The sequence below is a fragment of the Symphalangus syndactylus genome, chromosome 12, assembly GCF_028878055.3.
Source record: "Symphalangus syndactylus isolate Jambi chromosome 12, NHGRI_mSymSyn1-v2.1_pri, whole genome shotgun sequence".
NCBI lineage: Eukaryota > Metazoa > Chordata > Mammalia > Primates > Hylobatidae > Symphalangus > Symphalangus syndactylus.
In genome coordinates, this window is record NC_072441.2 from 62,437,834 (window position 1) to 62,509,922 (window position 72,089).

A 72,089-nucleotide genomic window follows, 5' to 3' on the forward strand; every position below is an offset into this window, starting at 1 on the left:
GGGCCCTGGGCTTGGGGACATCCAAGGCCAGGCGGCTACTTGCTAATAATCAGGCTTCCCAGGTGCCCTGGAGCCCAGTGGGGCCGTGAGCTTCCTCCCACCTAGATGCTACTGTCTCGGGTGCATAAGAGGATCCCCACACTGGGGAAAGTGAACTCAGCACTGCCCAGTTTCCTACCAGCTGGGCCCACAATTCTAGGCAGAGCTGGGCCTCCTGGTCTAGCTGCCTCTGCCACCCTGAGGGCCAACGCTGCGCTGCCTACAGGCCTGCTGTTGCTGCTGTCCAGCAGGGCTGAGAGGTCAGGCACCCCACCCTCCCACAGCTGCAGGATTGGGGTGTGAGTGAGTGTGTGGAGAAAGGGTTTCTGGGTTCCGTTCCTGGCAAGGACTCTAAGACCTCCTGAGCCAACCTCTCGTCAGTGATTGTTCTGCTGCCCAGGGCTTCTGGGCTGGTGACTGGCTTCTCAGTGGCCCCGATTTTGTGTTCTTGTTGCTGACTCTTGGAAACCAAATCCACAGGCAACCAGCCTGTGCCTGCCAGACTCCAGGCTGTGACCCTTAGATACATGATTGCTTTTCAAATTTGGAACAACCAAAACATAAGCATACTCATCAACACTCTTGTACAGAGAAGGAAACTGAGTCAGGATTGGGTGTCTTTTTCCAGTCTGCCTGCCAACTTTCTCCACCTTGCTCTGCCCCCTAGGACTGTGGGAACTACGTCAATGGGTGCCCTTACCCTCTGTCTTGGTCGCTGGGGAGCGCTGATAGCTTATGGGAAGCAGAGAGGAGAGTGAGGTCAGGGCACTTAACCTCCTGCGGGGCAGCCGCAGCCTGGCTGCATCCCTCCATGAGGCCACAGCTGCTGCCAGGCAGCCCTATCTACTCAGCTCCAGAGCTCTGCAGGTCTGCTGACCTCCCCTGGGGTCATCAGGTCCAGCAGCAGGAAAGCCTGATGCTCTTGGTCCAGGTTCCTGCAATCCTTTTCCAAGACTTTTGACAATAGTCTCCTTATTGAATACTTCTCAAATCCCCCAGTTTGAGTATGTTGACGGCTTCCTCCTGGGACCCTGCATTAGCCATACCATCCAGCCAGTTGATCAACAAGGACTCCTGGGTCTGCCGAGTCACTACAGACTGCCGCTGGGCTATAGGAGGGGGCTCCCCTTTCTAATTCCTGTTCTTTTTTCTAGCTCTGCTCATACCCTCATCCATGTACCCGCTATTTCCCTGCTTTGCCTCCCGCCCCAACCTACAGTGCTTCCCCTGCCAGATGTCTGGGGATGTTTAGAAGATGAGAGTCACAGCCAAACAACTGCTGCTCCACTGCAGCCACCCTGATGCATCCGGGAAGTGGTGCTCACTGGGATCTGAGTTCTTAGGCATCATAGGGCAGTCATAGAGGCCCTGGACCCTTGAGACAGGTGTCCTGGAAGCCAGTGCACGGAAGCAGGGTGATTTCATATTGCTGGAAGAGTCCTCTTCTCTGGGGACCCTTCACCAGTAAAACCCACCCACTCACCTACTCACTCACTTGCAATTCAGAGAGGCTGGCTCACCACCAGGCCCACCCCAAGGGATCTGTGTATCACTTCCTGTGAGAGGCTGTCCCTGGCCCCTGGCGGAGGCTGGCTGCCCATCATATGCTCCCAGCACATCCCATCTCTCCTCATGTTGTAACCCTTATCACACTGACATGGCTTGTCTGTTGTCCATGTCCACCACTGTACCCGCCACAACCTGGAATCCCTCGCACCTGGCACAGTTCTGGGCACACAGAGAGGGCTCAACAAATGTTTGTTAAGTTAAAATGGAAAAAAAGGTATTTCAATCAATACTATGCAGGTTGCTCTTCCTGTATCTAGGTGGCCACTGAGAGAACAATGACCAGCTCTGCAGCTGCGGTCCTAAAGAGAACACCAGCCTGCCGAGTCTGGAGACTGGGCTCTGTCCCTGCTGTGCCTCATGCTAAGCGTGTGCCTCTGGTCCAAGTCTCTGAGCTTTAGGTTTCTCATCTGTAAGATGGAGATAGTACTTACCTTAGTTTTCTATTGCTTCATAATAAATTATCCAAACTTATGGGCTTAGAACAGCGCACATTTGTTAGGCTTAGCTGGGTCCACTGCAGGGCCGCAGTGAAGGTGTCAGCCAGGGCTGGGTTCTTCGTCTGGACGCTCAACTGGGGATGGATCCACTTCCAGGCTTATGAAGGTTGTTAGGAGAATTCATCTCCTTGCGGTTGTAGAACTAAAATCTTTGTGATAACTGTTGGTGGGGGGCTGCTCTCAGGTCCTAGAGGCTGCCTGTAATTCCTTACCACAAAGCCTCTCTGTATGCCCCTTCATATCATGGCACACACTTCTTCAAGTTCAGCAAGGAAGAAAATGTCTAGCACCAGTCTGCTAGTAAGCCCAGGTCTTTTTTTTTTTTTTTTTTTTTTTTAGATGGAGTTTTGCTCTTCGTTGCCCAGGCTGGAGTGCAGTGGCACGATCTCGGCTCACTGCAACCTCCGCCTCCCAGGTTCAAGTGATTCTCCTGTCTCAGCCTCCTGAGTAGCTGGGATTACAGGAACCCACCACCATGCCCAGCTAATTTTTGCATTTTTAGTAGAGATGGGGTTTCACCATGTTGGCCAGGCTGGTCTTGAACTCCTGACCCCAGGTGATCTGCCTGCCTTGGCCTCCCAAAGTGCTGGGATTATAGGTGTGAGCCACCGCACCTGGCCAAGCCCAGGTCTTTTATGGAATGCTTCATGAATTTGCATGTCACCCTTGCGAGCCCACGTCTTTTATAGTATAACATAATCATAGAAGTGACTTCCCATTCCCTTCGCCATATTTCCTTGGTTAGGAGCTACTCACAGGTCCTGCCCTATTTGAGGGCTGGGGGTCACAGAAAGGCATGGACATGGAGTCACTCTAGAACTCTAGGAGCTAGAGTCTGAATCCTACAATGCTAATCTCTATCTCATAGATTTCTGGAGAGAATTAAGTGAAAGAATGCCTGGCACTTAGTAAGAACTCAGGAAATGTCACAGAAGGCAGCAGAAGCAGCTGTCTTTACTTTGGCCCACTTTGAAATGTTGGCTCACAGCTTGTCCTCAGTCTGCACCTGCCCTGTTGCTTCCACCACGCTGCTGCGGTCACTTTTATCACGTGGCTGGATCTTGAAGGCAGTTGAATTTGCCAAGTGGTATTAACTGGAACAATCAACAGGTGTTATTATCATTTTAATTAAAAGTTCTTGGAAGATAAGAACCCATCTTACCAATGTTTTCAGCCTCTGGTGCTTAGCTTGTTGAGCTTAGGATGTAGGCTTTAGCTTGGTTGCTCTGTAAGTATTGAGCCATTGCACCCACTAGAATGATGCAATTGAGTTCAGAGCCACAGCCTCAGGGGACAAGTGATGGTTGGTGGGGAGAAGGGAGCAGGCATGGGTTGGATGGGCAAGTTAGGTGACAGCTGGGAGGAGCAGGAAGAGTCTTGGCAGGTCTCCGAGTCCAAATCCTGCCAGGGGAAGCGCCTCGGCCCTGCCGCCGTGCCCACCCACCCTCCCAACTCCTGGCTGCTCCAGACTTTCTTCCATTCTTTCTGTCCAGCTCCCCTCACACCCCTGCCCCCAGAGCAGAGTGGAGTGCAGTGGCGCGATCTCGGCTCACTGCAAGCTCCGCCTCCCGGGTTCACACCATTCTCCTGCCTCAGCCTCCCGAGTAGCTGGGACTACGGGCGCCTGCCACCACGCCCCGCTAATTTTTTGTATTTTTAGTAGAGACGGGGTTTCACCGTGTTAGCCAGGATGGTCTCGATCTCCTGACCTTGTGATCTGCCCGCCTTGGCCTCCCAAAGTGCTGGGATTACAGGCATGAGCCACTGTGCCCAGCCAGGCTCTGTCCCTTCTAATGTGGGAATAGAAGCCTGATTCTTTCAGAGACATAGAGCTTCTGGGCCGGGAAGGGCCTTAGGCTTGGGGTTAACAACTGTCTTTAGGATGCAGGTGAGTTGTGTCTATTGAGCACCTACTTGTGCCACTGGGCTCTGCACTTTACATACTTCATTTCCACCATTTTTCAGTCTTCAAGGTGGATAAACCAAAGCCCAGAGAGGGAAAGCGGTTTTCTCTGGTCACATAGCTGCTAGGCGGCAAAGTTAGGACCAGAGTTTCGGTGACCTGAGCCACTGGTCCAGGATTCCGTCTCTGTGACACTCCCTCCTGCCCAAGTCTGTGGGCCCCCTGGTGTTGGTAGTGGAGTGTGCCTGTCTTGGCCCTAGCCCGGTTCTTCATATAGGCTGCTCTGACTCCCACCCACAGTGTCTTCCTTCCCGCCACCCTTCCTTCCAGAACTTGGCTCCAGCCTCTTACCAACTCCGTCCCACATCCCTCACCCCCAGCCTGGCCCAGAACCAGCTGGGGCAGATGGTCCAGACCTTGAGTGTATTCTTTCCCGGCAGGGACAGAAGCAGTTTGAGGCTTACACATCTGGGCAGCTGTTGCCCAACTTTGATCTGCAGGAAATAAGCCAGAGGGATCCTTCCTGTCACTTCTGGGCCGGACCCCGGCCCTGAGAGTTGGAGTCTCCTCAGAGAGGCAGAGGCCTTCCTCATCTGTGGGAGGGGGTGGTGGCAGCAAGAAGCTAGGGTACTGAGTGGGTGGGGTCAGCTGGCCTGGGACTGGGGGCAGCCAGACTGGAAGCTCACCCTCCCTCCTCAGGTAGAAAAGTGGAGGACAGAAGCCCAGAGGCAGTAGCCCAGGGCCAGGCCTGGAAGAGCCTGTAAACATCTGAAACTGTCAGTTTCTTCCAGGGATGTTTTTGTTATCACATCTGATTTCCCTCAAGGAGTCAGTGGTAAAGCCCTTACAAAGCATGTCTTCAGGGTTAGGAAAGAAGCAGAGCTGGGTTCCTGTGTTCCTTTTGCACCCAGATGAGGTTTGGGGAGGGTGGAAGCAGGTGGCCAGGGCTGGGAGATGCTGGCTGTGCTCCTGCAGGGTGGAGCTGAGACTTCGTTAGCCTGGGAGTCAGCTGTTGCGAGGGCTCAGACGGGTTGGCATTCCCCCAAAGCCCAGCCTGGCTTCCAAGAAAACACTCTAAACATGGTTGGTAACGGCGGGGAAGAGCACCCTGCAGCCCGGCGCCACCTCCTTTCATAAATGGGAGCAGGTCTGGGCTCCTCAGGAGCAGAACCTAGCAAAGGAGGATGCACACAGCAGGCACGCACACACCTGTCACCCACCACAGGACATAGGTTGCAGACCCCTGACCTTCTTGGGCCTGTGCCTGTGCCAAGAAGATTGGGGGTCTGCAGCCTATGTTCTGTGGGGGATGATATGTGTGTGCATGGTCCTGAAGAATCATACACAGCCCACCCACCCACACACAGCCACCCACAGCCACATGCACCTGCAGGCATGCTTCATCACACTCAGCACCACACAACCACTAGAACACACATAACCACAGGTGATCATGCCTAACACACCATGACATACAATCACACAAAACCATAAGGCACCAGGTACAATCACATTCAGTCCTCCATCTGCGCTCAGTCACAGCTGGACATAGTTACACACAGGGATTCTGAGTCACATGCAGTCACACACACACTTATACCACTCTACACAACCACAATCACATTCAACCACACCTATCGGCGCATAACACATATCACAGGCAATCACACATGACCAGTACAGTGGCAGGCAAGCATGGGCCGTCACAGGCCATGGATGGTGCTTTGACACAGCAGGGGGTCAGGGCCTGGGGAGACCTTGTTCTCTGAATGGGGGTTGGTGAGGGCCTGGCTGTGACTAAGGGACAGAGGCATCCATCAGCCATTAGACAGTCCACTTCCTGGTCACCCCTTCAGAGCGGTGGAAGTTATTCCCCCCTCCTCCCACCCAGCAGAGCATTCCTGGGTCCTGATGCAGTCTCCTTGGCCTCCTACCTCCCTCTCCCCTGGCCTTGGCTGGGCCGCTGGCAGGAAGCTTGGACCAGCCAGGACTATGGTGAGTCAGCAGGGAAGGGCTCAGGGAATGCCAGGCAGGTGAGTGACCCACAGGGCCTGCAATTGATGGGGCTTCTGAGAGTGGGAGGGCTGCCATTCATCATCGGGGGCTGCCCACTGGAGATCACCCACCTAGGGGATAGAGGGTTATGGGCATGGGACCAGGTGACGATGGTAATTTCTCAGCCAACCCTATATCCAAAGCCTCTGCTCTTGGAAAACTCCCTGTACGGCTGTCAGGGTCTATGCCCTCCTACAGGCTGAGCTCTGGCCTGGGCCTCTGCTCCCACATGGTCCCCAGCTAGGCTCAGCCTGGAACAGCCCTGCATCCCCAGCACTACACCCTGCCCTCTACTGTCACTGACTCACTCATTCATTTAGCACTTTGCGGAGCACCTACCACACCAAGATGCATGACAGTGCCTTCAAGTAAGGAAGATCGCCCAAAAGATGATTCCAGAACAATATGGACGTGTAGCGACAGAGATATACACATGTTATTGTGGAAGCTGCTGGGATTGACTGCTTTGTGAGCCCTGGATGGCCAGTCCTTGCTATGGGGGCTGGGATGGCTGCTGACAATGGCGACCTTCCACAGGCAACCCAGCCAGAAGGGGCTGAGCCCCTCCCAGGGAAGGCACCAGCGGGCCTGACAGTTAATTATAGAGCACCCCCCCTTTTTTTAAGAAAGTAACTCAATCCACTTTAATATTTAGCTAGCATTTATGTTACAGGTCTATGAGGGAAGAAATATACTGGAAAAAAGAAGAAATACATTTTTTTCTCATTCTGAAAGATTTCGTTTCTCCACAAGATAGCAAAATATACAAATACATGCAAATGTGTGCATGCGCACGTGCACACAACCCACAAAAGTACTATCTATGAAGGAAAGAGATACCAAGTTCAATTTAAACAGGTATTTAGAAATGATAGGGAGGTTGGAAGAAAAGGTGAGAACACGTGAGAAGTAATTTTACTTTTGTTTAACCTTAAGCGTGCCAACTTTTTTCCTTGAACAGCGTTTGTCTTGTTTCCATACCCACCTATGCTCATATCAGAAACTTAATGAAAACTACTTAGTGGTTCTACTTTGAATTTATAGCCACATGACTAAGATGTTTTGAATATAAGCCTATCCATATGCCAGATACACTTCGAGAACTCTTAATGTCTCTTCTTTTATGAGAATTCTACCCCTATTCTGATGTAGCTGGGTTGATGAAGAAAATTAAAGGCCAAGGGCCAGAAAGCCAACTTCCTTAAAGGCAACCAAAGGAAAATTTTTCCAACTACCTCTGTGCAAGAAATATTTCTTTCAAGTACTAAATCAATTTCTTCAACTGTACAATGAATTCTAATTTGATGGTTTCCAAACATAATAGAGTAACAACAAAATATGATAAAATTAGGACTATATGAAAACAGAATAAATGGAACAATAATTCAAATAAAAACTAAAATAAAATGACATTTACTATGGATTTTTGTAATCAGTATCTCATAATATATTTAAATTTTCCTTTTATACGTAAGATCACAGCCAACCAGGTTAACTGTAACTTCCAATTTTATCACTAGCCACTTGTGCTATTTTATCACATTTGAAAATATCCACTCTTACTAATTTACTTCAAATAGTGACTTACAAATTTGTTTAGACAATAATAATTAAGGGCCCTTTCTTTGTCAGGATAATAAAAAATTAAATGATATATTGAAGATACTACTAAAGAAACCGCTTTGTTGATTTTGGCTTCTGCATTGATGATCTGTAGGAATTTTTCTAATTAATTTTCAAATCTTCCCACAAGCTTTATGTTCAAAGAAATATCATCTTTGAAATAATTTGTGGGAATAATTTACAAATCAAAAATTGATTCACAAGATTGTGTTGCTGTAACCACCAATTTTAACATCTAAATATTTTCCGTATTGGTTTTCTTGATTGTAAAATGTCAATAATATGGATGTACTTTTAATATACCAGAACACTTAATTACACCAGTTTTCCATCAACCCGCCAAAGTCATTTAATGATTATATTGGCCATTTCCACTGATTGGCAGGAGGCTCTTCTGTTAAGAGGTCCCATGGTTTCCACTGCATAATTTTTTTCACCAGACTTCGTTCATTTTTAGCCTGAAGACTCACCTCTTCGATTTGGCCACTTTGAAGTCAGTCTTCTTATTTTTTAACATCTGGTTCTGCTTTAACCATTTAACCATTTTAACCAGCTTCTCATTTGTAATCTGTTCTGTATACTTTCTGTATGTTGCATTTTTAGGGTTTTGCTCAAGAACATCAAGAACCTTTGCATGCAATATTCTCAGCCTCTCCAGTGGACTGTTGCAGACATCCAGTGCCACAAGGCCAGGGTTCTTCTTCACAAGCCACCTTGACAGCACCAATGAGCCCACACCCATTTTCTTTTATCTAACAGAGCCGGATGATTACTTTTTCAGATCTGAAGAATGAAATTTTAAATGCCATGTTTGAAGGAAGTCTTTCTAAAATGATGAATTCCTGCCAGGCACGGTGGCTCACACCTGTAATCCCAGCACTTTGGGAGGCTGAGGCAGGTGGATCACCAGGTCAGGAGTTCAAGACCAGCCTGGCCAATATGGTGAAACCCTGTCTCTACTAAAAATACAAAAATTAGCCATGTGTGGTGGCGAGCGCTTGTAGTCCCAGCTACTCAGGAGGCTGAGGCAAGAGAATCGCTTGAAGCTGGGAGGCAGAGGTTGCAGTGAGCTGCACTCCAGCCTGGGCAACAGAGCATGACTCTGTCTCAAAAAAAAAAAAAAAAAAGATAAATTCCTTCCTCTTGCGGCACAGCAGATTCCCCACAGCATTCTTTTTCTTGTCTCAGAGCCATTAGTCCCAACTTCCGTTATGACTAGACCAGGATGCAGTGATGCTTTCTTGGGCTCAGAGTAGGGGCACAAAAAATACTTGAGGAACGGCCAGGCACGGTAGCTGATGCCCGTAATGCCATTTGGGAGGCCGAGGCAGGTGGATCACCTGAGGTCAGGGATTCAATACCAGCCTGGCCAATGTGGCAAAACTCCGTCTGTACTAAAAATACAAAAATTAGCTGGGCATGGGGGTTTGCGCCTGTAATCCCAGCTACTTGGGAGGCTGAGGCAGGAGAATTGCTTAAACCTGGGAGGCAGAGGTTGCAGTGAGCCAAAATCATGCCATTGAACCCCAGCCTGGACAACAAGAGTGAAACTCCGTTTAAAAAAAAAACAAAAAACTTGCAGAACACACACTAATGAGTCCACCCAGTTAGGCTGGAAGATTGGAATGCAGACAGTAAAGAAGAGAACGCTCCCTGGTATCGGGTCCGTGGGGTGCGGCGGCCGCTACTAGGGTCTGTCTCTCTTGTTCCCTGGACTCTTCCTAAGAGAAGAGCGACCTTTTCTGCCTCCCTTTTTCTTTGCTGCAGAGGCTCAGCCTGTTTCCCCTCTTCTAGGCCCTGCATCCATCCTTCTAACATCGTCTGAGGAGTATGTCCCACTCTCACTGGGTCCTCCTTTCCTGGCTGTCCCTGGACTTGAAGAGAAGCACCAGCCTTCCTTCTAGTTCCTTCTCATCACTCACTGGAAACAAGATGTTAACAAAAATCAGAACCACAGGAAAGTTGCAGAGGCTCTGGAATCTTAAAAGTCCCTACATCTGGCTGGGCGCCGTGGCTCACACCTGTAATCCTAGCACTTTGGGAGGCCGAGGCGGTGGATCATCTGAGGTCAGGAGTTCCAGACCAGCCTGGCCAATATGGTGAAACCCCATCTCTACTAAAAATACAAAAATTACCCAGATGTGGTGGCGGGCGCCTGTAATCCCAGCTACTCAGGATGCTGAGGCAGGAGAATCACTTGAACCTGGGGGAGCGGAGGTTGCAGTGGACTCCAGCCTGGGTGAAAGAGTGAGATTTTGTCTCAAAAAAAAAAAAAAAAAAGTCCCTACATCCTAAGCGGCTGTCTGTTACAAAAAAAAAACAAAAAACAAAAAGCAAAAAACAGCTAAGTCATCCCTGCCTCACATCTATAATATAATAAAATAAATTCCAGAGAGATAAAATGTTTCAATATGAAAAGAAACCACAGAAGACATGAAAGAAAACAGGAGTGACTATTTTTTTTTTTTATTTTAGAGTGGGAAAGACCTTTCTAAGAAGAAACTCAGAAAAGTCTAACACATTTAACTACAAAAAATTTGTAACGTTCTGGACAACAAAAGCTCTATATACAAAGTCAAAGCACAAAGAACAAGCTGGGGAAAATACTTGCAACAGATAAAACAAAGGGTTTGTATCTCTAAGCTACAAAGAGCTTTTCCACATCAACAAGAAAAAGATAAACAACCCAACAGAAAAATGAAAAAAAAAGCCAGGAGCAAGTAATCCATAGAAAAAGTATTATAATTAGCTACTATATGTATGAAAAGATGTTCACCTTCCCCCATAGTTTAAAAAAATCAAATCTATCAGGATGGCAAACATTAAAAAGATGAAATATATATATATATTTTTTTGTTTGTTTGTTTTCTTTTTCTTCTTCTCCTTCTTTTTGAGACAGAGTCTCCTTCTATCACCCAGGCTGGAGTGCAGTGACACAATCTCGGCTCACTGCAACCTCTGCCTCCCAGGTTCAAGTTATCCTCCTGGCTCAACCTCCCGAGTAGCTGAGATTACAGGCATGTGCCACCACACCCGGCTACTTTTTGTATATTTTGTAGAGACAGGGTTTCATCATATTGGCCAGGCTGGTCAAGAACTCCTGACCTCAAGTGATCTGCCCACCTCAGCCTCCCAAAAACTGTTGGGATTACAGGCGTGAGCCACTGTGTTCAGCTAAAAGATGAACAATATTTAGTATTGACAAGATGTGGGTTAATGGGCATTTTCACAGGCTGTATAGTTGAAAAATTGGTAGAAACATTTTTGGAGGGCAATCTTGTAATATCTGTTAAAGTATGAAATATGCAAGCCCTTTGACTCAGTAATTCCATTGCTAGGAATTTATTATAGAATAAGGATAAACACCACACATCAGGGTGTTCATGGTGCATTTTGGGGGAGTCAGTGTGAATTTGTTCCTCCATAGGGTAGTGTTTTGTCTTAATCCCCTTGGGATTCTACAGGCATCTGGGGTGTGGAGTTTATACAGTCCAGTAAACTCACTTATTTCTCTCTAAGCCCGTACACCCTTAAAAGCTCTCATAGGCCAGGCACAGTGGCTCATGCCTGTAATCCCAGCACTTTGGGAGGCCGAGGCGGGCGGATCACCTGAGGTCAGGAGTTTGAGACCAGCCTGACCAACATGGAGAAACCCCATCTCTACTAAAAATACAACATTAGCCAGGCATGGTGGCACATGCCTGTAATCCCAGCTACTCAGGAGGCTGAGGTAGGAGAATTGCTTCACTCCGGAAGGTGGAGGTTGTGATGAGCTGAGATCCTGCCATTGCACTCCAGCCTGGGCAACAAGAGCAAAACTTCGTCTAAAAAAAAAAAAAAAGCAACAAAACTCATAAATCCCCACTTCCTCTCCTCTAACAGCTCACTTTTTGTTGGAAAATAAATCCCTCTGACTTTGGGAAAGCCATCTGTACCTCAGCTCCAGAGGGGAGCATGTGACCTAGGCTAACTCTGTCGGAATATTTTATCCTCCCACCACATCTATTGGTTCGGTGGCGGGCACGTGGCCTAAGCTGTTCCCAGTGTAATGCGGTTCTGTTGGAAGTATTAGGACAGAGATCTTCTTTTCCTATAGATGTCATAGATAGGTATGTGATCTGAACTGCTCTAGTTCTTTTACTGCAAGGATAAAAACGAGCTTGAGGATGAAGCTAATCTACGGAGCAAGCCTGAGCCAAGTGAATTACAGATAAATGAACTAAAGCCTGATGATGTTATAAACCTCCAGATCAAATCACACCTGAATCCCACTGAGCCTCTGGGCTTTTCTGATGCTGGAGGCAATACATTCTCTCAGTTTGAGAAGAGATGTTTGTGTGCTTGCAGTGGAAGCCTCTCCGCAAAGACAGAGTCCCTCCTCCTTGCAGACCATCTGGTTCTTTGTCTCAGTAAGGCTCTGCCTCAGAGAACAACACCTTGTTAGTTCTTCTTGGGAGCGAGGGAAGCCCTGACTTCCTTCATCCTAGGCTCGATTGCTTTGAGGTACTGTTGAGGTGGTATATGGAGGTGAGAGAAAAATGCCTCCTTGTCTGTGTGAGCCTCCTGTAACAATGTGAACTAGTCAGATATTAGCCTCTCCCTAAATTATCTCACTACATTAGTCTCAGCTACAAAACTAGGAACAATTCAAATGCCCATCAGCAGGGTAACTTAATCGTCATTCAATCACATGGCTGGGAGTGGGGGGATCCTCTGCAGCCTTTAAAAAGATAGAAGAAATGCTCTATGTACTGCCATGAAAGGCACCCAGAATAAACCATTTATTGAAAAAACCAGGTTGAAAAACAGAATGTATAGTATATAATGCCATTTTTGGATTTTCAAACTGTAAGTCTATGGTTCTATCTGAATAGAAAAAGGTCTAGAAGGAAGGTTGCTTGCACAACAAATTTTATAATGATCTCTGGGTGCTAGAATTCCACAGGCTTTGCATTTTCTATTTTTTCCACTCCTTTATTGAATTTGTATAGTGTAATAAAAAGATTTTTTTAAAGAAAATTTTTACGGTGCTGGCTTCTGGTCTGTAGCTCCCTATTTCCCTCTGTGACAGTAACTGGAGGCCTCGAGGGAGCTGCCACAGCCTGAGTGTGTAGTTAAACACCCCTGCCGCTCCAGGAAACTCCAGCCTTGCTTGGCCTGTTTGCGGGTCTGTAAGAGACAACTCTAGGGTGGGTAGGGCCTCAGGGGCAGGGCCGTGTGCCCAGTCATCCTGAGCCTGGTGTACCACCTGGTGCCAGGTGGTGAAGAGTGACTGGGCCAGGATGCCAGGGGGTGGAGTGGTGAGCTGCTGGTCTGCTTTGTTAGAGGAAGATGTCGGCGTGGGTAGTAGGCTGAATCATAATCCCCAAAGACTTTGGATCCTAATCCCTTGGTATCAGTAAATGTTACTTTATATGGAAAAAAAGGTCATAGCAGATGTGATTAAGGATCTTGAGATGGGCAGATAGTTTTGGACTATCCTAGTAGGGCCTAAATGCAATCACAGATACCCTTAAGAGACAGGCAGAGGGAGATTTGTCACAACAGAAGAGGAGAAGGCCATGTGACCACAGAGGCAGAGACTGGAGTGATGTGGCCACAAGCCAGGGAATGCTGGCAGCCACCAGAAGCTGGAAGAGGCCAGGCACAGATTCTCCCATGACACCTCCAGAGGGCATGCAGCCTGACTGAAACTGGATTTTGGCCCAGTGATACTGATTTTGAACTTCTCTGCCCTCTGGAACTATGAGGGAATCCATTTCTGTTGTTTTAAGCCACCAAATTCATGATGATCTGTGACAGCAGACACAGGAACCTGACATAGCTGTCGAAAGTGAGGCTGGCCTGCAGCTGTTCAGCGTGCTCTTTCCTGCGGGCCTGCCTTCCTCACTCCAAGCTGCCCAGGCTGAAAAGAAAATGAGGCTGCTTCCTCTAGACACCCTTGAGAGGGGCTTATCTAATGAGTTCTGGCACTTGTGAGGAGGGGTATGGGGGTGTGGAGCCTACTCTTGCTCTCCACTAGCCCGGCTGGTGGTGAGGGGTTGCCCAGCAACCACAGAGGCTGGCAGGGCTCCCCACTGTGCCCTGGTTTCTCCTCAGAGCAGTTCTTGCCCTGAGTATTGTTAGAGTGCAGAGGCTATTAAAAAAAACGAAAACACCAACCCTCAAAATAACTTCCCAGGTTCTAAAAATGGAATTCTTCCCAGTAGTAATATTTCTCACTCCTGCAATAGTAAAATTTCTCACTTCCTCGTGCTCTGTAGGCTTGTGTCTGGCCCAAGAGGGAACTGCTATTAATGGCAATTTCTGCCTGATGTAATCCCCTTGGGGAGCCACCTGCCTGTGGAGGGTGACACTCCTCTACCCAACAGGCCTTGGCACCCTCCTCTACAGAAGCTCCCCCAGCGTGTTAGGTTTTTGTCTGCTTTGATTGATATCCACAGTCTGTCTTGGTTTAGAAAACAATAACAACAATGAGAATCAACCAATTACTTATGTAGCTCTTATAATGTGTCAGGTATTGTCCCAAGCACGGAATGTTTATTAACCCATACACTGCTCATGACTATCCTATGGGGAAGCTATTAGTATTGTCCTCATTGTACAGATGAGAAAACAAAGGCACGGGGAGGTTAAGAACATGTCCAAGGGCACATAGATAGCTACCAAGTGGCTGAGCTGGGGTTTGAACCCAGCCTGAAGGGCCCTGGGATCAGAGCTCTTACCTCCCGCGTTGTATTGGCTGGCTGGAGGAAGGATGGGGAAGCCTTTCTCTGTGCAAAGCGAGCTGTCCTGGGCAGCTGATTTGGGCTTGCCCCCGGCGGGCCCTTGAGCTCTTTCGAGGTCAGGGCTGTGATTGTCTGGAGAGGTCTCCCAGCAGCATGCGCTCTACCTTAGCGCCTTCCATATTCTCTTCCTGCTGGGGTCATTGCAAAGCCTGTGACTATGAGCAGGGTGGGGAATTATCCTTCAGATTTCGGGCACAGACCTCAGATGGGTGTTCTGGAGGAACCAATGTAAAGTCCTCAGGCCTGGGTGTGGGGTAAAGCTGGTTCCATCCCGCTCACATTTACTGGGAAGTGTGTGGATAAATAGCCCACAAGAGCCGAGGATGGTCCTGGGTGCTGAGACTAGAAGGGGAGCAGCCTCCTTTCCTCTCCTCATGGGAGGGACCTGTGGGAGAGGGGCAGGAGGAGGACGAGTGGCCTCCCCCAGGGCCCTGGGGTGAAATGAACAGGTGCCCATTCTGTCTGTGCCTGCTCAGGGATGGCCTGACATCTTAGATGAACAGAGCCTAGAAGTTGGAGTGAAGAGACCTGGCTTCTAGTCCTCTTTCTCCCAGGTTTGAGGTGAGGTATCACTCTCTCTGTGTCCCAGACTTCCCCTCTGTAAACCAAGGGATTGGATGCGCTTTGATACAAAAAATCCCTCTCTAAAACCCATAACTGATCTGCAAATCCAAGTTGGTTTGCTGCGTTTCCTCTGTGAGACAGCAAGCCACAAGCAGCCAGATCCAACGCTCACTTTCTGCAACTCCTGTCATTTTGTCACTGTGCTTGCCTCTCTTCCCTCACTAGCGAAATAGGGATTAAAACACTCATCTCAGAGTTGTGAGCCTTAAAGGAACATCGCATGGAAAGGCCCTTCTTGGAAGGGCAGAGCCCTGCCCTATGGGACCCATCAGAGAGGGGCCCCTGCTCACCTGGACTCAGATGGGGCTGGCAGTGTGGATGCTGGGATCTCCCGGAGGTAAAAGGAAACCAGGTGAAGAGATTGCAGACTGGCAGCTCTCACCTGGACAGGCAGGCACATTTTTTGGTCCAGCAAAAATAGCACACTAGAAAAAAAAATTCTGAGTGTCTTCCTGGGGAGAGGATAAGTTCCACTCTCTAGTTCACCCACAGAGCCCACCCCTCCCTGTTGTCTTACATAGTGCTGGGTATGGCAGGCCCATGAGCTCATTGAGTCCTGCCTTCAGAGAACCTGGACCAGGGGGTTTGGATGTTCCAGGGGGCAGGACTGATGCTCCTCCCATCCTCAGCCCCACCCAGGTCTTGGCAGAGCCCAAGTGGGTGTGTTGTGGGGGAGTCTTGAACTGGTCTGGGCCTCATCGCTCCGCCCTCACCCCCAGCGCCAGAGATGAGAGCTCCAAGTTCAGCCAGCTGGTTCTGCTGCCTCCTTGCCGCTGATCTGGGGTCCCAGAACTCCTCTTTTCCCAGAGGGGCTCAGGGCAGAGGGAGGCAGTGTCCCTGCTGGGCCTGTAGAGGAAGCTGAGGGCTGGGTGTACCCTGGCCAGCAGCCCAGGAAGCCTGAGCATGTAATGAAAAGATTGCATCTCCTCTACTCTGCTGTTGGGGTCAAGCACTTCCAGTGTTGTCCTTGCCCTGTGACCTCTGTCTGGGCACTGACTCCCCTGCTGCCTGGCTCTGTTCTGTCCCTTTAGGCAGGCTCAGCAGCCCCATCTCAGCTGGTTCAGGGCACAGAGAAGACAGAGACCCTTTTCTCCTCTTCAGGTCTCCTGACAGCCACCCCAAAGGGTGACAGACGTGCCTCCCATTCACATGCCTCTTTGCTGTTGGCAAAGCAAAGTCACATCCATCCTGGAAGGGACACCCCAGCTCTACAGAGGCCACCCAGCTGTGAGGGGATGAGCTGCACCTCTGATGTAAATCTACTGAGTGTTCAACCTTGTGCCGGCCCCCTAGTCCGTCCTGACTCCCTGTGCTGTGAGGCCCATTTGTGGGAGGCAGAGTGGAGTGTGGACGAGGTGCCTAGGAAGAGCTGCTCCCTGAGCCCCACACAATGGCTCTGACGAATCCAAATAGTCATGGAACACTGTAGCCTTTGCAAGTAAGACCATGGAATATCAAGCTGCCCCACAGTCACCAGCCTCACTAGTAGAAGGAAGTAAAGCAGGCAAGTGCTCTCAGCAGAGAAAGGGACCAACTTCTGGGGATACAAATGAGAGGAGGATAGGGCCAGGCAGGAGGGGAAAGTCAAGGGTAAGAGCCTGGGCGGCTGGGCAGTGGGGAGAGCTTCCAAAGGGACAAGCCAGTGGCCCGGGCCACATGGCCCTGTCTCCCCTCTTCCCTGTGGCTCTGTGGCTGATCAGGAGCTGGGAGCAGGCACATGCTTTCTGGGCCTGGTGGCCTGGGCAGAGAGGCTAAGTGTGACTGTGGGGACCTCTTCTGCCCACGAATCCACTGATTCCTGCCACAGCCCCAGGAGGCGGGTGGGCCCATCTTGTTGTACAGCCTGGATGGCTGCAGCCTGGAGATGAAAAGGGACCTGCCCAGAGTCTCCCAGGCTGGGGCCGTTTTCCCCAGTCCTGGTAGCAGCAGCTGCCGTTTGTTGAGCACTTCTCTGTGCCAGGCTCTGTGCTGAGCACTTTATAGGCACCACCGTTAGCCCACTTCGCCTACAAGGAGACCAGGCCTCAGAAAGAAGGTCTCACCCAGAGCCAGTGTCAGGAGTTGAGTCAGGGTAGTTTGACTTCATAGTCTCCGTTCTTAGCATAACTGCCCCACTCATTCCCTCCTACCTTCTCCTTTACCCCCACTAGACATTTTGGGTGGTCTTTTCTACTTCTTGGCCCCAGAGGTCATTGGGCTGCTTTTCTCACTGTCAATCCCTAGGGCTCCTCCCAGAGCCACAGTGCTTGGGGAGCTAGGGATTTCCCTCTTTGCCTTCTGCCTGGGCCTCCTCCTTGCCTTTGAAAGAGGAATAGGGGGAGGAGTAGGCGAGGCTTTGGGGAAAGTCTTGGGGATAGGCACAGGAGAGGTCTTCACCCCAGGCTGGAATCTCCAGGTAGCTTAGTGTCCTCAGCTTGGCGTCCCCAGCCAGGGCAGGGATGGGTAGGGAGAGTGGCATTGGTCAGGGGTACAGCTAATGAGAGTGGTCAGACACGTCCTGATTTTTTTCTTTTCTGGAGGATTTGAATTCTCAGGACATTTAGGTCCTGCGGCCACTCAACCTTGAAGGCTTCATGATGTCCCTTAGCCTTATCCCTGCCAACTCATACTAGGGCCACCAATAGTAGGCTGGTGGTCTGTGGGCATTCTGTGGCCTGTAACTGTGCTGGGCTGCAGGGTTCCTGCCCAGCTAAGGGTAGTCCCTGCCCTTTGAGGGAATGGTAGGAAACATCTTACTTTGCTGGAAGGTCAGGGAAAACCTAGAGAGCAGATTCTTTAAGGATGTAGGAGCCAGACCAGGAATGAAGGGCAAGGTATCCCCAGCTGTGGGAATGGTACAGGCAAAGGTGGGGTGTCAGAGCAGACCCTTAGTGGGAAATTGTTTGATAGGAGGTCCCCCATGGCTATGGGTTCCACACCTGTGGATTCAACCAACTGCATATACCCTGGATAAATTGCGTCTGTACTGAACATGTAGGGACTTGTTTTTTGTCATTATTCCCTAAACAATAGAGTATAACAACTATTTGTATAGCATTTATATTGTATCAGATATTATAAGTAATCTAGAGATATTTTAAAGTTTATGGGAGGATGTTTATAAGTTATATGCAAATACTACACCATTTTATATCAGGAACCTGAGCATCTGTGGGTTTTGGTATCTGCAGCAGGGTTTGGAACCAATATCCAACAGATTCCGAGGGATGACTGCAGCCTGGGTGGTTGGAGCTGGGGAAAAGTGAGAGGGTAGATTTGTGAGAGGGAAGGGTCACATCCTGACCATCTCAGTACCAGCTTGCAGGGCAAGTCCTTCATGCCAGGGCAGCAGGGAGCCATCAAAGGACTCTGAGCAGGACAGTAATGTGGCCTTACTTGCTTTTGAAAAAGCCCACTCTGACTGCAAGAGTGGTGTGGGGAGAGCAGTTAGGAGGTGCCTGTGGAGCAAGCACCCACACACGCTGTGGCGGAACTCTGTGATGAGTGCCCTGAGCAACTGGGACCAGTGGTGCAACTGTTGCCTAGACCAGCTCGGTCATCTTCCTCTCAGCTGGAGAAGGGCCTGTTTGGCTGGAGAATTGAGCAGGTGCAGAGAGAAGCACATGTGGCTGGTGTGAGTGTGGTTGAAGAGGCTGTTGTTCGTGCTGATGAGTCAGTGGCCTGTGCCCCATGCCAGTAATGCCGGCTTCCTGGGATTGGGGCAAGGATTCAGAGAAGGGCGGGGGTGTGAGGGAGCAGGAGGGGGATACCCTGGGGAGGCTGTGGGTTGAGAAGCCCAGGCTGGCCTTAGTTCTTACCTCTACTTACACCCAGAAGGGCAAATTAGTTTCTGACTACTTACAGTCAGAGAGAGTTTGGGAGCCTCTTCTCTACACCGAGGCCGGGCAGCCCCGGTTAACCCCTTTATGCCCTGCCTCCTCCTCAGCCCTCCTGCTCTGGGCCCTGGCACCTGGGGTGACCCAAGGCAGGACTGGGAGGCAGTTGAACTTGTTTCCTTCCTCCCTGAGGTGATCATTATCGTTGGCTTCCAGCTCTCCCAGCCTGAGAATCCAGGGTCACTGTTGGTCCTGATGCCCTGCCCAGAAGCCAGTGCCCTCCCCAGGCCTGCCCTCCCTAGCAGATCCCATCTCTGCCAGCTGGCTCCTAGGAGGGATGTAAATAACCAACCCAGATTAGCTGGCCTTCCCCTAAAGCCTTGGGCATCATCAAAAGAATGAACAATGGTAGAATGCAAAGCATCCCGAGGGCCTGGGGTGGGAGCCATGATTGGGCAGGTGGGGGCTGTTAAGGCTTCTCAGACTATAGCTCCGACACTCAGAAGGTCCAGACTCCAAGATGGGGTAGGCTTCTCTTGGGCCTTCCTGGAGCTGTGTGCTGAGGGTCCATGTGGGGGTGGGCGGAGTGGCTGTGCAGAAGGCCACGGGTGTCAGCCCTTGGCTCAAGAGAGGGAGGTCAGGAGACTTCTGGCGTCACTGTCTTCACCAAATGCAGGGCCTCAAAGATTGGAGGGTGAGTCACTGGTTCAGACTTGGCGACTCCCCCTGGTCCAATCAGAGGGTGGTGGGAGATCTGAGGGAGAACCCAGGGCAGCCTCTCTAGGGCAAGGGGACAGGGCCGGGGCAAAGGGAGCAGGTGCTTCTAGGGAGATTCCATGAACAGTGGAAAAAAAGGACCGAGGCAGGCAGGAAAGATGACTCCATGAGCTGTCCCTTCCTTGGGTAAGGCAATGAGGAGTGGGTGGAGCTGAGGGCTTGCTGAGTAATGTCCTCACGGGGAATGGCCAAAAATAAGGAGGATGTGTGACCCTTGGGTGGCTCAAGGGCCTGTGAGGTCATGCTCCTGGCCTCCGCTTCTCCATTTTCTCAAGATAACAGGGTGCCCTCCTGATGCAAGCTCCTTAGTGACCCGAGAGAGGACTCTTTGGACTTGTATTTGTTTATTCATTTAACAACCACTCAGGAGAAACAGGAGAGTGCTCTGGGGATCCAGGGCTGGGACCCTGATATACAAATGGTTAATTGCCATTTATCAGGTCAATGTCATTGCATGCAGAGGTCCAAAGACAGAGAGATGTAGGGGCACAGAGAGAGGGGTTGGCTCTGCTGGGTCATGACAGGGAAGGCTTCACAGAGGAGGTAGCATTTCTTGAAGAAGGAGCAGTGACTGGCTGCGAGAGGAGAATGGAAAAGGACATTGCAGACAAAGGTCAGGCAGCATCCCAGGGCCCGGGAAACTGAAGGAGGCACAAGGGAGAAAGGATGTGCAGAATGTGGTGGGAGCTGTGACAAATCATCAGCATGGCTGCTTAGATGGGGAGGCCAGCACGGCCCCTAGAGGGTTTGCCAGTCCACTCTTGGGTGAAGAAGGAGAGCAGATCTTGCTCTAGCATAAAGAATGTGGGGCCTGGAATCACAAAAGCCTGCGTTCGAGTCCAGGTTGTATGGCTTAGCAGCTGCTGAGCTTCAGCTGGTCCCTTAATACCCCTGAGCCTTGGTTTCCTATCTGTGCAGTGGGGATTCACTGTGACTGAGGTTTCTGTAAGCAGATGTGACACTGCTTTGCAAGCTGTAAACAGCTCTGCAAACTTGAGGCATTGCTGGGGTAGCACTTTAGCAGCAGCTACTTCTGTGTTGACCTTTTTGGGGCACCATTTCCTGGGGAATGGCCACAGAAGGCTGCTCTCACCCAGTCATCAGAGGGTGATGTTTTCTGACCTTTTCCCTAGGCTCTATGGGGTCATTTTGCTTGGGACCTGCTGCTGCTGCCCAAGGCCTTGGGGCCTGCTGCAGTGAGCTTAGAGACAAGGGGTCCACAGCCTGAATTGAGCCTTGAGGCTGGACAGTGAGGCACGAGAGGGTAGGGGCAGTGGACCCACAGTGGGACAGGGACCCTGAGGCAGAACAGAACACTCGGGCAGCAGGTGAGTGAGGCTGGACAGAGAAAGGGATTGAGTGAAAACTAGAAGAGTGAGGTGGACAAAGGTCCCTGATCTCGGCAAGGAAGTCTGCTGCCTTCACCCCCACTACCTCACACTCCCTGTTCTCAGCATCTTCAACTTTGGGGCCGCCTGAGAAGGCAAGCACAGAAGGGGAGGAGGGAAGGGCTTTTTAGCTCCACGGGCCTGTGGACACCTCCGTTCCGGCCTGCCCACCCCATATCATGGCAGCAACTCCAACTCCCTCTGACCCCCAGGGTCACCCTGGCTCAGCCTGGGCAGTGTCCCCTGTGGTCTGTGACTCAGCAGTTCTTGCCCAGAGGGTGGAGCCCCAGCTGGCTGCTGAACTCTGGTCTCCACAGGGCTGAGGCTTCCCTCGGGGCCTGGAGGTCCTCAGCAACTGGCCTGGCTCCTGCACCCTCTCCAAGCCTCTCATCTGCTCCGGTGGTCTTGGAGGTCCCTCTGTCCACAACACCGTGGTGCCAGGATGGGGCTGTGCTCAGTGACTCAGCCTGGCCCTCTTATTTGCACTGAGTAGGTGCCACAAATATTTGTTGAATGGAATTCTTGCATCTCATTTGGGATTTTCCACTGCAGCCAAACAGTTGCTCCCAGCCCTGCCAAGGGCTTAGCCTGGTTCTGCGTTTGCCTTACATGCACGCACACCGTAATGTCCCTTCCCCACCACACCTTACTCCTCCTCACAAGCACCCCTGCAAATTGCTCCTCAGAACCGCTGCCTCCCCCAGCGTGTGCTTACAGGACTCTGCCTTCTGTTTCCTCATTGTTTTCCTTCTTCTATGCACGTCTTAGCAGGGGTGACCAAGGAAAACAGGCCCCGAAGCAGAATCAGTCATGGAGCCCTGTTTATGTGTGCTCGCGTGCAGAAGAAGAGCCGCCTGTTGTAGGCAGGGCAGGGAGGGAAGGTTAGGCTTATACACTGCAGGAGACCAGACTTTGGTGTGAGGATGAGGATAAACAGGTCTGCTATAGGTCAGGTGACCACACATCCTGGTTACCCATTGCAGGTCTGGCTTTTGCCTCTTGCTCTAATTATTTAATAGCACCATAAACTATAATGGCCACTCTACTCAGAGGGGCTGCCACAGACCCCTAGGGCCTAGGGAACTAAGCCGTGTTGTGCCTCCAGGACTCGGCAGGGCAACTCATCCAGGTCTGCGCCTTTCCCTTCCACCTCATGCACCCGCGGGAGCATCACTGTGTTGACTGAAACAGAGTTTCAAGGTTGAGACAGGTTCATCAGGTACACAGGTAACAGGACAGCCCCTGGTGTAACTGTAGTGTGAATTGCAAAGGCATAGGAGCATCCAAGAAGGTCAAGTAAGGGCTTTGCAAGCCATAAAGTTCCCAGATATTCATAACAGCTAACCCTTACAGTTACTTAACATACTGCTAAACAACCCCATGATGGTAAGCCTATTATTACCTCAAATTTTTTTTTCTTTTTTTGAGACAGAGTTTCACTTCTGTTGCCCAGGCTGGAGGACAATGGTGTGATCTTGGCTCACTGCAATCTCCGCCTCTTGGATTCAAGCAATTCTCCTGCCTCAACCTCCCAAGTAGTGGGATTACAGGTGCCCGCCACCACACCCAGCTGATTTTTGTATTTTTAGTAGAGATGGGGTTTCACCACATTGGCCAGGCTGGTCTTGAACTCCTGACCTCAGGTGATCCACCCACCTTGGCCTCCCAAAGTGCTGGGATTACAGGTATAAGCCACCGTGCCTGGCCTGCCTCAATTTTATAGATGCAGAAACAGGCGGAGAGAGGTTATGGGACTTGACAAAAGTCACACAGTTAGTGTCAGGGCCAGCTTTGAAATCCAGGTAGTCTGTCTCCAGAGCCACGCTTTTAACTGCTGTGTCACAGTGTTTCACGTCCAATTTTTAATATATCTGCCAAGAGGATTTTGTGAGAACTAAATAAGGCCAAATATATCAGGCGACATTGTAAACTAGAGGTATTTTTGCAAGCATGAACCAATTGTAAAGTATTTAAGAAATAGTCAAATTGTGTCAAACTGCGGAGATAATGAAAGTATTTGCAAACTTCTCCTGAATCTGGTGTTTCAAAACTAACCATAAACTGAGGTTACGAAAATTTCCCTTCTTTCCTTCCTTTTCAGATGAATACATTGTAATGGAATTATTTTGATGGTTGGTGTTAGATTCTATTTTTATGATCAGTATCATGACAAGTCCAGTCAACTCTATTCTAAGGTGCCTCTTATATAGAACTCCTCTTTCCTGGCCTTAGGGTGTTATCCATAGCTGAGTCTTCACATCACACCTAAATCACATAACAGCTTCCTCCCCATCACTCTGCTTTGGGCCACTCTCATCTCACATCCATCCTTTCCAAAGCAGCTTGAAAATTCAACATGGTTTCCCCATTCCAAGGAACCCAAAAAAGCCCTGCAATATACCCAGTGAGAAAATGCAGGAAATAGAAATAGGATTATGGGGGAAAGAACTGGCAGATGATATAATTGCATACCTAGAAAACCCAAGAGAACTCACTGGAAGGCAAATATAACTAGAGTTTTTTAGGTAGCTAAAAAGTAACAACCAACGTTTATGCAGAACACAACCAATGCCAGGCTCTGTCCCAAGCACTCTACATGCATCACTGAGTTCCCTTCCACGACTATTGTCCTCATTTTGTATACAAGGAAACCAAGGCACACGGAAGTGCAGTGGCTTGCCCAAGACCCAGGCAGTTCGCCTCCTGTGTCTGCTTTCTGAGCTACTCTGCTATCAATAGCTTTCCTGTGTGCCAGCAATGACTTCTCACACAATCTACTAGGAGAAAAAGAGGCAGCCGTAACTGCTTTCCGAGGTACTGGCGTTTTACTTACTACCTCACTTTACCACCTGTGTGCCTCAGCAGCAATGATTGTGGCCAGAGTCTCACGAAGCCTCTCACAAAGTAGTCATCAGTGTCTGGCCCTTATATCACTAATAACAGGGGTCCCAGGCTTGGGCTAGGGGTCAAATGGAAAGAAACATGGCAATACCCCACCATGAGGCTTGTCCCTCCCCTTGTAGGAGCACATTTTGTCCACAGCAGCCTGTTTTACAGGGAGCAACTCTGCCTTCAACAGACACAGCAGAAATCTTCTAAAAATCACAGCTCTATTTCACGACAGGGTCTTTGGTTTACATTTCTATAATTAAAAGGCCCATTTGAGGAGTTTTTCCTGAATAAAAAGACAGAGTTCCCCAAATGAGTACTGCAGCTTCCACTTCTTATCAGAAGGAAACTGCCTGCAGCTGTGCTGGCCGGTCCCCAGGCACAGCCGTGGTGGCTGCCCAACACGTGAAACCCAAAGAAGATGCAGATGGCGCCATCTTGGTTTGCTATGGAGCACGTGAATTACAGTTTTCATCATTTTGAAATTTTTCCAGAGCAGAAGCAATATTTCTTATCCCGCTAATCATTTCTAGGGCAACAAATAGCACTCTGAAAGGAACAGGGCACTAATTGGCTGTTTGACTAAGCTGCAGCCTGGGACCCTCCCTCCAGAAGAAGCGAGAGTAAGCAATATTTATCAAGCACGCTTTATAGGTACACAGTGGGTAGGTACTTTCATAGGTCATCTTATTTAATCCCCACTATAACCTTATGGAGAAAATGTTGTTATAATCACTTTAATTTTAATTTTTTTTTTTTTTTTTTTTTTGAGACAGGGTCTCACTCTGTCACCCAGGCTGGAGTGCAGTGGCATGATCTCGGCTCACTGCAACCTCCCACTCCCAGGCTCAAGTGATCCTCCCACCCCAGCCTCCTGAGTAGCTGGGATTGCAGGCACATGCCACCATACCTGTCTAATTTTTGTGTTTTTAATAAAGACAGGGTTTCATCATGCTGGCCAGGCTGGTCTTGAACTCCTGACCTCAAGTGATCCGCCCAACTTGGCCTCCCAAAGTGCTGGTATTATAGGCGTGAGCCACTGTACCAGCCTGTTATACTCACTTTAGATGTGAGGAGACTGAGGTCCCAAGTGGGTAAGGAATGCTTACTTAGTACCTACGTAGTGTGGCTCAGGCTTGAATCCAAGTGTATTGGCTCCAAAACCCATGGTCTTTCCATCTTTATAGTCCATCTGTATAGTCTTGGTGAAAAGGCCTAAAGTGGGTAGAATGTGAGTGCCTCAAGAATGACAGCAAGGCAGCCATGGTGGGACACTCCTGCACAGGATGAGAGAATTCCAAGGTGGTGGGACTCTGGCGTAGGGGGCTAGGGAGAGAGGTAGGACTTCTAAGGACTGATGACAGCCTCTGGGATGTCACTCGCAGGAGGGTGCCCATCAGACTGAGCTTGTACAGAATGCTGTTTCGGTGGTCTGAGCCCAGCAAGGCCTGCCCGCCTGCCAGCTCCAAGTCTTCTCGGCCCTGAGCCTGTCTGCAGGATGAGACAGCATATGGGGACACGGACCAGTGGCTTTCCCAGCCCAGGACCTTTGCTGCTCCTCAGGACTGAGCCGAACCACAGCTCTTCTCACTTGGGCCAAGTTAAATGCCAGGGCTGTTGATACAGTAAACAGGAAAGAGGGCGTTTGGATTTGGTCCCTGAGGCTGGGCCTGAGGGGTCAGGCTGCCCTCCATGAGGAACAGGAGATGGCAGGGACTCGGTTGCCGCCTCTCTCTTCTCCTGTCCCAGCTGTCTCTGTTTTTTATGCAACTTTCTGTGGCTTTTTCAAGAGTGGAGATTTGGCTGGAGCAGGATTAGGTAAGAAAAGAGGGAATGGAGAGGGACGGATGGTGGGACTGGAGGTAAGGATGGAAAGGATGGAGTTGGCCATGGAGGGAGGGGCCTAAGCCGCTAGAGAGCATCTACTGAGTTCTTACCATGTGCTAGTAATGGTGCTGAGCACTTCATGGACATCATTTCTCTGAATCCTCGGAGCCACTTAAGGGTTAGGGACTCTTATTACCCCATTGCATTGATAGGGAAGCTGAGCTTAGCAGAGACCTGGACCCAGATCTGTCTGACTCCCAAGCCAGCGATCCTGTCCACTACATTGTGGAGGGGCAGGGGATGGGGTGGGGGTGGGGGTGGGGAGGGGTTGAAGAGAGACACTGAGAGACCCCAGGGAATTTGGGCAGGGAAGGCTGGCCCAGAGTTGAGATCGTTGCAGTCCTGGGCTCCCCCTTCCTGTGGCTCCCTCGTTGCCACCCCAACTGCACACACTCCTGACTGGCAGGCCTGTCTCTTTTAGGAAGCCTCCTGCTACACTCTTTCCCTGAGAATAACCTCCTCTCTGGAAGGCGCCTGAAGTGAAAATGATTCAGAAGGCAGCTGAGGTGTTCTGGAAAGAGCCCCAAAGACCAGGCTCTGAGACCTCCCTGGGCCACTTACTAACTAAATGTGAGAAGATTACTTGAGAAAAAGCCTAGAACAGTGCCCAGCATAGTAGGTGCTCATTTAAATTTTTATCTGTAAAAGCGGAGATCATATCCCTACCTCAGTCTGTGATCAGGTTGGGAGGGTATTCTGCATGTGGAAGTTCTCAGGAAACTGTAAAGTTATTTAATTGTAAGCACATTAGTATGATCTCAGGAATGTGTGTATTTTATGAGAGAGCCAAGTGTCGAGCCAAGGGATGAGTTGACTGGCTGGGAAGTTTTTCTGGGCACAGAAAGTCCCCGCTGGTTCTTCAGAAACAACCTGAAATCCCACAACTTGTCTCCAGCTGCCCCCTATGAGGCTGGGAGCCAAGCTGAGCTGGTAAAAAACCCTCATGAGGAACCCTAAGGCTCGAGGCCATGGAGCTTCAGAGAATTTCTCAAGGAGAAGAAAGTTGTCTTCAGAGGTTGCAACCAACTTGGCTTTAGATGGCAAGGAGGCTGTTTCCTCAGAGAGGGGCTCGCTATGATTGCACAGGGAGCATGGCCAGGCAGTAGTGCCACAGCTCTGCAAACTGGCTCCATAGACCAGAAGACAGACAGAAGACAGGTACACAGATGGGAGTGCAATGCAAAGGGGCTGTGGGTTGCATACTGCAGCTGGAAGACACAGCTTTTTGGATTTCCCTGAATTCCTGCCAGGCACTTTTCTCCCGGATGGGCACTTGCCCTTCAAAGGAGTTATTGCTTGTTCAGGTTACATAGCTCCAAAGAAGTGGATTAGGGATTTATATTCAGTTCTGTCAGATCCAGTACCCAATTTCTTATATTTATTTTTCGAGACAAAGTCTTGCTCTGTTGGCCAGGCTGGAATGCAGTGGCGTAATCTTGGCTCACTGCAACCTCTGCCTCCTGCATTCAAGCGATTCTCGTGCCTTAGCCTCCTGAGTAGCTCGGATTACAGGCGACCACCACCACCCCCGGCTAATTTTTGTATTTTTAGTAGAGACGGGGTTTCACCACGTTAGCCAGGCTGGTCTCGAACTCCTGTCTTCAGGTGATCTGCCCACCTCAGCCTCCCAAAGTGCTGAGATTACAGGCGTGAGCCACCATGCCTGGCCCAGTACCCAATTTTTGACTATTAACTGGTGTGGCTTCCAAGTAGCGTCAACTTTTTTAAAATTCAATTTTATTTTAAATTATGGTAAAAAAAAAAAACACATAGCATAAAATTTACTCAACAATTTTTAAGTATACAGGTTGTTAAATCTATCTACTCTAGGAATCTCTAGAACTTTTTCATCTTGCAAAACTGAGACTCCAGGCCGGGTGCGGTGGCTCACGCTTGTAATCCCAGAACTTTGGGAGGCCGAGGCGGGCGGATCACGAGGTCAGGAGATCGAGACCACGGTGAAACCCCATCTCTACTAAAAATACAAAAAATTAGCCGGGCGTGGTGGCGGGCGCCTGTAGTCCCAGCTACTCAGAGAGGCTGAGGCAGGAGAATGGCGTGAACCCGGGAGGCGGAGCTTGCAGTGAGCCGAGATTGCGCCACTGCACTCCAGCCTGGGCGACAGAGCGAGACTCCGTCTCAAAAAAAAAAAAAAAAAAAAAAAAAAACTGAGACTCCATACCCCTTGAATAACAATTCCCCAATTCTTCCTCCCTTTAGCTTCTGGCAACCACCATTCTATCTTCTGTTTCTATGAGTTTGACTAGTTTCATTATTATTGTTATTATTTGGAGACAGGGTCTCACTCGTCGCCCAGGCTGGAGTGCAGTGGTGTGATCATGGCTCACTGCAGCCTCAACTTCCTGGGCATAGGTGATCTTCCCACCTCAGCCTCCCTAGTAGCCAAGACTACAGGAGTGCACCACCACATCTGGATAATTTTTTGTAATTTTTTTTGTAGAGACCGCATTTCACCGTGTTGGCCAGGCTGGTCTCAAACTCCTGGGCTCAAGCAATCCACCCACTTTGGCCTCCCAAACTGCTGGGATTACAGGCATGAGCCACTGTGTCCAGACATGGTTTAACAACTTTAGATGCTTCATCTAGGTGGAATCATACAGTATTTGTCTTTTTGACACTGGTTTATTTTACTTAGCTTAATGTTCCCCATGTTGTAGCGTATGACAGGATTCCTTTCTTTTTAAAGATGGAATAATATTCCATTGCATGTGTATACCACCTTTTCTTTATCCATTCCTTCCTTGATGCACATTTGGGTTGCTTCCCCCTCTTGGCTATTGTAAGTAATGCTGTAGTGAACAAGGGTGAGCAGTATTGTCTTTTAAAGCAAAGACATTTGCATGTGTGTACACATATGCATAAAGATATGGGCACATATTCAAGTGTGGTATATACATATGCCTCCACTGAGGGTAGACCCAAGCATAACCTGCCTTGGTGTATACCTCAGAGCAAAGTAACTCTGCAAAGCAATCACATATTAATGAAATAATGTCAGGTTTTAAAAACTTTTATCGAATTAACAGAGCATTTAAATGCAATTGAAACCGCCTTTGCAAAATTATGACTGAGACAGTGAAAGAGATCTAACTTTACTGACTCCATCTTGCTTCTAGCCTCCAAGCTGCCCTTGTAGGCTGGGTGTAGGCTGAACTAATTTGGGGGGAAACTTAGTTTATAGTTTAAACAAAGATGGTAACAGCCCTTTCCCAAAGCAGGCCTCCTTCTTGCCTGGGGACTAGATTGCCTTTGTAGGACTAACATTAGCTGCAAGATTAGAAATTATGGTTTAGGAGTCATGCAGCTGGAGACTTCAAGATTCTGATCCTCCCTAAACTGCTCCTAAGATCATTGCTTGAGATATTTTGTAGACCCTGCACTTGATGAATCAGCTGGCACCACCCAGATCAATAAACTGGTTCATCTGATCTTGTGGCCCCCATCCAGGAACTGACTCAGTGTAAGAAGACAGGTCCGACTCCCTATTATTTCTTTCTTTCTTTTTTTTTTTTATTTTTTTGAGACAGAGTCTTACACTGTTGCCCAGGTTGGAGTGCAGTGGTGTGATCTTAGCTCACTGCAACCTCTGCCTCCATGTTCAAGTGATTCTCCTGCCTCAGCCTCCCGAGTAGCTGGGATTACAGGTGCCTGCCACCATGCCCGGCTAAGTTTTTGTATTTTTAGTGAAGATGGGGTTTCACTATGTTGGCCAGGCTGGTCTTGAACTCCTGACCTCGTGATCCACCTGCCTCGGCCTCCCAAAGTGCTGGGATTATAGGTGTGAGCCACTGCGTCTGGCCTCTGATTTCATCTCTGACCAATCAGCACTCCTGGCTCACTGGCTTCCCCTGACCCACCAAGTTATCCTTAAAAACTCTGCTCCCTGAATGCTCAGGGAGACTGATTTGAGTAATAATAAAACTCCTGTCTGCAGCACAGCGGCTCTGCATGAATTACTCTTTCACTATTGCAATTCCCCTGTCTCAATGAATCAGCTCTGTCTAGGCAGCAGGCAAGGCGAACGCCTTGGGCGGTTACAAATTTGGGGGCTCGTCTGGGATTGCCCATGTGGCTACTTGCCCATGGTTCAGTGGCCTCCTCCTCCAGCGATGAATCCAGAAGTCAGCCCAAGCGGCAGCCTGGTTCTGTTGGACTGCAGGCTGACTCTGGTATTTCTCTACTGGCAGGGCACTGCCGACCCAATGTGCATGGATTTAATTGCAGTGGAGAAAGAGTCCTGGGGAGACACCCCTTAACTGTAGCCCTATCACAGGGTGTCTGTCTGTAGCCCCATGGTGGGATGTCTGTAGCCCCATTGTGGGGTGTCTGGATTGGTAAGTATCCTAGGCGCTGCCAATGGCTTCTTCCTTCTCCTGACTGGTTATGTATCCCTATGGTGGGGTGTCTGTAGCACCATTGCAGGGTGTCTGTTCAGCTCCTGTGGAGGTCTCAGTTGGCTCTTTCTAACTAATCACACAGCTCCGAAGGTCTAATAGGAAGAGTCCTGGTTTGGGAGACTTATCTTCAATCAGGAAGATTTCGAGGAGTTTTCTCAGAAGGAGACTAGGAGGATAGTTTGGGAGGGATACTCTTGGAGTTCGTGGTTAGGGATCTGATTTAGAAGGCCTTCTGTCTTTGCATGTGTTCGTATATTTGGAAGGAATCTCAGATGGGTTGCTGACGGAAGTCCAGCAGGCCTAACTCAGAGAACCCTCCTTATTTGTCTGGTCACATTCGATGAGCTCTAAAGAAGGCTCAACAGGCCTGTCTCAGGGTGTGAATATCTGCTCTTCCCCTTGCTCAGATACCCCATTGTGAATTATCATTTGGAGGTCGTCCGTCCCCACCTGGAGTGGATCAAAGACAACAGAGGCCAACGGAGAAAAAGCTTGAGCTTTGCCAGGCTGATATTGGCTGCTGAATAAGGTGACTAATGTCTGTTTTGTTATGTGTATTTTGCTGGGATGGAAAATGTTAATTCGGTTTCCCACGTAGCCCGTTGGGCAGCATCTTGCAAATTAAGAATCTTGTCTTACAGGGTGATTTTCTCTTGTAAAGTGGCTTGAATCCCAAAGCTATAGCACAAGCAAGCAGGGTCATCAGAAGCCACTCCATTCTTCTGGAAGCTGCAGGGAAAGGGAACCCAGAAACCAGCTATGCCAGCAAAAAGGGTAAAAAATTCTCACCGGCCAAGTTTCTGATCTGTCTTGCTTTCTCTGTCTGAATAAACAGTAAACTATTTGTCTCCTCTGCAAGGGTTTGATTAACAGAAAAAAGGATTTGTGAGCCTAGTCTTAGGCTGTAAAAATCTGGTGTACCTTGTGCTAAGAATTTGTCTTTCCATGTTCTGTAACGGAGAGAGGGGTATCACAGGATAGAACATGGGTTTAGGACCCCTAAGCCTGCTTTTAAAGTCAGCTTGGCAGGCTGGTCAGTTATAAACTTTGCTATGGGTCCCTGAAACCAATACGGTATGAAATTTCTCTGTTTTGTTTTGTGTCCTTAAGAGTTTAACTTTATGACCATGGGAGATACTTTCTTTTGGTTTCCACCACCCAGAGGACAGGAATTTTGGGGTTCATGTCATAATCCTAAATTTTTTTTTTTTTTTTTTTTTGAGATGGAGTCTTGCTCCCATCACGAAGGCTGGAGTGCAGTGGTGCAATCTCAGCTCAATGCAACCTCTGCCTCCCGGGGGTATTCCTTCCTCAGCCTCCCCAGTAGGTGGGATTACAATTTTTGTATTTTTAGTAGAGACAGTGTTTCACCATGTTGGCCAGGCTCGTTTCGAACTCCTGACCTCAAGTGATCCACCCGCCTCAGCCTCCCAAAGTGCTAGGATTACAGACAGGCATGAGCCACTGTGCCCAGCCTAAAAATTTTTCTTGGGGAATTAAAAGCCTTGCAAGCTTGAAATTGGCTTCTCTAGGCTCCTTCTGGGAAAAGCAATAGAAACTGCTCAATGCTGTATAGCTCAGTAGCTAAGGCTTTATCTTTCGACACTGGCGGCCTGGGTTCAATTGTTGGCTGCTGAAATGATTCATTTCTGTTTTGTTATTTGTGTAACGTTGCCATTTATTGAGGTTTTTTCCCCTTGTAGATAGCTTCTCATTTCCTCTCTTGAATTTTCCTTTCTCCGAACCACCTTGTGGAGATTCTAAATCCTATAAAAAAAGAAACTGCTTACCATGCCTTTGAAGCACGTAGGAGGTTACATTTGGTAAAGTTCAGAAGCTAGAAGTATTGGCCACTTGGCACGGCTAAAGTCAGGTAATAAGAGATTTGAAAAGATTTCTTTTTTAAAGAGCACCATGGTTAAAAGTTAGGTTAATTAAAAGTGGATAGCAAGCTGTAGATGTATTTAAAAGGCCATTTTTTTCTCTTCTTGGAACTTGTTTTTCTGGAAAAAGGTTTTTCCTTCTCAGTCGACTGAATTATTTTTCTCCATTTTTTTCTTGCCACTCTTAATGCACACATCAGAGGCCCTAAGATAACTTCTGGTAGCTTGGGACTCCTTGGGAAAAACAGAGGAGGCGCTGCAGACCCCGCTTTGGGGGAAAAAAACCCCAAAAACTCTGTTTTCATCATGAAACCCCAGGAATTAATAGCAGATAGATCCCTCTCAAAATCAAAGGCTTGTTCTGTTTTGCATTGTGTTGTCTGACGGTTTTGAGTTTGGGGGGCATCAGAAATTACTTCGCATTATGAGAGAGATTTGGTGTGTAATAACTAGGTAGGAAATATACTTTAAGGGATGGCTAATAGTAGTTAGGGAGGGGTACTTGACTCTTTGCACACTTGGATCAGAGAAGCATGCTCTGGGCCACCCGGAAGATAAGGAGACATCCCCACCCCCCACTGGGAGATGAGACTCTCATGAGAGATGGGCTGATTGCAAAATGGACTGATTGGCTTTGGGTTGCTTTGCAATGAAATGCAGGGTAGAAGCACTGCACTGTCCTCTCCCGTAGTATTTCCCTCCTTTTGGGATCCAGGATCTGTATAAAATGGCACCCTTAATTTTGGGGATGTGTCTTTGCCTTCAGCTGCTTATTTGCTGCTTTTTTGGCCTTAGAAATGCATGCTTTCCAGGCCCTGTTCCTCCAAGGTCTCCACCCTGAAGCCAGTAATCCAATTAAGAAACCTGGCAAATGAAAAATCTGACAAGTGCCGAATCTTCTCTCTGTGTATTTATATGTGTTGTATGTTTAGATATAAAAGAGCTCTGATTAATTGGCTTAGAAAAATAAGCGCCTAAATCAAATATTTTGTCAGAAAAATGGAAACTTTAATGCCTTTTTGTTCTGATTTTAGTAATCTTTTGGAAATAAAGACAGTTTTAAAGATTATTGGTAAAATAAAATGTCTTGAAAATGTAGACATTTGGCCTAAATTAAGATCAGATATCAGACTTGCTAAATATTTTAAGGTCAAACTGTTTCTTTGACTTTTGAAAATTGTTCGATTTACCTACTTTGGAGCATTAGATTATAGATAAGTCCTGCGGACATATGGAGAGCCATGCCCACTAGCTATGCTAAAAGGAGTCAGACCTTATCTTCATTTCTGTCTGATGTCCTAGGCTCCACCCCTAGTACATAATTAAAATCGCTTACTTGTCAGGTTTTTCACTAAAAATAAAAGTTGCTAAAAGTTAACATTGCAACATGTAGTCGAGACCGCTGGAGAAACAGTTTTACATAAAAGGTGTGTAGGGAAGCATTTTAGGTAAAAGATTATAAGAAGGCAAGGGAATATGGCTTTTGTTAAAGGGAATGCAATTTTGTCTAGTTCAGAGGGTTTTAAAGATTGTCTTAACCTAAAAGAGTAATGGAACAAAACTGAAGATTTAAGCAAAGTGAAAAGGGTTTGAAAAGGTTTGATCTTGTAAAACTTCTATGGGTATAAACAAGTTGGCTAAGATTTAAAAGAAATTATTTAGCTTTTTCCCATAGGTTAAAACATTAAAATCATACTGATGTGGGGCCAGAATCTGGGCCCATGTGTACAAATAACAGGGTTTTCTTAGAAAATTGATCTGCTGTTTGACAGAAAATTATAAAGGGTTCTAAAAAGTTTATGAAAATCTTACCTTATGGTGAAACTAATTAAAACTGGATAGAGACATAAAATTTTATCTAAAAAACTTTAACGTTGAAGATGCCCTAATGCGAACATGAAATTTGGTTTTCTCTTTTGAAGATGATTTTTACGTAATGTTAAAAGATAATGAAAGGGTTTTGTTTTCTCATTTGGGTAAATGGCAGGGAAAAAAAGAGGAGAGAGATAAGAGACAGATTGAGTTGGCCTCATGCTATCTTCATTGGGTCTTGTTTGGAAAGCTAAGTCTTCTCTATCAGAGTAAGGGTTTTTTTTTTTTTAATTGTTTTGGAGTTATCAATCTGGCCAAATGAATGACTTATGGTGACCTGGGATCTATTTTGTGATATCCTGTGTTTTAAACCTTTGATATTTGACTAACTTTCCAATATCAAATTATAAATTACGTCTCTTTCTAACTTAATATTTTAGATATTAGGTTCTTTAAAGTCCAAAAATGACATTTGGCTTATTTGGTACAAAAATCACACAGGAAGCATTGTCCGTCTCACGCATCCATGTGAAGAGACCACCAAACAGGCTTTGTGTGAGCAACAAGGCTGTTTATTTCGCCTGGGTGCAGGCGGGCTGAGTCCAAAAAGAGAGTCAGCAAAGGGTGGTGGGATTATCGTTAGTTCTTATAGGTTTTGGGATAGGCGGTGAAGTTAGGAGCAATGTTTTGCGGGTGGGGGGTGGATCTCACAAAGTAAGTTCTCAAGGGTGGGGAGAATCACAAAGAACTTTCTTAAGGTGGGGGAAATTACAAAGTACATTGATCAGTTAGGGTGGGGCGGAAACAAATCACAATGGTGGAATGTCATCAGTTAAGGCTATTTTCACTTCTTTTGTGGATCTTCAGTTGCTTCAGGCTGCCTGGCTGTTTACGTGAAGGTCACAGGGGATATGATGGCTTAGCTTGGGCTCAGAGGCCTGACATTGTCAAATATGAAATGGTGTTTGGCTTTCTTTGGTCTATATTTGTGTAAATGTGTTATTGGTACATGTTCTGAAATAATGTAAAACTCCTATAATTCTAATATGACTTAGTCTATTTTATCTGTAATAATTATAATTATTATGTTAACAGACTGTGTGCTACAGAGGTAAATTTCCTTGTCAATTGTGTCTTTAACTGTGGATGCCCTAAAATGTTTTTGTCATCCACAGATAATTGTTGTCTCGTTTTGGTCCTCTTTAAAAGATGGTTTTATAATCAGTTTTAAAATGTAACAGGTGCTCTTAAATGCAGGATTCTGATAAATAACTCTGGAGATTGTGACATTAGAATAGAGGAAAAACTCAAATAGAAGAGTGAATGGTGTTTGGTTCACTTTGGACTGTATTTGTATAAATATGTTATTAGTATGTGTTCCAAAATTATGGAAAACTTCTACAATGTTGATATAATTTAGTGTACATTAATAATAATATTGTTATGTAAAATTGTATGCCGCAGAAGTAATCAAAATTCCTAGTCAATTGTAGCTTTAATAGGGCTTTAAAAATTGTGCTATTGGAATAGAGGAAAAAAACCAAACTTCTAGGACTGTCATGGAGAGCTAATGTGTTAAACATTGCTAAATATTTTGTTTCCAGAGTCAAGAGAACTTATTTCTTTAGAGGTATTTGCAACTTTTAACAAGTGAATAAGATATACTCCTGTGAACAAAATTTGGAGCATATTTGTTCCTCTCTACCTGATTTCTCCAGAATTTGGAAACTATTTGTGAATATTCTCAGTTTATGGCAGTATAGTTAGTTGCGTAAGTGCAATAAGAAGCTATTTTCTTCTGTAACAGAATACAGTTGGAGAAATTGATTATTTTACCAAGGTTTTGACTGGAATGGCATGCTTCCTTTAAAGAATCAAAGTTGACTTATAGAGCCAATTAAAGCCTGTTGGGGAATCTGGCCTCATACCTTGTCCGCACAGAGTCCCCGTACAAGGTTCCTGACCTGTGGTAAGTAAGGAATTTCACTGTCTAACAGGCCCAGAAACCCCAAGTTGTCTTGGGACCTCAAGAGGAGAGGAATTTGCACAACTCATAGGTATTTGTGGGTACAAACCCATGGCTGGGCTTGGCTTTTAAAAAGTCTTATCTGAGATTCTTCATGGAACAGAGTTCTATCAAAGCCAATTAAAAAAGTCTACATGAAAAATAATTATTCTTGCTGTACTTTTTACAAATAATTAGGCCAGTTACAGTAAGACTAAAGTTTATTTTGCAAACAAATCAGTTCTATCATGATTTGTTTTTAATAAAAATGAGGATTGGCGAGAGAAAATTTATGCTTCAAAAGAAAAACTATAGTACACTGTTGTTAGCTGTTCTTGACGTTTTTTTCTGTAGTTTAGACTAAATTCCAAATTCTTTGTGGGCTAGAAGTCCTCAAACTAATGCTTTCAAATCTTTGTTTTTAAAATTGGGAATTGTACTCCTCAGCCTAGGACTCATTATTTACCTTATAATAGGCTGTTTCACTTAAACACTGTAGTAAAACTGTAGTTGAGAGTACTAATGTTTTTGCCATGAAAGCCCAGCCGGGCCTGCATGAGTCACTCAGACAGTTACAAAGCAGTTCAACTCTTCTCACCTTGGGGTTCACTCCCATTCCCACTACGTCCCCTGTTGGCAGGAAGAAGCCAGAGCAATTGACCACCTTTTCCCATCTTCATAGCTTACATTGTAAGACGAGGGCGTTATAAAACCCAAAGGGAAGGATTGAAACCGCCTTTGCAATATGACTGAGACAGTGAAAGAGATCCAACTATACTGACTCCATCTTGTTTCTAACCTCCAAGCTGTCCTTGTAGGCTGGGCGTAGACTGAACTAACTTTGGGAAAAAACTTAGTTTATAGTTTAAACAAAGATGATAACAGCCCTTTCCCAAAGCAGGCCTCCTTCTTGCATGGGGACTAGATTGACTTTGTAGGACTAACATTAGCTGCAAGATTAGAAATTATGGTTTAGGAGTCATGCAGCTGGAGGCTACAAGATTCTGAGCCTCCCTAAATGGCTTAGATCAGTGCTTGAGATATTTTGCAGACCCTGCACTTAATGGATCTGCTGGCACCACTAAGATCAATAAACTGGCTCATCTGATCTTGTGACTCTCACCCAGGAACTGACTCAGTGCAAGAAGACGGGTCCGACTCCCTATGATTTCATCTCTGACCAATCAGCACTCCTGGCTCACTGGCTTACCCTGACTCACCAAGTTATCTTTAAAAACTCTGCTCCCCAAATGCTCAGGGAGACTGATTTGAGTAATAATAAAACTCTGGTCTCCCACACAGCTGGCTCTGCGTGAATTACTCTTACTCTTTCTCTATTGCAATTCACCTGTCTTGATGAATCGGCTCTGTCTAGGCAGCAGGCAAACCAACCTTGGGTAGTTACACAATGAAAATATTAAGAAAAAATTTTAAATGTTTTACTGAGTTCAAAACAAGGAGACTATTTTATTGACTAAAATGATTTGGGACTTAAGCCCTTTTTAAATTAACTTCATATTTTGGAGCTGCCAGTCAGATTCTCCCAGGGCTGAGATAGTGGCACTTTGCCACAGACTGGTTTCTGCAATAGGCATGTTTAGAAGGACAATGTCCCTCTTCAAGGATGACCTGTTCTACTTTGGGTGAGGATGAATGGCAGGAAATCTTCAGGCTAGGGGTTTGCAAACAGTAAGCAATACAAATACATTTTATGTCGCAGTCCTGAATATATAAACATACGTGTCTACGTGAAGCAAAAATTCCACAGAAACAACACTTAACCTCACTCCAAGTGATGCATTCATATTTTCCAGGCCAGTGCTACTCGAAGTTTGGTCCCTGAACTGCTTGCTTATCACCAGCCAGGGAGGAGATGAGTGCAGAAAATCAGAGAAATTAAAGTGTTTTGCCATGAAAAGGTGTCGACATCATTAGCCATTAGGGAAACGCAAATCAACACTACAATGGAGTACCACGTCACACCCATTAGGGTGGCTATGATAAGAAAGATAGATAATCCTAAGTGTTGGTGAGGATGTGGAGAAATTGGAAGCCTCATGCACTGCTGGTGGGAATGTGAAGTGGTGCAGCTGCTGCGGAAAACAGTCTGGCAGTTCTTCAACAAGATAAACAGAGTTTCCATATGACCCAGCAATTCCATTCCTGGGTGTATACCCAACAGCTTGTACATGAATGCTCATGGCAGCATTATTTATAATAGCCCCAAAGTGGAAACAACCCAAATGTCCATCAACTGATGGACGGATAAACAAAATGTGGTATATCCACAAAATAGAATATTGTTTGGCAATAAAAAGAAATGAAATACTGACACATACTGATGAACCTTGAAACATTATGCTAAAGAAAAAAGCCAGTCACCAAAGACCACATGGTGTATGATTCCATTTTTCTGAAATGTCCAGAATAGACACATTTATGGAGATAGAAAGTAGTTTAGTGGTTGCCTAGGGCTGGGGTAATGGGAGTCTGAGGGAAATGGGTATTACCTGCTAATGGGTAGAAGGTTTCTGTTAGGAGTGATGGAAATGTTCTAAGATAGATTGTGGTGATCTGTGAATGTACTAAACACCATTGAATTGTACACTTTAAATGGGTGAATTATATGTGAATTATATCTCAATAAAGCTGTTTAAAACAGAGTATTTGGCCAGGCGCGGTGGCTTACGCCTGTAATCCCAGCACTTTGGGAGGCCAAGGCAGGTGGATCATGAGGTCAGGAGATCGAGACCATCCTGGCTAACATGGTGAAACCCCGTCTCTTCTAAAAAAAATAAAAAAATTAGCCAGGCCTGGTGGCGGGTGCCTGTAGCCCCAGCTACTCAGGAGGCTGAGGCAGGAGACTGGAGTGAACCTGGGAGGCAGAGCTTGCAGTGAGCTGAGATCGGGCCACTGCACTCCAGCCTGGGTGACAGAGCAAGACTCCGTCTCAAAAACAAAAACAGTATTTTAGACACTTACAGTAAGTTGACATTAGTATGATATTTATGAGCATGATCCTTTTCCTAGTAATTCATTTTTATTGTTTTATTGCATTTTGCAAAAGTATCCATTCGTGACAGATTAGAACTGAAAAAAAAAAAAGCAGATCCCTTCACAACCAGCCTGGCCAACATGGTAAAACCCTGTCTCTACTAAAAATACAAAAATTAGCCAGACGTGGTGGCACACACCTGTAATCCCAGCTACTTGGGAGGCTGAGGTTGGAGAATCACTTGAACCCAGGATGCGGAGGTTGCAGTGAGAAGAGATCGTGCCACTACATTCCAGCCTGGGCAACAGAGTAAGACTTTGTCTCAAAAAAAAAAAAAAAAGTAAATCCTCTATAATTGATCCTTTGAAAGGCATTGTTCTAATCTATTTTGCTATTTTAAAAAAATTCTATTTTTCAGACACTAAATTGATTTCATTATCCAGTGGGTTGTGACTTGTAGTTTGAAAAGTACTGCCCTGGGGGCACGGCACCCAAGCAGGGAAGGTTTGGTGACCTCAGCAACTGTCAGAGGTGAGTGGTGCCTTCTGGATAAACTAACACCTTGATCTGACTCTGCCCAGCCTCCTGCTCCTCCATCGCACGTTCCCACACAGGCCTTCCACTCCTATCCTACCCAACAACATACTTTCCCCAACATGGCAAGCCAGTTGGGATTCCAGTGTCTTTACAAATGATTCCTCTGCCAGGAATAACAAAACTTCAGTGCCATCCACCTAGAAAACACCTTGTTATTCTCCAAGTTGTAGCTCAGACATATTATCTCTACTTGGACCTGCTTCCTCTTTGCTCCTCTTACCCCAAGTCCATAAAAGCAACCATTACACAGCATGGCAATCACACCCTTGCTGGTCCATCTGCCCCAGGAGATGGTGAGTTTTGGGAAGGTAGGTAAGATCTTTTGTTCATCTGTGCATCCTGGTGTTCACCAAGGGGTCAGATGCATGGTCAGTGCTCAGAGCATAAATGTGGCATAGTTCACCCCTGTTTTTATGACAACTGGAATCCTTCCTGTCTGCCACACTAGGCAAACAGCCAGGCAAAGAGCCCTCCAAGTAGAATCCTGCCCATCCCACATCCTTGGCTGGGGGTGGGGTTCCCCTTCCCTTGTATTTCTGGGCCATTTTACCCAGCATGGTGGGTTAACATGGTGACTCCTGTTTCCTGGCTGCTTATGTGTCTCTCATTCCTTGCATCCTCCACCTTGGTACCGATGGACTTCTCTTTCTGTTTCCTATTGATCATCTGGGGCCACAGGGTATAATTTCCCAGCTTCTTTGATATGGGAAATCCTTATTTTGTACTGCGCCTTACAGATGGCAATTAGTTTCTAATCATGTTGCTGAAAAAAGGATCTCCCTTTTTTTCCCCGTTCCTATTTGACCTAATTTTTTAATGTCTAGCTAGATCCAGGATACAATCCATTTATGACACATAATATTGTGTTAATCCTGTTGCTCTCTCTCTCTTTCCCTCAAGCCCTTGACCATTTAGCAGTATTAAAACGTAAAAGGTCAAATTGCCTCCGACTTGAGGTGAGCAGCATAAAGAAATCAAGGGAGACAAACAGACTAAAACACATCGTTGAGATGATTTAGAAAGGCAGAAAAAGTAGATGGAACTAAGCCCCATCTGGCCAAGTTTCCCATAAATTAGAGGTAAACTATATTTCATTACCATTAGCTACTTTCAAGCTGAATTGGGACTGAATTTGTGTTTCTGCCTCGGTAACCATGCAGTGTAGTACAGCACTTAGGAGCAAGGGCTCTGGGAGTGCAATGTGTGAGTTCATGCACTGGCTCTACTACTTACCAGCTGTGTGATCTTGGGCAAGTTCCTTAACTTCTCTGTGTTCCTATTTTCTTTCTGTAAAATGGAAATTGTATTTGTACACAACCCAAGGGCTGTTATGAGGATTAAACAAGTTAACATAAAAAGGGCATATAACGCTGTGCTGACCTAAAGTAAGTGCTCAATAAATTTTAGCTATGATTAGCTATTTCTGAGGACCTACCCTTCACATATTCATTAAAGCTATAGATCCAAGGAACAATGAAGCAGGAATTGATTTCTCATACCAAGCCTGTACCAGACCTTGCCTTTCCGTAGACACTTAATACCTCATTTAATTTTTACAGTAACTCAATGAGATACATTCTGTTACTCCCATCTTATAGCAGAATTAAGCTCAGAAATGTTAGGTGAAAAGAGAAAAAGAAATCAAAGAACACTACTGTTCAAAGTAGGGCAAAATGACTGATGATTTAAGGTTTTGTCGACAATTTCTCTCAGCCAAGATCAAAGCGCTAATCAGTAGGAGGTGATGCTTGATTGCCCATCTAAGGATGGGAAAAAGCTGGCTGGAGCTGATTCCTGAAACACACTCCCAGGTATCTGAGGAGAGCAAAAATCACCCAGTGATCATTGAACAGGCCCCAGAGACAAAAACTCCTTATCTGAGGGATTTAGAAGGCAGCAAAGACCACCTGGTGACCATCAAACAGGCCATCCGGAGGCAAAACTCCTCATCTGGGGAAATTAGAAGTAATCAGACTTTCCTATTATATAAAGCAGATATCTGGTTCCAGATTCCTTTCCCCCATAAAATTTACACGTAACTAGAATTTATTTATTTATTTATTTATTTATTTATTTATTTATTTATTTATTGAGACGGAGTCTCGCTCTGTGGCCCAGGCTGGAATGCAATGGCGCGATCTCAGCTTACTGCAGCCCCTGCCTCCCCGGTCCCAGTTCAAGCAGTTCTCGGGCCTCAGCCTCCCGAGCAGCTGGGACTACAGGCATGTGCCATTATGCCCAGCTAATTTTTGTATTTTTAGTAGAGACGAGGTTTCACCATGTTGGTCAGGCTGGTCTTGAACTCCTGACCTCACGGTTCACCTGCCTCGGCCTCCCAAAGTGCTAGGATTACAGGTGTGAGCCACCGACCCTGGCCCATAACTAGAATTCTTATAAATCTCTGGAATGCCCTGCCAAAACTCATTGTGCAACCTAAGGCACCAAAATGTCTACAAATGTAATCATGTATCATGACTTACGTGGCTAGTATGGTTCAAATTACCCTCAAGCTCCCACCTTAAGGTCCATAAATAAGTACCCCTAAGGAAAAATACCATGGCAAGCTCAGTCCTCTCCCTGAGGTGTCCTGCTGCACCCTTCTGCGGTGTTCTTTCTAATAAACTTTCCTTTTTCAAACATATCCTGTTGTTGTAAGTTCTTTTTACCAACCCGTGAGTCTACCACTTCACGATGCCAGGGTTCTGACACCACCCCCCACAACCCCCGGCAGTATCCTCTCAATGTAGTCTTTAGGCCTCTAAAAGATTCTGGTGAGAAGGAAATTGTAATGTCCCCAATTCATGGCTGGGGATCTGAGCTAAGTCAGGTGGCCAGTGAGTGACAGAGCAGTGCCAGGAACTCGGGTCCTTTGATGACAGTGATCATTGACCACAGGCAGCCTCACCCAGCTCGCTGCTGCAAAGGCACTGACAATTCAGACCCGTGCGCAAACCTTGGTGATTTGTTGAGGAAGAAAACTCCCATGCACCAGTGACATGCTGAGCCAAGAAAGCTCCACACTTGGACTCCCACACAAGCGCCCACCCTGCCAGAGCAGCTGGGTCAGGAGGTAACAGTCAAATTACCTCTTCTCAGTCCCCTTCCCCTCTGGTAAGTTTCTCCCTTGGTAGTTCTTGGTGGCCTTTCCCACCAGTAGTCCTCAGCAGGGACCACATGAGCTCATCAGAGAGGTTCCCATAGTCTTGAGTTGGAAAGAGGGAGGGATTGGATATTGATCCTTCTCTTCCTAGTTGATGGAATTTTGTTGAATCTGATTTCAATTCCAAGAATTTCTCATGAGTCACATAAAATCTGAACCTGCTGTGGAAATTCAAATAACTTTTACTTATTGCCTATAAATCACTTTGAATCATGTATAGAAATTGCTAGACTGGGTGTGATGGCTCACACCTGTAATCCTAACAGTTTTGGAGGCCAAAGTAGGAGGATTGCTTGAGACCAGAACTTTGAGACCAGCCTGGGCAACATAGTAAGACCCAGTCTCTACAAAAAGTAAAAAATTAGCTGGGCATGGTGGCATGTACCTGAGGTCCCAGCTACTCGGGAGGTTGAGGCTGGAGGATCATTGGAACCCAGGAAGTTGAGGCTGCAGTGAGCTATGATGGCGCCACTGCACTCCAACCTGAGTGAGAGAGAAAGACTCTGTCTCCAAAAAAAAAAAAAAGGAAAAAAAAAAAAATTTCTCAGTTGGATGAGTTTTAAATGGAAATCTAAATTTCCTTGGCTTAAGTCTGTGTTTCATCCACTGACAGCTTCATTGTTTTGTTACCTCTACCCCTCCACCATCCATTAGACCATAGCTAATTTTTTTTTTTTTTTTTTTGTTTTTGAGACAGAGTCTCACTCTGTCGCCCATGCTGGAGTGCAGTGGCATGATCTTGGCTCACTGCAACCTCCTCTTACCTGGGTTCAAGCGATTCTCGTGCCTCAGCCTCCCGAATAGCTGGGATTACAGGTGTGCACCACCACACCCAGCTAATTTTTTGTATTTGTAGTAGATACAGGGTTTTGCCATGTTGGCCAGGCTGGTCTTGAACTCCTGGCCTCAAGTGATCTGCCTGCCTTGGCCTTCCAAAGTGCTGGGATTACGGGTGTGGCCACTGGGCCCAGCAGACCATAAGTAAATTAATCAATGTTTGCTTGATGGAGAAAGTATGAATGGATGGGTGGAGGGAAGGATGATGGATGGACTAATGGCAAGATGGACAAACAGATATGTGAATCTGTGAGCAGACAGATGGATAAGACCATGGTAATGACAGCATTGCCTTGTGATACACTTCTTAGCTACCTACTCATGATGATTTTGTTGAATGAAATATTTGCTGGACTAGAAATCCCAATTATTGAGTGACTTTGAAAGTAGAAATGTAACTAAGATCTTTACGTATGCTTTGGCTAATTGCTTTCTCTCACTGCCATTTAGTTGGCTTTGTTTTCAGTGGTGACATGAATTTCAGATGGATATCATCACTTTGAAGGATCCTGGTCAAACCTTCAGCTACAAGGACTGCCCAGACTTAAGCCATGCCAAGGATTTGACTTCTTTCCAGCTCCTAGCATGCCTGAGTACTCCCTAAGAGGTGCTGCTGTGCTTCTGCTCCCAACACAGAACTCCCAGACCAAAGACAATTTCTGTCCCTCCAGATTACCCTCTCTCTTATGACAGGTCCTTTTAAAAGAGACCTTTGAAGAGTGGACAAACTAGATGAATTGTCCTCAGGTAGGGCTGCAGGTAATGGCTCAAGTTGCCTATTAATAGAATTTGGTAGCAAACCTATTTGGATGGAAGTGTCCTCTGTGTCTGCTGCTGCCTCACCCACCTTCTCCCTTGGGCCTGCCAATGAAGTCTCTGTCCATTTTGCTCTCCACCCTGAATGCAATATCCCTAAGTCATGTGGGCCCTGGCCAGCTGCCCCTTTCTATTCCTGCTCCTGCCAGCCCCTCCCCCTCCCACCTGCCTCCACCTAGCTTCTTGTTACTCAGGCCTACCTGTTTGCTCTCATGCAGCTCTGTTTGCTCTCACCCAGGCCTAGGGTACAGTTAGTTCTAACCGACAGAATGTTCTACATAGTGACAAGTTGAACTCTTCCTAGTAATAATTCCACCTATAGAATTACCTACTCCACAGAATATGCTAATTCTATTTCCACCCTCTGGGGCAACACAGAATAAATCCATTCCATCTTCTACAGGAAGATCGTTTGGTGTTGAAGACAACTTTGAAGAAGACTAATGCATCCCCTGAGACTTCGCTCTAGGCTGATAGCTCCAGTTCCAGCAGTATTTCCTCAGGGCCATTGCTTTCCAGGCCTTCACCATTCTGGGCATTTTCTGGTTTTTTTATTCTTAAAAAGTTTTTCGGAAGACTGAGGAACTGTCCCAGAATGGAGGCGACTAGGGAGACATGACAACTAAATGCTATATTGAAGCCTGGATTGGATTTTCTCTACCAGGAAAGGGAGATTAGTAGGACAATTAACTTAGTTTGAATAGGATTTGTAAAGTAGTTAACAGTATCAATGTCAATTTCCTGATTTTGGTAATAATGTATGGTTATGTAAGATGTTAACATTTAAGAATGCTCAGTGAAGGGCATATAGGAATTCTTTTTGCAGTTTTTTGGAAATTGAATATTATTTCAAAATGAAAGGTTTGTAAGTTAAAAAATAATCTTTCAGATGCATTGGATTTGCATGGTGTCAATTTAGCTAAGCTGGAACTACAGCTCCCAGAATTCCTTTCTCTGTATAGTGTGGAGTTGGTGTGGGCTGCAAGAGATCTGTGTGTGAAATTCTGAAGGCAGAAGTGAGGGAGTGCCTGGGCGGGGCACCAAGTGCTGCTGCAGCCCATGCAGTTTGTTGTAGGGCAATGGATGTGCCCACAGCTCCAGGCTGATCTATTTCTGCTTCTCCAAGTCCTTGGCCTGGTACATACTTAGCTCCTTCTGTGAGGAAGGGCACCATTTAGAAGGAACAGTTTGGAATCTTCAGGCTGCTCATTTTGTATTTGATAGATGCTGAGCATTTGCCCCAGTAAATATTTCAATGACCTATTTTAAAATCATTTTAATCTATTGGGAAGAAACTCTATTGATGAGTTAGTTGATATTAGAACAGCATCAATGTGGTCTAAAATTTGGTTACCTTTTTGAGAAATCAAGTCATAATGCTATCTCCTATTAAGCTAGTGTCAACTATCAATCTCCAGAAATTTCCCCACATGAGTTGCTCTCATCCAAGTCCTTCAGTTCATTCTTGCAAGTAGTTTTTTGAACCTGAAGGTTTAGCTTTACATTTTTCCCCATAAAATTTCATCTTGGGGCTTTTGGTTCATCATTCGAGCTATTCTGACTAAATTGAATGTGGAATCTGTCATTTAATATATTAGTCATCCTTGCGAACTTTGCATTACTCATACATTTGATAAGAACATATTCAGATTTTCTGGAGGTCCGTTCCAAGATGGCTGAATAGGAACAGCTCCAGTCTGCAGCTCCCAGGGTGATCAACACAGAAGATGGTGATTTCTGCATTTCCAACTGAGGTAGCTGGCTCATCTCATTGGGATTGGTTGGACAGTGGGTGCAGCTCCCAGAGGGTGAGCTGAAGCAGGGCAGGGTGTCACCTCACCCAGGAAGCACAAGGGGTCAGAGGAATTCCCTTTCCTAGCCAAGGGAAGCCGTGACAGACTGTGCCTGGAAAATCGGGACACTCCCACCCAAATACTGCACTTTTCCCATGGTCTTAGCAAATGGCACACCAGGAGATTATATCCCATGCCTGGCTCAGCAGGTCCCATGCCCACGGAGCCTAGCTCACTGCTAGCGCAGCAGTCTGAGATTGATCTGCGAGGCAGCAGCCTGGTAGGGGGAGGGGCATCTGCCATTGCTGAGGTTTGAGTAGGTGAACAAAGTGGCCCATGAAGCTCGAACTGGGCAGAGCCCACCGCAGCTCTGCAAGGCCTACTGCCTCTGTAGACCCCACCTCTGGGGGTGGGGCATAGCTGAACAAAAGGCAGCAGAAACTTCTGCAGACTTAAACGTCCCTGTCTGACAGCTCTGAAGAGAATAGTGGTTCTCCCAGCATGGTGTTTGAGCTCTGAGAATGGAAAAACTGCCTCCTCAAGTGGGTCCCTGACCCCTGTGTTGCCTAACTGGGAGACACCTCCCAGTAGGCGCCAATTGACACCTCATACAGGTGGGTGCCCCTCTGGGATGAAGCTTCCAGAGGAAGGATCAGGCAGCAATATTTGCTGTTCTGCAGAATTTGCTGTTCTGCAGCCTCAGCTGGTGATACCCAGGCAAATAGGTTCTGAAGTGGACCTCCAGCAAACTCCAACAGACCTGCAGCTGAGGGACCTGACTCTTAGAAGGAAAACTAACAAATAGAAAGGAATAGCATTAACACCAACAAAAAGGACATCCACATCAAAACCCCATCTGTGGGTCACCAGCATCAAAGACAAAAGGTAGATAAAACCACAAAGATGGGGAGAAACCAGAGCAGAGAAGCTGAAAATTCTAAAAACCAGAGTGCCTCTTCTTCTCCAAAGGATTGCAGCTCCTTGCCAGCAATGGAACAAAGCTGGATGGAGAATGACTTTGACGAGCTGATGTTACCAGGGGATCCTTGTTCTTAGAGCTCCCAAGATGGTGGCAGACCACTTCCAAGATGGCAGCAAGCCTCTTGTTCTCTGACCTGGGGTTCTTGGCCTCATGGATTCCAAGGAATGGAATCTTGGGCCATGCAGTGAGTATTATAGCTTTATTAGAAGCTGTGGGTCATGGAAGAGAACCACAGAACCCAGCGATTAGTGTTCAGCTTGATTAGGAAGAACCCAGCACTCAGCCATGCAGGAACAGTGGTGAGCCTTTAGCCTGATCAGGAGCAGCAGTGGGTGCGTCACTGGATCAGGAGTGTAGCAAACACCCTGCTGGATCCAGAGGGGTGGAAGTCAGTGGCAGGTCTGTGATGGTGACAAACAGCAGTGGTGGACAGTGAGAGAAAGCTCAGCTCAAGCGGTTACAAACAAGGACCAGAAGAGTGTTCAGTTGCAAGATGTAATAGAGTGAAAACAGAGCTCCCATACAATGGGAGGGGACCCAAAGGGGGTTGCCATTGCTGGCTCGAATGCCTGGGTTTATATCCCAATCATTGTCCCTCCCCCTGTGCTCTCAGGCGATAGATGATTGGCTATTTCTTTACCTCCTGTTTTTGCCTAATTAGCATTTTAGTGAGCTCTCTTTACTACCGGATTGGTCGGGTGTGAGCTAAGTTGCAAGTCCCGTGTTTAAAGGTGGATGTGGTCACCTTCCCAGCTAGGCTTAGGGATTCTTAGTCGACCTAGGAAATCCAGCTAGTCCTGTCTCTCAGTCCCGTCTCAACAGGAAAACCCAAGTGCTGTTGGGGAGGTTGGCCGACGACGGCTCTAACTGCTTCCTGCTGAAATGGGGTGTAGTAGGGATTATGCAGTTGAGATTTCCTCAGGAGGGGTGCCTTCGATGTCATCAACATTGGAGCATGGGCTAGCAAGCCAGTCCAGGGGTCCGCAGTAGATATTAGTCATGGACTGCATCTGCGGTTCCATTTGAAGAATGATTTGTAGTTTTACAGCTTTGATTCTGGAAGAAACAAACTTAACAAGGAGGTTAAAGATACAGGGATTGAAATGTATGGCCTGCAGTGCAGGGGATTATTTCTTTGGCACACTTCACAGGCCCTGACTACCTGCTTGATAGTTTTGAAAAAGCCTGGTCCAGTAAATAATAATTTGGCCATCTGGTGGGTGCTATCAATGCCTAAGTGAAAGGTTTGGTGAAGGGTTTTAAGTAATTTCCATTGGTTAGCCACAGGCAAAAGTATTTTTCCTTCTTCAGTGGCTAGCCATCCTGAGGGGAGGAAACTATGTCCTCGTGAGGTTCCCCATTCTATTTCTCCTGCTGAGTACTGGGGCTTGGTTTCCCGGAGGGGATTACCCCATACGAGAGTCCTTCTATAAGCATTTCTAATGGAGGGTCCTGCCTTGCGGCTCTTTTGGCTTCAATATCCGCTTGGTTGTTCCCTTCTATTTCCCTTTACTTTCCTTTCTGATGACCCCGGCAGTGTAAGACTGCCACATCTTTAGGTTTCTGTACAGCAAATAATAATCTCCTAATGGCTTCCTGATGTTTGATAGGTGTTCCCTCAGAAGTTAGGAATTCCCTTTCACTCCATATTGCTGTGTGGGCATGGAGGACTAGGTAAGCATATTAGAGTCTGTATACATATTTCCCCTTTTTCCTTCTAATTTTGGTGCCCCGGTAGGGCTATTAGTTCTGCCAGCTGAGCGCTAGTTCCTGGAGTGAGGGGATTACTTTCAAGTATTCCATTATCACTGACCACTGCATACCCTGCTTTTCGAAGTCCTTTTTCTACAAAGGAAATTCCATCAGTATAAAAGTTGAGGTCGGGATCAGTCAAGGGAACCTCTAGAAGGTCCCCTTGAGTGGCATAGGTTTGAGCAATCACCTGTTGACAGTTATGTTCTATCTTTTCTTCATTGTCTGGAAGAAGTGTGGCTGGATTAAGAGTTGCACAAGTGAGCAGTTCTCAGCACTGGCCCTTCAAGTAATAGAGCCTGATATTTAAGCAAACAGTTGTCTGACAGCCAAAAGTCTTCTTTAGCAGTGAGTATGCTGTTTACATCATTAGATGTCCACACAGTAAGATCTCTCCCCTGTATTATTTTAACTGCTTCAGATACTAAGACTGCTTCTGCTGCCACTACCCGTAAACAATGAGGCCAACCCTCTGCCACTAAATCAATTTCCTTACTCAGGTATGCCACAGGTTGCAAGCTATTCCCTCGGACCTGTGTAAGGACTCCTAGAGCTATTCTTGTTTTTTTCTGTGACATATAAAGAAAAGCCTTGCCCTGTTGGCAAGCTTAACACGGGGGCTTGGGTTACGGCCTTCTTTAGGGCCTGGAAAGCTGCTTCTGCTTCAGGTGTACATCTTACTAAATGGGTATTGGCTTTCTGACTTTCCTTAATTAGTGCATATAATGGCCTGGCTCTTTCGCCATACCGTATTCAGAATCCATATTCGGCAAAAGGCTGTTATGCCAAGGAACCCTCTTAGTTGCTTTAGGGTTTTGGGATGAGGATAAGCCAGTATAGGCTGGATACGTTCCTCACTCAGGGCCCTGGTGCCTTTGGATAATTTTAGCCCTAAGTATTTCTGCTGTGAGCAGAACTGAGCTTTTGGTTAGGAAACCTTGCAGCCACAGGTGGCGAGGAAATTTAAGAGTGCTTGGGTGGCTTGATGGCACAAGGTTTCTGAACAGGTGGCTAAAAGTAAATCATCCATGTACCGAAAGATGAGAGTGTCCAGGTATGAGAACTGGCTCAAGTCTTGGGCTAATGCCTGGCCAAATAGATGGGGGCTATCCCAGAACGCTTGGGGTAAAACAGTCCAGGTGAGTTGAGATGTTGGGTTCGAAGGATCTTCAAAGGCAAACAAGAATTGAGTCAGGATGTACAGGGATGCAGAAAAAGGCATCCTTAAGGTCCAAGACTGTAAACCACACTGCTTCCTCTGGTATTTGGGAAAGCAGAGTATAAGGTACAGTGGGTATAGAGGGACAACGGCCTCACTGATAATTCTGAGCTCTTGCACTAAACTCCACTGTCCACTGGGTTTCTGTGCTCCTAAAATTGGAGGATTGCAGGGGCTGTTGCATGGTTTTACTAGGCCTTGGGCTTTTAGGTCCTTAACAATCTTTTGGAGTCCTTGTTGGGCCTTGGGTCTAAGAGGGTACTGCCTTTGGTAGGGAAAGGAGGTGGAATCCTTTAGTTTAACTTGGACAGGATGGGCATTCTTTGCTCATCCATATTGTCCTTCTGCTGTCCAGACTTCAGGATTAATTCCTTCCTAAAGCAGGGGACAACAAACGGGTGTTCCTTCTCCTATGTTCAGGTGTATAATGGCCCCTGCTTTTGCTAGAATGTCTCTCCCTAACAAGGGAGTGGTGCTTTCAGGCATAATTAGAAAAGCATATGAAAAGAGTAAAGTTCCTCAGTCACAACTTAGAGGCTGGGAGAAGTATCTAGTGACTGGCTGTCCTAGGACCTCTTGGCTAGTGACAGATCTGGAGGACAGTTGTCTGGGACAGGAAAGTAAGACTGAGAAGGCCATGCCAGTGTCCAGGAGACAGTTAACCTCCTGGCCCTCAATGGTCAAGCATACCTGGGGCTCTGTGAGGGTGATGGCATGGGCTGGCACTTGCCCCGGGCACCCTCACTCCTGCTGCTGGATCATCAGGTTAGTGGCTTCTGACTCAGACGACCTTAATTCCTTGGGGCAGTGGGCCTTCCAATGATTCCCTTGACATAAGGGGCATGGACAAGGGGGCAGCTTATTTCTATTACGACAATCTTCTTTAAAGTGTCCTTGCAGACTGCACTGGAAGCAAGCCCTATTAGGCATTCGATTTGCCCAGGCTTTCCATGTTCCAGAGCTTCCAAAGTCAGCTTGGAGGGCCATGACTAAAGTGGTGGCCTCTTTCTTATCTCATTTGTCTTATTCCACCTGCTCCTCCTGATCTCTATTATAAAAAACCCAGGTTGCCAAGTTCAATAGGGTTTCTAAGTTTTGCTCTGGGCCTAAGGCAGAGTTTTGAAGTTTTTTTCTGATGTCTGCAGCTGACTGAGTGATAAATTTATCTTTTAAGATTAGTTGGCCTTCAATAGAGTCAGGTGACAGAGAGGTATGCTTCCTCAATGCCTCTCTTAGTCTCTCCAGAAAGGCAGTAGGATTTTCTTCCTTTCCCTGTGTTATAGTGGACATCACTGAATAATTTATAGGCTGCTCCCTAGTTTTCCTTAGTCCTTCTGGCACGCAAGTTAGTAAATGTCTGTGGCACCAATATCTATGTTCTGATTCTGCGTCCCAATGAGAGTCTACACTTGGAACTGCTTACTGGCCTGTGGGGAATTGTTCTCTTTCCTCTGTTGTCATCCTATCATTGACCTGACTGAGATACCGGAGATCGCCAAACTCTCGGGCTGCAGTTATCGCGGCACTTCTCTCATTTGGGGTTAGTGTCTGATTTAGCAGTAGTAACATTATATCTCTCTATGTCAGATCAAAGGATTGTCCTAACTCTTGTAAAACATCAATATAGCCATCAGGGTTATCTGAGAATTTAGCTAGGTCTATTTTAATTTGCTTCAAGTCTGACAGGGGAAAAGATACATACACTCTGACTGGGCTGAATTCTCCAGAATACATCTTAGGGGGCGTTTTTGCCTTGGGGGAAACATTTCCAGAGAGATGCCAGCACCCCTAGTCATTTTCCAATGAGCATTAGTCATAGAGTGTCCTCTATGGTCCTAATGCTTATTCCTTTCCAGGGTGCATAATCACCCATGGGCCTCTGCTTATCAGATTAGTTATGCTCACTGATGTAGCAGTCCTGCACCTGTTTTCTTGCCTTTCTTGACCACAGATAAAGGGGTCCGTGCTGCTGGATTCTAGTGGTCCTTTACCAGTGTGCACAACATTGCCTTTGCACTCAGAGGTGAGTTCTAGAGCTGGGCTGGGTTCCTGAGTATTTCATAACAACCTAGCTGCCCCATCAAGATGCATTCCCATAAACAACAGTTCTTATGCAAATTCATTTCAGAGAGGGTGTAGGTCATATTTTGAGTCAGGATTGAGATAGAGTCTTTTTGATTCTGTAAGTACTTTAAGGCTTGGCTGAGTGCAAACAGCTCTTGTTTGAGCAGACCAATTATGAGGCAATTTTCCTAACTCTGCTTCCACAAGAGTCTCCCTATCAATTACTGAATGCCCATTGTGGTTTTTTTTTCCCTCAATCACCCGGGAGGAACCATCTATCATCCTGTCCTGAAGGGAGTTCCTGCTAGGTCTGGTTGGACCTTTGTATGGTAATGAAGATTTAAATCCCCTGTTAGAAAATCTGCTGGGTTAAGGGAATTTTCAGTGGTTAATGTTAAATCACCTTTTTCTAACAAAATAGCCCCATACTTTAAGATTTTTGAGTTAGTAAACTACCTTTTCGCTTCTTTAATGTAGAATAATTCTAAACTAGTGAGATGTGCTCACAATGAAGTTTCCTCAAAAATTACTTTTCTACTTTCTTCTGTTAGCAAAGCAGTTGCTGCCAAATCAACTTTTTCTAACAGAATAGCCCCATACTTTAAGATTTTTGAGTTAGTAAGCCACCTTTTTGCTTTTTTGACTTAGAATAATTCTAAACTGGTGAGGTGTGCTCACAATGAGGTTTCTTCTAAAAGTTACTTTTCTACTTTCTTCTGTTAGCAAAGCAGTTGCTGCTACAGATTGAATGCATTTGGGCTATCCGTGGGATCCTGGGTTAAGGATTTTTGATAGGAAGGCTACTGGTTGTCAGTGGTCTCAGTGTTTTCAGGCTATGCCCTTGTTTACACTGACAACAAGGTAGTATTGGAGTGTTATAGGGTCATGGAGAAGACCTTGAAATATCAATTATAGGTTTTGAATTACCTTGTCTTTTAAAGGAATAGGGCACACTGTTTTTTCTTTACTACTTCTATCTCTATTTTTCTCTCTCTCCCTCTCTTCTCTCTCTCTCTCTGTCTCTCTCTCTCTATTTATTCTCTCCTTGATTTACTCAATTCACTTTCATCCTGATCTATTATGTTGTCGTAGACCCAGTTCCAGTTGTTAAAATACTGGGTCATCAGTTCTAAGGCCCTGGCCAAGGAGCCAAGGCTTGGAGATTGTATTACAGAGGGGTAAGCTGGGCAGAAATCAGGGGAGGACAACATCTTACACAATGGGAGAGCAATCCTCCTAGCCCTTTACAAACTGGGGGCCCTGGCAAAGGTGGCGGGGAACAGGTCCTACATAACTGTCCATGTTGAGAGCTATATGCCTAAACTGGGAGGGACACCAGGGACAAGACTCTCTGGATTCATAGCCTAGGGGCCTAAGGATGCAGCATAAAGCTTCCTTAGATCACTTTGGAGATACAACTTGCTAGAGGAAATGAAAGTCTGAGCCATTAGTACCTAGGAGGCAGGGATCGGAGGAAGTAGATTCAGAGGTAACGAGAATTTTGGGGCTACACTTTCAAGAAAGTCATGGTCAGGACCCAGGAGGTATGGGTCAGGAGGAAAGGTAGGGGCACACACATGGGCGACTGTTGAGTAGAGACTTCTGGCTGTGCCATGATCTCAACTGGCTAACACCGGGAGTTCGGGATGACAGCTTTCTGCCTCTAGTCGGCCCTTGGCTTCCCCAGGAATATTGAAAGTGGAAGCTGGTTCCTGGCTGACCAACGCTCCCAACCCACAAGGGTTGGGGGTTGACAGAAAGCCCTTTCCCAGACAGCCTCACACCTGGGTCTTAAGTCTGGTGGCCATACTAATCATTTTTAACTGGCCGACAGGTGCCCGGTATTTTCCTCCAATTCTAAGGAAGGAGAGGACAGAATAGCAAGTGAAAGTGGTCCAATATTACTCACTGCTTTGGAGGTCCCTTCATGGTCACCAAAATGTTACTGGGGAGTTCCTTGTTCTTAGAGCTCCCAAGATGGTGGCAAGCCTCTTGTTCTCTGACCTGGGGTTCTTGGCCTCACAGATCCCAAGGAATGGAATCTTGGGCCATGTGGTGAGTGTTATAGCTTTATTAGAAGCTGTGGGTCATGGAAGAAAACCATGGAACCCAGCAACTAGTGTTCAGCTTGATTAGGAAGAACCTGGGCACTTAGCCATGCAGGAACAATGGTGAGCCTTTAGCCCAATCGGGAGCGGCAATGGGTGCCTCGCTAGATCAGGAGCACAGCAAACACCCTGCCAGATCTAGAGAAGTGGAAGTCAGCAGCTGGTCTGCGATAGTGGCAAACAGCAGTGGTGGACAGTGAGTGAAAGCTCAGATCAAGCCGTAACAAACACGGACCAGAAGAGTGTTCAGTTGCAAGATGTAATAGAGTGAAAACAGAGCTCCCATACAATGGGAGGGGACCCAAAGGGGGTTGCCATTGCTGGCTCGAATGCCTGGGTTTACATCCCAATCATTGTCCCTCCCCCTGTGCTCTCAGGTGATAGATGATTGGCTATTTCTTTACCTCCTGCTTTTGTCTAATTAGCATTTTAGTGAGCTCTCTTTACTACCTGATTGGTCAGGTGTGAGCTAAGTTGAAAGCTCCATGTTTAAAGGTGGATGCAGTCACCTTCCCAGCTAGGCTTAGGGATTCTTAGTTGGCCTTGGAAATCCAGCTAGTCCTGTCTCTCACTGACAGAAGTAGGCTTCAGAAGGTTGGTAATAACGAACTTCTCCAAGCTAAAGGAGGATGTCCAAGCCCATCACAAGGAAGCTAAAACCTTAAGATTAAACAAATGGCTAACTAGAATAAACAGTGTAGAGAAGACCTTAAATGACCTGATGGAGCTGAAAACCATGGCACAAGAACTACATAATGCATGCACAAGCTTCAATAGTTGATTTGATCAAGTGGAAGAAAAGGTATCAGTGATTGAAGATCAAATGAATGAAATAAAGCGAGAAGAGAAGTTTAGAGAAAAAAAAGTAAAAAGAAATGAACAAAGCTTCCAAGAAATATGAGACTATGTGAAAAGACCAAATCTACATCTGATTGGTGTACCTGAAAGTGACGGGGAGAATGGAACCAAGTTGGAAAGTACTCTGCAGGATATTATCCAGGAGAACTTCCCCAACCTAGCAAGGCAGGCCAACATTCAATTTCAGGAAATACAGAGAACACCACAAAATACTCCTTGAGAAGAGCAACCCCAAGACACATAATTGTCAGATTCACCAAGGTTGAAATGAAGGAAAAAATGTTAAGAGCAGCCAGAGAGAAAGGTTGGGTTACCCACAAAGGGAAGCCCATCAGACTAACAGTGGATCTCTTGGCAGCAACTCCACAAGCCAGAAGAGAGTGGGGGCCAATATTCAACATTCTTAAAGAAAACAATTTTCAACCCAGAATTTCATATCCAGCCAAACTAAGCTTCATAAGTGAAGGAGAAATAAAATCCTTTACAAATGCTAAGAGATTTTTTCACCACCAGGCCTCCCTTATAAGAGCTCCTGAAGGAAGCACTAAACATGGAAAGGAACAACCGGTACCAGCCACTGCAAAAACATGCCAAATTGTAAAGACCATCAATGCTAGCAGAAGAAACTTCACCAACTAATGGGCAAAATAACCAGATAACATCATAATGACAGGAACAAATTCACACATAACAGTATTAAATTAGATGTAAATGGGCTAAATGCCCCAATTAAAAGACACAGACTGACCAATTGGACAAAGAGTCAAGATCCATCAATGTGCTGTATTCAGGAGACCCATCTCATCTGCAGAGACACACATAGGCTCAAAATAAAGGGATGGAGGAAGATCTACCAAGCAAATTGAAAGCAAAAAGAAAAAAAAAAGCAGGGGTTGCAATCCTAGTCTCTGATAAAACAGACCTTAAACCAACAAAGATCAAAAGAGATGAAGAAGGCCATTACATAATGGTAAAGGGATCAATTCAACAAGAAGAGCTAACTATCCTAAATATATATGCACCCAATACAGGAGCATCCAGATTCATAAAGCAAGTCCTTAGAGACCTACAAAGAGACTTAGACTCCCACACAACAATAATGGGAGACTTTAACACCCCACTGTCAATATTAGACAGATCAATGAGACAGAAGGTTAACAAGGATATCAGGACTTGAACTTAGCACCAAACAGACCTAATAGACATCTACAGAACTCTCCACCCCAAATCAACAGAATATACATTCTTCTTAGCACCACATCACACTTACTCCAAAATTGACCACATAGCTGGAAGTAAAACACTCCTCAAATGTAAAAGAACAGAAATCACAACAAACTGTCTCTCAGACCACAGTGCAATCAAATTAGAACTCAGGATTAAGAAACTCACTCAAAACCACACAACTACATGGAAACTGAACAGTCTGCTCCTGAATGACTACTGGGTAAATAATGAAATAAAAGCAGAAATAAAGATGTTCTTTGAAACCAATAAGAACAAAGACACAATGTACCAGAATCTCTGGGACACATTTAAAGCAGTGTGTAGAGGTAAATTTATCACACTAAATGCCCACAAGAGAAAGCAGGAAAGATCTAAAATCAACACCCTAACATCACAAAAGAACTAGAGAAGCAAGAGCAAACACATTCAAAAGCTAGTAGAAGGCAAGAAACAACTAAGATCAGAGCAGAACTGAAGGAGACAGAGACACAGAAAAAAAATTTCAAAAAATCAATGGCTCCAAGAGCTGGTTTTTTGAAAAAAATCAACAAAATTGATAGACTGCTAGCAAGACTAATAAAGAAGAAAAGAAAGAAGAATCAAATAGATGCAATAAAAAATGAAAAAGGGGATATCACCACCGATCCCACAGAAATACAAACTACCATCGGAGAATACTATAAACTCCTCTACATGAATAGACTAGAAAATTCCTGGAGACATACACCCTCCCAAGATTAAACCAGAAAGAAGTTGAATCTCTGAATAGACCAATAACAGGCTCTGAAATTGAGACAATAGTTAATAACCTACCAGCCAAAAAAAGTCCAGGCCCAGATGAATTCACAGCTGAATTCTATCAGAGGTACAAAGAGGAGCTGGTACCATTCCTTCTGAAACTATTCCAATCAATATAAAAAGAAGGAATCCTCCCTAACTCATTTTGTGAGGCCAGTATCATCCTGATACAAAAGCCTGGCAGAGACCCAACAAAAAAAGAGAATTTTAGATCAATATCCCTGATGAACATCGATGTGAAAATCCTTAATAGTATACTGGCCAGCAGCACATCAAAAAGCTTATCCACCACAATCAAGTCGGCTTCATCCCTGGGATTCAAGGCTGGTTCAACATACGCAAATCAATAAATATAATCCATCACCTTAGAGAGAACCAATGACAAAAACCAATAGATGCAGAAAAGGCCTTCAACAAAATTCAACAGCTTTTCATGCTAAAAACTCTCAGTAAACTAGGTAACAGTAGAACATATCTCAAAATAGTAAGAGCTATTTATGACAAACCCACAGCCAATATCATACTGAATGGGCAAAAACTGGGAGCATTCCCTTTGAAAACTGGCACAAGACAGTGATGTCCTCTCTCACCACTCCTATTCAATGTAGTATTGGAAGTTATGGCCAGGGCAATCAGGCAAGAGAAAGAAATAAAGGGTATTCCATTAGGAAAAGAGGAAGTCAAATTATCCCTGTTTGCAGATGACATGATTGTATATTTAGAAAACCCCATTGTCTCAGCCCCAAATCCCCTTAAGCTGATAAGCAACTTCAGAAAAATCTCAGGATACAAAATCAATGTGCAAAAATTACAAGCATTCCTATACACCAAGAACAGACAAACAGAGTCAACTCCCATTCACAATTACTACAAAGAGAATAAAATATCTCATCAAAGTCATTCTCCATCCAGCTTTGTTCCATTGCTGGTGAGGAGCTGCGTTCCTTTGGAGGAGGAGAGGTGCTCTGATTTTTAGAGTTTCCAGTTTTTCTGCTCTGTTTTTTCCCCATCTTTGTGGTTTTATCTACCTTTGGTCTTTGATGATGGTGACGTACAGATGGGTTTTTGGTGTGGATGTCCTTCCTGTTTGTTAGTTTTCCTTCTAATAGACAGGACCCTCAGCTGCAGGTCTGTTGGAGTTTGCTAGAGGTCCACTCCAGACCCTGTTTGCCTGGGTATCAGCAGCGGTGGCTGCAGAACAGCGGATATTGGTGAACTGCAAATGCTGCTGCCTGATCGTTCCTCTGGAAGTTTTGTCTCAGAGGAGTACCCGGCTGTGTGAGGTGTCAGTCCACCCCTACTGGGGGGTGCCTCCCAGTTAGGCTACTCGGGGGTCAGGGACCCACTTGAGGAGGCAGTCTGCCTGTTCTCAGATCTCAAGCTGCATGCTGGGAGAACCACTACTCTCTTCAAAGCTGTCAGACAAGGACATTTACGTCTGCAGAGGCTACTGCTGTCTTTTTATTTGTCTGTGCCCTGCCCCCAGAGGTGGAGCCTACAGAGGCAGGCAGGCCTCCTTGAGCTGTGGTGGGCTCCACCCAGCTCGAGATTCCCTGCCACTTTGTTTACCTATTCAAGTCTTGGCAATGGCGGGTGCCCCTCCCCCAGCCTCACTGCCACCTTGCAGTTTGATCGCAGACTGCTGTGCTAGCAATGAGCGAGACTCTGTGGGCACAGGACCCCCCGAGCCAGGTGCGGGATATAATCTCCTGGTGTGCCATTTTTTTAAGCCCGTTGGGAAAGCACAGTATTAGGGTGGGAGTGACCCAATTTTCCAGGTGCCATCTGTCACCCCTTTCTTTGACTAGGAAAGGGAATTCCCTGACCCCTTGCGTTTCCCAGGTGAGGCGATGCCTTGCCCTGCTTTGGCTCGTGCACAGTGCGCTGCACCCACTGTCCTGCACCCACTGTCTGGCACACCCCAGTGAGATGAACTGGGTACCTTAGTTGGAAATGCAGAAATCACCCGTCTTCTGCGTCACTCATGCTGGGAGCTGTAGACCAGAGCTGTTCCTATTCGGCCATCTTGGCTTCTCCCCCAAAACCCAAGAATAAAATATCTAGGAATCCAATTTACAAAGGATGTGAAAGACCTCTTCAAGGAGAACTACAAACCACTGCTCAATGAAAAAAGAGGACACAAACAAATGGAAGATCATTCCATGCTCATGGATAGGAAGAGTCAATATCGTGAAAATGGCCATACTGCCCAAGGTAATTTACAGATTCAATGCCATCCCCATCAAGATACCACTGACTTTCTTCACAGAATTGGAAAAAACTACTTTAAAGTTTATATGGAATCAAAAGAGAGCCCGCATTACCAAGACAATCCTAAGCAAAAGGAACAAAGCTGGAGGCATTGCACTACAAGGCTACAGTAACCAAAACAGCATGGTACTGGTACCAAAACAGAGAGATAGACCAGTGGAACACAACAGAGGCCTCGGAAATAACACCACACATTTACAACCATCTGATATTTGACAAAACAGACAAAAACAAGAAATGGGGAAAGGATTCCCTATTTAATAAATGGTGTTGGGAAAACTGGCTAGCCATATGTAGAAAGCTGAAACTGGATCCCTTCCTTACACCTTATACAAAAATTAATTCAAGATGGATTAAAGACTTAAACATAAGACCTAAAACCATAAAAACCCTAGAAGAAAACCTAGGCAATACCATTCAGGACATAGGCATGGGCAAGGACTTCATGACTAAAACACCAAAAGCAAAGGCAACAAAAGCCAAAATTGACAAATGGGATCTAATTAAACTAAAGAGCTTCTGCACAGCAAAAGAAACTACCATCAGAGTGAACAGGCACACTGCAGAATGGGAGAAAATTTTTGCAGTCTACCCATCTGATAAAGGGCTAATATTCAGAATCTACAAAGAACTTAAGCAAATTTACAAGGAAAAAACAACCCCATCAAAAAGTGGACAAAGGATATGAACAGACACTTCTCAAAAGAAGACATTTATGCAGCTAACAGACACATGAAAAAATGCTCATCAGAGAAATGCAAATCAAAACCACAATGAGATACCATCTCACACCAGTTAGAATGGCAATCATTAAAAAGTCAGGAAACAACAGATTCTGGAGAGGATCTGGAGAAATAGAGACACTTTTACACTGTTGGTGGGAGTGTAAACTAGTTCAACCATTGTGGAAGACAGTGTGGCAATTCCTCCAGCATCTAGAACTAGAAATACCATTTGACCCAGAGATCCCATTACTGGGTATATACCCAAAGGATTATAAATAATTCTACTATAAAGACACATACACACGTGTGTGTTTATTGCAGCACTGTTCACAATAGCAAAAACTTGGAACCAACCCAAATGTCCATCAATGATAGACTGGATTAAGAAAATGTGGCACATATATGCCATGAAATACTATGCAGCCATAAAAAAGGATCAGTTCATGTCCTTTTCAGGGACATGGATGAAGCTGGAAATCATCATTCTGAGCAAACTATCTCAAGGACAGAAAACCAAACACCGCATGTTCTCACTCATAGGTGGGCATTGAACAATGTGAACACTTGGACACAGGACAGGGAACATCACACATGGGGACCTGTCATGGGGTGGGGTGCAGGGGGAGGGATAGCATTAGGAGAAATACCTAATGTAAATGATGAGTTAATGGGTGCAGCAAACCAACATGGCATATGTATACCTATGTAACAAACCTGCACATTGTGCACATGTACCCTAGAACTTAAAGTATATTAAAAAAAAAGAACATATTCAAAGTATTATCCAAGTAATTGTAAAGGACAGAGGCATGCAGTTTTCCTGTGGGCCAGCATCATTCGGTCAATCCAATTGGGTGTTTTTTTTTTTTTTTTTTTTGAGACGGAGTCTCGCTGTGTCGCCCAGGCTGGAGTGCAGTGGCGTGATCTCAGCTCACTGCAAGCTCCGCCTCCCAGGTTCAAGCGATTCTCCTGCCTCAGCCTCCCGAGTAGCTGGGACTACAAGCGCCCGCCACCACGCCCAGCTAATTTTTTGTATTTTTAGTAGAGATGGGGTTTCACCATGTTAGCCAGGATGGTCTCGATCTCCTGACCTCGTGACCCATCCGCCTTGGCCTCCCAAAGTGCTGGGATTACAGGCGTGAGCCACCGTGCCCGGCCCAATTGGGTGTTAAACTAGCTGAAAACTCTCAAGTTGTACCATCATTGACCCCACATTTTTCTAGCTTATCCACAAAAATATTGTAAGATGTCATTTCAGCATTTTGTTGGTTTATCAGAGCAGATAAGCCATCCATTAATAATCTGTAACTAGTTTGACTTGCCTTACCAGCCTGGGATTCAAATAAGATTCTCATTATTTCTTATTTTCCAGATTAATCTCTTGAATCCCCACATGCCCAAATCAATTTGTTACCAGGCTGCTGTAACAAAGTACCACAAATCGGTGGCTGAAAACAACAGAAATTTAATGTCTTGCAGTTCAGGGGGCCGTACGTCTGAAATCAAGGTGTTGGCAGGGTTGGCTCCTTCTGGCTGGCAACCCTTGGCATTCCTTGACTTGCAGGTGCATCACTCCAATCTCTACCTCCAAGGTCACCTGGGCTTCCTCCCCGTGTGAATCTCTGTGTGCCCTCTCCTCTTCTTATATGGATACAAGTCACATCACATTTAGGGCCCACCCCAAACCAATAGACCCTCATCTTAACTAATTACATCTACAAAGACCCTACTTCCAAACAAGGTCATGTTCTCAGGTTCCTGGTAGATATGGATTTGGGGTGGTGGGGGTTGCTATTCAGCCTAGTACACCAAATAAGTGTCAACCTAAAAGGAAGAAGCTGAGGCAAAATTAATGTAAGGAGTTTATTTGGGCCAAGCTTGAGAATTGCAACCAGGCAGCATAGATTCAAGTTGTCCTGAACACACACTCTGATCAGCAGCAGTTACAAGTGGACATTTTTTTTTTTTTTTTTTGAGACATTCTGTCACCTGGCTGGAGTGCAGTGGTGTGATCTCGGCTCACTGCAACCTCTGCCTCCCGGGTTCAAGTGATTCTCCTGCCTCAGCCTCCTGAGTAGCTGGGATTACAGGCGCCCGCCACTATGCCCAGCTAATTTTTTTTGTATTTTTAGTACAGAGGGCGTTTTACTACATTGGTCAGGCTGGTCTCGAACTTCTGACCTCATGATTCGCCTGCCTCAGCCTCCCAAAGTGCTGGGATTACAGGCATGAGCCACCGTGCCTGGCCACAAGTGGATTTTTAAAGGCAGAAAGTGGGGACAGGGAGTAGGCTGATACAAAGTTGTTTGTCAGGATTTCTCATTGGTTTACAAAAGTAACATTGGGCCAAGCATGGTTGCTCACGTCTGTAATTCCAGCACTTTGGGAGGCTCAAGTGGGTGGATCACCTGAGGTCAGGAGACCAGCCTGGCCAACATGGTGAAAACCCCATCTCTACTAAAAATACAAAAATCAGCCAGATGTGGTGGTGGGCGCCTGTAATCCCAGCTACTCGGGAGGCTGAGGCAGGAGAATTGCTTGAACCCGGGAGGCGGAGTTTGCAGTGAGCTGAGATCCTGCCATTGCACTCCAGCCTGGGCAACAAGAGTGAAACTCTGTCTCAAAACAAAAGCAAAACCAAAAAAACACACATACACAAAAGTAACATTGAAGAGTGATTTGCTATACATCATTAAGCAATATAGTGTCCAAGTGCTATTTGTGGCAATAGCAAGCAGTTTCAAGAGATGAATACATAGCTCAAGGGGGAAGTAGAATGTGATTGCTTTCTCTTTTTAATGTCTTTCTGGGACTGATGACTTAAAAGGACTCACATTCCTCAACTATAAGTTCTTTTCTTTCCTCATGAGCAAAACCCTCTCTCTCCCTGCTGCCTGTGCATTGTTGTAGTTTATGCAGTGTTTGGCTGAAGGAACCCAGGCTCTCTCTGATGCTGCCATCTCTATCACTGTTGAAACTGGAACTCCTCCACTCCCACCCCAGCTCCTGATGCACTGCTGCTAATGTCACAGGGTGAACCCGAAAATTAAGGTTCAGCCTGGGAGGCCACGTGAGTTCTTGGCTTTGCACAAGAGGGAATTCAAGAGCGAGCAAGCAAAGTGAAAGCAAGTTTATCAAGAAAGTAAAAGAATAAAAGGGGGGCTACTCCATAGGCAGAGCAGCCCTTGTGGGCTGCTGGCTGGCTATACTTATGGTTATTTCTTGATTACATGCTAAATATGGGGTGGATTATTTGTGAGTTTTCTAGGAAAGGGGTGGAGATTTCCCGGAACCGAAGGCCTGCTTTCAGACCATATACGATAGTCCAGTGGTTGCCATGGTATTTGTAAACTGTTGTGGTGCTGATGGGAGTGTCTTGTGGCATGCTAATGTATTATAATTAGTGTATAATGAGCAGTGAGGACCATCAGAGGTCACTTTTGTTGCCATCTTGGTTTTGGCTGGCTTCTTTACCACATCCTATTTTATCAGCGGGGGTCTCTGTGACCAGTATCTTGTAAACCAGTCCTGCCAAAGTCCTATCACACAAATAGTCCAGCTCCTGACACGAGCTGCATTGAGTGCATTGAGTCCTCCCACAGTGTCATGCTTAGACAACAGTGCACCACATGTGGGCTGCTACACACAGACACCCCTCTGGTGAGGCAGCTGGGCTGCCCGGGTGCTTCAGCCTCAGCCATGCACCATGCCAGAAGACAATCAAGCCATCGTTTCACACCTCCTCTTCCACTTGGGTGGGTACAGTGGGGATGAGCGGTGGTTCTTGGTCATTTCAGGTGGAACCCATCCATGGATTCAGGTATGACCGTTTCAGCCCATCAGGGTTACATTTTGCCTCAAATGAGAAGGGAGTGGTTCGGATCCGTCTTCTCCCAGAAGGCTCCTTGTGCTCCTGTATAAATTTGTCCAAATGCTTCAGCAACCAGTTCTTCATACCAAGAAATATAGAGAACAGCCTTTGTCAAGCCACACAGTAGGGAAAAAATGTCCAGTTATATCCTCTTCTCAGGATGATGGGTGCCTAGCTGCACACATTTACGTAACTGAAGGAGACCATTCACACGATTGTTCTAAGAACAAAGACTTCCTCTAAGAAGATTGGCTGCCTCCTCTTGCTAGCTGGCAACTTTTAAGTGGCAGTTTATTGAGGCAGAAAGATGTAAAATTCCACTTTCTAGGCACTCCATTACAAATCTAGTCCACACTTGTACCATGAATTAATGTTGTTTGGAAGTCAGAGGTCGTTAAATTTACCCCATTTACACATTCTTCCGTTTTGAAAACTGACAAACATTTCACACTTCCCTGGCTGTTGGCTCCTTTCCCAAATTTCTCAGAAATCACGGACAGTAGTTCTGCAATCACATCCCCGAGTTCCGAGGAGCCTCTAAAACCAGAACTTGAATGTGGCCAGATGCTCCCACCACCTCCTCACGGCTGCACTCCATGTTCTTCTGGAATTTGCCTTTACACTTTCCGGTTTGAGAATTACTCTTCTTGAGGGAGAAAAACATTCTGCATTAAAAAATTTGCTTCCTCCACTAAGTGTGGGGCCTGGATCTTCCCCGTTGTTTTTCTTGCTTCAGATAATTTTCTAAAACAGGGTTTCTGGTTTCTGTCATTTGTTTAAGCCTCAGCTCATTTTACATGTTAGTATTCCTGACCCCAGTCTTGTGGGCTGGTGCTGCTTTGGGCATTGGTGTTTGGCCCTCTGCCCCTTCCCACTGCTTTACCTGCTCTTTGAAATTCTGAACTCACTGTGTATTTGAGGTGGTTTCTTTAGATGACTGCTCTGGGCCCAGTCCACCTTCCTTCTCAATGAGGTTATTAATTATTCCTTGGTCTATGTTTGTGGAGCCCCTACTACATCTTGGGTACAGCACTAGGAACTACTGATATACCAGGGAACAAAAGCAGATATGGTGCTTGCTCTTACAAACTCAAAGAAAGAGGCACTATTCAAATAATTACACAAATAAATATAAAATTACAGCTCAATAACTGTGAAGAGGCACATAGCTAAGAATTTATAAGGAGCCTCTTTTCTTTCTTAACTCTGGTTAAAGATGCAAGAAAGGGATCACTGAGATCTAAAAGATGAGTGGGAAGGATTGACTGAGGTCAAAAAGGAAGGAAACAACTCAATTTAGAAATGAGCAAAAGATCTGAGGGATAGGGGTGGGGGTGGGACAAGATATATGGGAACTCTTTGTGCTTTCCACTCAATTTTGCTATAAACCTGAAACTACTGTAAAAAAATAGTCTATTGATTTTAAAAAGGGTTGGGGTACAGATAGGGGGAAGAGAAGGAGCTTTCCAGGAAGAGACTTGCACATGCAAAGGCCCTGTGGCACAGGAAAATTTGGTGATTGGGACTAAAGGAAGGCCATTATGGGTGGAGTAAAGAGAGTAAGGTGGAGCTTGATGAAGCTGGAGAGATAGGTGATGCCCAGACTCAGCAGGGTCTGGTAGGCTGTTAAAGCTGTTTTTCTTTATCCTGGAGGTGCTAGGAAGCCAGTGAGTGGTTCTAAGAGTGGGAGGTAGGATAGGGATGATGGGATTGCAACCAGACTTATATTTCAAAATAATCACTGTGGGTATAGTGTGGAGGGTGGAGAATGCCTTGAACTCTAAAAGGGGCCAGAGTTGATATGGGGAGACCAGTTGGGAGCCCAGGTGAAAAATAAAGGTAGTCTGAAGGAGAGTGGGTGATGCAGGAATGGGAAGAAGCAGCAAGACAAACTTAGGATTTAAATTGCACAGAATTTAAAGGGGCATGAATAAGGAAACGAGGAAGAAGATGGGGCCCAGCATGTTTCCTTGGTTCATTTGTGATTACATAATGAGCATTTTACTTCTTAGAAATTTCTGTCCCTCTTTAGCCATATTCTCTGATGTTTTTGACTCATGCAAATTTCCCAACTTGTTGAAATCTGCTCTCCTTGAGTGAAATGAACAGGTCCCTTCTGCACCAGAAAGAGCCATTACTTTCTCCCAAGCTCTAGTCACTTGTACATCATAAACCAATATTGACATATGTTTTTAACATTAGATCCAACAAAGGAGTTCTTCTTATTTTTTCTACTTTTGGAGAGTTGAGTTCATAAAGCAAATTAAACATTCTTGTGTTGTCTGCAGGATGAGTGATGGCCATGTTTATATAGAGCTTACCATGTGCCAGGCACTGTTTTGAGCACGTCATTAGCTCATTGAATTCTCTCAAGGACCCAATGAAGTAATAAAATTATCATCCTCATTTTAGGGGGAAACAGACACAAAGGGGTTAAATAACTTCATTATGTTCACACAGCCAGTATTTGAACTCTGGCTCTGGAGTCCATGCTCTTAGCCATTATTCTAATTGCCCCCTCAAACATGGTCTTTCTGAAGAATTTTTCAAGCCAGTTCTGAAGAGAGAAATCCTTTTGCCTCTGGGGTCTCAGAAATGGAGGATAGAAATCTGCAGGTGCGGCCGGGTGCAGTGGCTGATGCCTGTAATCCCAGCAGTTTGGGAGGCCAAGGTGGGATCACGAGGTCAGGAGATCGAGACCATCCTGGCTAACACGGTGAAACCCCATCTGTACTAAAAAACATTAGCTGGCCCTGGTGGTGCACATCTGTAGTCCTGGCTACTTGGGAGGCTGAGGCAGGAGAACCTCTTGAACCCGGGAGGCGGAGGTTGTAGTGAGCCAAGATTGTGCCACTGCACTCCAGCTTGGCAACAGAGTGAGACGCCATCTCAAAAAAAAAAAAAAGACAAAAAAAGAAATCTGCAGGTGCGTATTGCATGGGGAAAAATAGGAAGGAAAGAGTTTTCATTGTTAGATAAAATAAATTCTGGCGGGGCACAGTGGCTCACGCCTGTAATCCCAGCACTTTGGGAGGCCAAGGCCGGTGGATCACAAGGTCAGGAGATTGAGACCATCCTGGCCAACATGGTGAAATCCCGTCTCTACTAAAAACACAAAAATTTAGCTAGGCATGGTGGCGGGCACCTGTAGTCCCAGCTACTCAGGAGGCTGAGGCAGGGGAATCACTTGAACCTGGGAAGCAGAGGTTGCAGTGAGCTGAGATTGTGCCACTGTACTCCAGCCTGGTGACAGAGCAAGACTCTGTCTCAAAAATAGACAAGGCTGACCCACAGGATAATCTAAAATGAGAGATGGGAAAGGATGGAGAAAGACAGAGAAAAAAAAAGAGAGAGAGAAAAAGAAAGAGATTTTAAATGGCTGTGGGCTAGGCACAGTGGCTCACGCCTGTAATCCAACACTTTGGGAGGCCAAGGCAGACGGATCAGTTGAGCTCAGGAGTTCAAGACCAGCCTGGGCAACATGGTGAAACCCTGTCTCTTTAAAAAAGGAAGATAAAAATACAAAAATTAGCCAGGCATAGTGGTGTACCCCTGTAGTCCCGGCTACTCAGGGGGCTGAGGTGGGAGGATTGCTTGAGCCCAGGAGATGAAGGTTACAGTGAGCTGAGATTGCACCATTGCACTCCAGCCTGAACAACAGAGTGAGACCCTGTCTCAATCAATCAATCAGCTGCAGAAGACCATGATGGCCAAGACATAAAAAACAGCCAATGCCAGCAACTCTCAAGGACTGTTGGCCATTTTCCTGACAGTCAGAAGGTGAATGTCAATCTACTGGGAGGCATGAGAAAACACAGGGTGGACACTTGACTCCTAAAACATAGGCCTAAAAGCCAGGTAACTGGAAGAACTTAAAGAAGACCAAGGCAGGTTCACACCTTGGCTATGGTTCTTAATGGAGAATGTATGTAAGGTCTCCAAGGAAATGGAGACCTTAACTCCTGACACAAGACTTACAGAATCTCTTGGAGTGGGGTTGATCCTAGGCATCTGTAGTTCTTAAAAGCTTCTTAGGTGATCCTGATAGGGGTCCTTGGTTAAGGCCTCCAGCTGATGTTGTAAGAGATCTCCTGGGGAAGTATTTACCGGGCGCTTAAGAGAGAAAAATAAAATCCCAACACAAAAGTCTACTTGAGGGTCCTGGAATTAATACGACCTTGAAGAAGCATGGACCAGAGGCCTTGACTTACCTATCTGGACTCCAGGTGGGTTAACTGTGTTCCATGAGGCAGAAGTAGCCTGGCCCCATCTTGAGACAGACCAGAGAATGCGACTAGGAAAAGTAACTCTCCCCTTAAGGAAGGCCTGGGTCTCACATGAAACTCAGGCACCTCAAAACTTCCCTTTACCAGGAGTGTGGAATTTGACCACACACATTCAGGGGCTGAACTGCAACTTCTGAGCCAAGTATGGGTATTATTGGAATGAGCTAGACGGTTTGAGGAATAAATAGTTAAGATGGCATTTTGTTGGTTACCATTATGTCAACACTTGCTGCTTGAGTGTAGAATTTATGTATGTATGTATGTATGTGTGTATTTATTTATTTATTTATCTATTTTTGAGACAGAGTCTTGCTCTGTCACCAGGCTGGAGTACAGTGGCACAATCTCAGCTCACTGCAACCTCTGCTTCCCAGATTCAAGTGATTCCCCTGCCTCAGCCTCCTGAGTAGCTGGGACTACGGGCGCCCGCCACCATGCCTAGCTAAATTTTTGTGTTTTTAGTAGAGACGGGGTTTCACCATGTTGGCCAGGATGATCTCAATCTCCTGACCTTGTGATCTACCCGCCTTGGCCTCCCAAAGTGCTGGGATTACAGGCGTGAGCCACTGTGCCCCGCCAGAATTTATTTTATCTAACAATGAAAACTCTTTCCTGTCCCTTTCCTTCTCATAGAACTGTCAGGAAAAAAATGAAAGGAGAAGACTTTGTAAAGGACTGGCAGTTCCACAGTAAATGCAATAAAATTATTTACGAAGAAAAGATAAACATGGGATTTGAGATCATGTTTGTCTCAAATAGAAACAGTGTGGAGGGGTTGTGTATGTGAGGGATGTGGAATAGGAGTGACGGTAAGGTTAGTGATGCTTTTGTTCAGAGTGTTAGCTTTGTGGGTACTCGTTGCGTTATCAAAATAACTAGCCAACTACTAACCAAATCAATAAATGGAAGTAGCCACGCCTGGACTAATGATAACGGTGTGTAACAAAACAAGGATAATAATGAACACTATTCTGTGTACTTAAGGACCAATTAAGAAATAAACAAAGAGTCAGCCTAGGCAACATAGTGAGACCCTGTCTCTACAAAAAAATTTTTTTTAATTAGCCAGGGGTAAGTGGCACATACCTGTAGTCCTAGCTACTTAGGAGGCTGAGGCAGGAGGATTGCTTGAGCCCAGGAGCTCGAGGCTGCAGTGAGCTATGATCGGGCCACTGCATTCCAGCCTGGGTGACAGAGTGAGATCGTATCTCAAAAAATTAAATTAAGAAGTACATATAGAGAAAAAAAGTATCTACAAAAATCCCACCACATTTTCCTTTCCAGATTTTTTTGTAAATCTTTTTTTTTTTTTTTTTTTTGAGACAGAGTCTCTCTCTGTCACCCAGGCTGGAGGGCAGTGGCGTGATTCCGGCTCACTGCAACCTCTGCCTCCCGGGTTCAAGCGATTATCCTGCCTCAGGCTCCTGAGTAGCTGGGACCACAGGCACACACCACCACACCAGGCTAATTTTTATTTTTAGTAGAGACGGGGGTTCACTGTGTTGGTCAGGCTGGTCTCGAACTCCTGACCTCGGGTGATCCACCCGCCTCGGCCACCCAAAGTGCTGGGATTACAGGTGTGAGCCACTGCGCCCAGCCAAATCTATTTTTCAATAGAGTTGAGGTCATACTGTAGCTATGATTATTTTGTATTCATTTCTTAAAAGAAACTATTACATTTTATTTTTTAGAGTTGCTTTAGGTTCACAACAAATTGGTAAGTATAGGTATACTCCTCTTTTTACTTAACATTAGGGCATACACACATTTTCATTTCATCAAAAGCTTCTCATAAACATATTTTTTTAACTGTCAACGTAATATTTCCTTATATGAATATAATATGGTTAATTTAGCCTTACTGCCACTGGACATTAAGTCTGTTTCAAATTTTTTGTGATATAAGTAAAGTGGTGATGAACACTTTGGTGCATAACTCACCCTCCCCCATGCATTTAGCATTTTTTTAGGACAGGTTATTAGAATTGTTGGCTAAATAAATATGAACATTTTAAGGCCTATTTTACCAAACAGCTAATTTGCTTTCCAGAAGTTTTGTGAAGTTTTACAACTTTACTGAAAGAATTTGAGAGGATGTACTCACTGTACTCTTACAGTTATGGTTGAATTAATTGTTCCTCCCCACAAAGGTGTCTATGTCCTAATCTCCAGAACCTATGAATGGATTGTGTTTCGTGGAAAAGGAGTATTAAGATTGCTAATCTACTGGCCTTGAGATGGGAGAGTATCCTGGATGATCTTTATGGGCCCAATGTGATCACAGTGGTCCTTAAAAGTGGAAGAAGGTGTCCAAAGAGGACAAGAGAGACACACATGTGAGAAGGACTCGACCTTATGTTGCTGGTTTTGAAGACGGAGAAAGGGGCCACGAGCAAAGGAAAGTGGGGGGCTTCTAGAAGCTGGAAAAGGCAAGGAAACGGATTCTCCCTTATAGCCTCCAGAATGGAACACAGCCCTGCCAACCCCTTGATCTTAGTCCTGTGAGACCCCTGTTGGACTTTTGACTACAGAACTGTAAAAGAATAAATTTGTGTTGTTTTAAGTCACCAAATTTGTAGTAATTTGTTACTGCAGCAATAGAAAATAATACATGAGCATTGGGTATTTTCATTTCATCCCAATGTTGTTTTTTGTTTTTGTTTTTTTTTTGAGATGGAGTCTTGCTTTTTTGCCCAGGCTAGAGTGCAGTGGTATACTCTCAGCTCACTGCAACCTCCACCTCCCAGGTTCAAGTGATTCTCCTGTTTCAGCCTCCTCCCAAGTAGCTGGGATTACAGGCACACACCACCACATCCAGCTAATTTTTTTTGTATTTTAGCAGAAATGAGATTTCACCATGTTGGCCAGGCTAGTCTCAAACTCCTGACCTCAAGTGATCTGCCTGCCTCGGCCTCCCAAAGTGCTGGGATTACAGGCATGAGCCACTGCATCCAGCCATTTCATCCCAATGGTATGTCATTTTAATATGCATTTTTAAAATTTTTGGGTAGAACAATTCTACTGCTCTGTTCTGTCACATTTTATTGTTTAGAAAATACCCTTCTTCTGGGAAATGCTCCTTCACCTCCTTTTAAACATGTGGTCCAAAATAGAGCTGAATAACTGAGCCAAACTAAGCCATTCAGAGTCTGTCTTAGTGATTTAAAATGTTATGATTAGAGAAAACAAGCCTCATCCTTCTCTGTTGGTGAGTCACAGCAGCCGCCAGAGGCATTCTCCTGCCATCTGCACCAACCCTGTGTGAAAGAATGACGCTGATGTGCAGAGAGAACAAGGATGAGGGGTGGAGAGAGTCTCTGTGATCACCTTTGGTCACCGGAGCCAGCTGCACTCTGCTCTTCTCCCAGCCACATGATCCTTCCAACAAATGTTTCTTTGGCCAACATTAGTTTGAGCTGTGTTTCTGTCACTTACCACTAAATGAGTCTTAGTGCAGAAATTGGAACTTGAACTAGGATGTGGAAATTGACAAGCTCCAAATGGCGAAATTAAGGTTGGTTGGTGAAAGCGGGTAGCTGAGCGCATCCCCAGATCCTAGGCTGGGAAGAATTGCATTCCCTAATTGTATCAAGGGGTTAGTTAGACCACTTTCCAGTGTTTCTTAGGACTCAGACCATGTACTGTGCAGGCTTATGCTTTAGGAGAACTTGTATGAAAATACCAGAATAATAGAATGTGTCAGTGATTTCCTGCAGGCTTTGGTAGGGTGCTGTGAGGGAGAGAAAGAGAAGACCCAG

General features: G+C 45.9%; 1 pseudogene; it reads right to left on the reverse strand.

Moving 5' to 3' along the window:
• Window positions 1–8,042: 8,042 nt before the first annotated feature.
• Window positions 8,043–8,428, reverse strand: LOC134734840 (NADH dehydrogenase [ubiquinone] 1 alpha subcomplex subunit 5-like; annotated as a pseudogene).
• Between the last annotated feature and the right edge of the window lie 63,661 nt (window positions 8,429–72,089).